The sequence below is a fragment of the Amblyomma maculatum genome, chromosome 1 (assembly GCF_055883805.1).
Source record: "Amblyomma maculatum isolate TAMU_Amacu chromosome 1, ASM5588380v1, whole genome shotgun sequence".
NCBI classification, from domain to species: Eukaryota; Metazoa; Arthropoda; class Arachnida; order Ixodida; family Ixodidae; genus Amblyomma; species Amblyomma maculatum.
In genome coordinates, this window is record NC_139344.1 from 106,230,349 (window position 1) to 106,302,437 (window position 72,089).

General features: G+C 46.8%; 1 protein-coding gene across 1 annotated transcript; it reads right to left on the reverse strand.

Moving 5' to 3' along the window:
• Positions 1-953: 953 nt before the first annotated feature.
• LOC146203441 (uncharacterized) lies at positions 954-24,110 on the reverse strand. The gene is made up of 7 exons (XM_084603013.1): positions 23,846-24,110; positions 21,313-23,033; positions 17,863-17,924; positions 16,019-16,182; positions 5,631-5,747; positions 2,247-2,432; positions 954-1,075 (listed from the first exon to the last, which is right to left on the reverse strand). Exons 1-7 carry the CDS (start codon positions 23,870-23,872, stop codon positions 998-1,000), a joined length of 2,355 nt encoding a protein of 784 aa, XP_084459139.1. The 5' UTR covers positions 23,873-24,110; the 3' UTR covers positions 954-997.
• Between the last annotated feature and the right edge of the window lie 47,979 nt (positions 24,111-72,089).

Sequence of the window (72,089 nt, forward strand, 5' to 3'; positions counted from 1 at the left end):
GGTATCAGGTGGATACACCTGGCACATGACTGAGTTAATTGGAGGGATATGGCAGAGGTTCTTGCCCTGCAGACGGTGTATTTAGGCAGATCATGATGGTACTCAAGGTGCTATCATACCAAAATCACCAGACAGGTCTGAGCGGACGTCACTGTACCTTTGGCACTCCGCCCCCTCTTACCCCGCCCCTCGCCTCCTCGAGTTCTCTCGTTCCTAAAAATAAAAAAATACAAGCTAGATACTATGATTTTGGTCCAGGCGAGTTGCTCTTGCACAACGGGGAGACGTACCTCGAATAGACGAACGTCATCGTCTTCAGAAAAATATCTACTCCAGTTTTAAACGTTTTGAAAGGTGTCAACTTTGGAACGAATATTAGGTTGAAATAATCTGAATAGCCTAGACACTACACCGTGGCCTAAAATAGCCCGTTATTAAAGCTTTCCTGGTAGGCCAAACTATAAACTCAGAAATTTTGATGCCCCTGACTTGTTTGAAATAGCAAAATTTCAGAAACGTATTTCGTTCATCTTACACAGAAATAATACGTCGCGTACCATGGTCCGTAGCAACTGCCGTTTTTTAGGTTGTAACCTACTATAGTATGGTTAACATGTTTTCTTTATCCCGCTCTGGATTATTTCCGCCATAAACAGCGGAATGTCTTCTAGAGGTTAGATGCGTTTTCGCGCGTGAGAACCATTGCTGATGGTAAGCATCCCTTCGCAACAGTCGTTTACGTTTACAATTTTACATCGCAGCCAAGATGCTGCTGCCTAGGTGCCCATTTTCCTAACAGGACTGTGCAGGAAAGCTTGTGAGTAAACATCAGGCTGATCTGTTGACAATTGACCATCAGGGCGCGAATATTGAACAAGCAAGTATTTTTTTTTCAGTGAAAAAAAAAAAATTAAAAACAGCGGACACCAGAGCAGACACCACACTCAGTAATCGTGGACATGTGTGTTGTAATTCGTTTGTTTGTTTAATTCGTTGACTATTTTGGCTTCGTTATTTCGTCAAAGAACGTAGTGACCGCCTCGAACACCTTGTCCGGCTCCTCCTCAGCTGACACCTGCAAAAAAAAAAAAAAAAAAAAAAAAACCGGCAGTATTTAGAATTTCTGCTCTACGAACATCTCGGAAGTCACCAAAGAAACGAGGTAGCCCTTCGAGACATCAGAATAGCTTTGTTCTAAAGCTCTTAGTTGATTTTGTTGTTGGCTGAGCTCAACGTGCATATTAAGCGTGACCTGCAGAGAGCTCTTTTTTTTTTTTCTTTTTTTTTTTTTCGCCAGTTTCGCTCCGCGCGTGAAACAAACGAGGTTGTGGCGTCAGACTGGTAGCGTCGTCGATTAGGGGGATAGGGGAACAGCCGTGAGGCAATACGCGTGCGCGGAATGTTGCGCTGAAAGGGCCAGGGATGCGGCTTCTATTCCGCACGTACGCATTGTAGCCCCGATTTTCTCCTATACCCCTAACCGACCGGATTCCCTTATTCTAAAATTTGCTAATCATCCGTCCGAAGGCTCGGCCACGTTAAGAGTGCAGCGCGGTCGGACACGAGGTCCATCGCATGATCGAGCTACTGGGGAATAACCGCATGCGAAAAACTATTGCCAGCGACATCAACGAAAGCGTGCGCTCGAAAAGACTCCGATATTAGGCACTATGCCCATATGAGGGCCTATAACATTGCAACTACTTTTACAGCATTAAAAAACGAAAGCAAATGAACTAGCATGGGCATGAGCCTAAGTTTTTCTTTATTAAAATTGACCCGTTAGTAATTGTATTGTAAATTGTTTTTAGCCTCCATTCTAGTAAACTAAGTGGGCTAGCTGAAATCTTTTTGGGTGCTGGAAAGGAACGGCAATGGCGCCGCGGTTCGGCGTTGTCTTGGTGTTGCCTTTTGCAAGCTTGGTTGCTTTGGCTGGTTGGTTTTTTTATAACATCCCGATTCAATTACAAAAATATATAATGATCCCACGCGGTGATCTGTGTCATTTGAAAGAAAACAAAACACAAACTAATATTATTAGGCTATATTCTTTTAATATGGTAGTCGAAACTCCTGCCCAGGCAATTTACTGAATTTATACACCGTCAGTATTTCTTGACAAGTTGACCCGGCTCACTTTGCTTCCCGTTTTCTCCTAGCACGACGCGTATTTTCAGAATTTTTTACTATGAGATAAGCAAACGAATGTAAACAGAAATCAGGAAAAAAAGAAAACGGCTAAATACCTTGTGCACCTTTTCCTTGTACTTTTCAAGGACCGGCTCGGACTCATCGTGGAACGTCTTGATACGTTTGGTGATGGTCTCCTCGTTGTCATCCACGCGGCCGCTTGTCTGGCCGCGCTTCAAGAGGCGTTCCTTCATGGTCTCGTCCTTCACCTCGAAGTAGAGCAGGTTCGTGCACTTGCAAACCTGCGTGCGTGGAAGGTGACAGGAACGCTCGCACTTTCGTTTCACGCTCCGCTTTTGCAGCTGCATGGGAGACGTCGGCAGAATGCGACGAAAACTAGCCGGGGTTTTACTCCACCTAAACCGATCAACGCGTGCAAAAGCAGTGCTTGACATGGTTTTTACATTGCGGTTCAGTGTTGAGAAACTGGCACATCGATGTCAGTGCACGTAAAGGTCCCTACATGGCGAACATTGCTCTGTAGCCCTCCTCTACGTTCACTGTCTCTTTCACTCATACCTTCTTCCCTTTCCATACGGTGCGGCCCGGGTGTCCAACGAGAAGTGTGAGAAGTACTGAGCATTTCCTTTCCTATACACCAATTTGCAACTTACGTAGAGTTTGCAATGTCAGTGCGTGTTAAAGAACCCCAGGTGGTCAAAATTTCCGGAGCCCTTCACCGTTGTTTCTCTCAGAGTCGCTTTAGAAAAGCACAGTATCTGTCTCACTCATTGGTGGACACCTACACGAAGCTGACATACACGAACGTTAGACGATTTTGATAGGCTCTGAACCTCCGGATTAGTGCTTTTGCACTAAAAGGAAACTGATGCGGTTGAACCTGGTGCCTGTATAGGCCTCAGAAGAGATATCAGATTCTTTTAACACGTTAAAGGTCCCGTTCACCGAGCGTCAGGCGTGGGCGGCCATCCACTGGCGTCGGGAGCCGTTCGCCGGCGTCGGCGTTGTGAGCGAAATACCATTGCGCTGGCAGATTATAGCTGGAAGCTGCGCAATGACTGGCTGTAGGGCTGCCTGACGTTACGTTTGGCAGGAGCTGCCAACTCGGGTCTCTCCTTTCATACGGGAGGATGGTATTAGAATCAGCCTGCCAGGACCATTGCATTCAGGTTACCGCTATAGGCCACGCAGGCACGTTCATACGGCTTGACCAAAGCAGGGCTTTACGTATGGGCTGGTAGCCTAAGCTGTCGCGTCACATTCTTAAAGGAGGAGCTTAAGCGTCCCTCATATTTTTTTTACTTGTTTCTTTTTTTTTAATGAAGCGTGAGACATGGATCCCCGCCCAAGCCTGGAAAATAATTTATGACTAATATTTTTCTATTATGTAGTTATGGCCTTGATTTCAGCAATCGAACGCTGGGCTTCAAACGTTGGACTTGAAGTGACGTGAGGCGCGCAAAAACTGCGTATGTATGAAATAATTGCTTGATAGTTATCAAACAGTTCGGCTTTTGGTGCAGGCTGGCGCAAGAGCAGCGAATCAATAAACAAATATTGTTAGTAAAGTGTCGCTATAAGCTTCACATGTCCTCTGACTAACTTGGGACATCATAGCCACAGTTACGTTGCTGAACGGAACTTTGTGGCAGACGAAATTCTATTAGAAATTATTGGTGAGGCTTTTGGGAGTTATTTCTGATGATTAATGTTTACTATAATGTCTTGCGCATCGTTTCAAATAACACTCAGCAAAACTTTGGCATCTCAGCCTACTTTTTCAAGTTAGTGAGGTGAGCAGGGGGTGTGGTAAGACCATCGCTGTTCCAATTAATGCAGAAGTAAGGTGGACATTTTGATACGTTTCTGCTTTTTCTGACCATTCAAGAAGTGAGAAGCGGAACTGACCCCAGGCAAACGCCGCACGGCGATTTGCCAACAGCGGCACATACGTTGACTTGACTGATGTGGGAGGGAAGTTGGTATATGTGTGTAGTGCTGGCTAAGTTGAGGCCTAGTGACGTGCATTGTAATGTGAACAAAAACAATGACAGTGTGTGAAGAGGAACCGCTGAAGGGGAATCGTTACCGTTATCGCGTCATACCCTTTAGGCGGAGCTTAAGTGTCCCACCAAGTTTTTTCTAATTGAGGAAAAGGTAGAATTGCCAAAACTAAATCAACATTGTCTAAGCATAAAAAAAAAATTCTCTTTCGCCTGAACTTGGCTACAAATGAACGAAGCATAGCAGAAGCACGAAATACTTCCAAACAAAATTGCGACGCGCAGGCGCATAGCGCCACTGCAAAGCGTTAAGTGCCATATAGAAACGCGGACTTGTATTTAAATCAACTCTACAGATTACTTAACAGCACTGATATCGTATATTGCAACATTGCGCTTTCAGCTTCGAAACCGCTCTCGTCTAAAATGGGCAATGTGCAACAGGGCGGAAACGTGACACGGTAAGGGGACGCGTGGAATACCGTCGCGTTCAGTTCCCGAGTACAAAGACGCGGTGTGAAATCCTATCCACGATGGTCGCGCTTCTATGGAAGGAAAATCAGAAGGTGCTATGCGATATCAGTGAACTTTGAAGAATTCCAGGTGGTCGGAATGAGTCAGGAACCCTTTTGTTCGTCCTTCTTTCACTCTCTTCATCCCTTTCCTCCCGTCGCGATTCAGGCGTTGTCGGAAAGTGAGAACCACAGAGCCTTTTCTTTTCTTATGAGCAATGTCCATATGTCACGAATTCTGCGCCTCCTGTCTCCCATGGTCATTGCTGCGTTTGATGCGAAAGATGCTCCATCTCGACAAAGCACCGTGCTCTTATAAACGGAAAAGCCCTTCTATTTTCATTCCGTGGTATGAGCAAGCAACTACCCGTTTTAATTTATGCACACCTGATTAGCCAGTCAGTTTACTGTAACTTACTGTAACTGTGACCAGAGGCGAAACGGGCCGACACTTCAACTCCACTTTAAAAGTACGAGGTGATAGCGTTACTAGATCCCTTCAGCGGTTTCCTTTCCCACATGCTCACAGTTCTTTGTCGATTACCTCAACGCTGAGCTTCAACTGAGCCCCCCCCGCACACACACACACACACACACACACACACACACACACACACACACACACACACACACACACACACACACACACACACACACACACACACACACACGCACACGCACACGCACACGCACACGCACACGCACACACACACACACACACACACACACACACACACACACACACACACACACACACACACACACACACACCTGGCTGGCAACCCGAAGTTCTGGAATTCGAATTGCAAATAACGCGCAGAAATGCACGTAGTGAATTGCGTCCACAACCCTTTAGTCAGAGTGGTGCTTCTGGAGGATGGCGGCGTTACCTTCACGAAGACAATGCCTGAATTTTCGCATTGTGACACTAAAGAGCGCCGCATAAACCATAAACGAGAGTTACCTCAGCCTCGAAGCGCTCGCCCTGCTCAACGTTCCTCGGGTAGCCGTCGATCAGGAACCCCTTGGCTGTCGCTAGGGCTTTCCTGATTGCTTCTTTCAGTAGCTGCAGGACCATGACCTGCGGAATGTAGATATAGAATGAGCTATAAGCGTGTGACTGCCAACTGGCATACTGCTGGTTAGTAGTGATTACGGCGTCACCGGCAGACACGTAGCAAGGGGGGGGGGGGGGGGGGGGGGGGGGGGGGGGGGAGTGGGCGGCGGGCCCGGACCACCATGGAAATTTACATACGAAAACTCACGAGGGTGCTGTTGCGGGCTAGTTTGTTTAACATTGCTAAAAGGGGGAAGAACGCAAAATCAGGACGAAGAGAGCGCCTGTGTTGTTCGTTCCTCTCTTCCTCCTGCTTTTGCGCTGTTCCCCCTTTTTAGATACACTTTTGCGCTGTTCCCCCTTTTAGTCTCCATATGAAGGGGCTACAAGGAGTGCGTGACGCAATTAATTCCTTAGGAATCCTGAAGCCTTCCTATGAAGTTTCTGTAGAATGAGTTCAGATAGCTGCAGTGTTAGTTTAATTTATTCCACGGTTGTTGACAATTGACATCACTCCCGGCTGCTGCATCATTTTCGTGAGTTTATTTCTCTTTGTTTTGTTTTCTACTGCCTCAGTTTTGTTCCTCCATCCGGTCCGCCGGAACTCCTCAAAAGGAAAAGTTGAGACACCTCTCCCCTCCGCTTAGTCATCATCATCAGCCTGACTATACCCACTGCAGGGCGAAGGCCTCTCCCATGTTTCTCCACTTAACCCGGTTCTGTGCTAGCTGCATCCACTTGACCCCTGCGAACTTCTTAACCTCATCCGCCCACCTAACTCTCTGCCGCCCCCTGCTACGCTTTCCTTCCCTTGGAATCTAGTTTGTTACTCTAAGCGACCATCGGTCATCCTCTCTTCGCACTACATGTCCTGCCCATGCCCATTTCTTCTTCTTAATTTCCACTAGAATGTCGGTAACCTGAGTTATTTCTCTGACCCACTCTGCACGCTTCCTATCTCTTAATGTTACCCCTACCACTTTTCGTTCCATAGCCCTCTGAGTTGTGCTCAGCTTAAGTAGAACTCTCTTGGTTAGCCTCCACGTTTCAGCCCCATAGGTGAGAACAGGTAAGATGCAACTGTTATATACTTTCCTCTTTAGCGATACCGGTAAGCTGCTAGTCATAATCTGAGTGTTTGCCAAATGCGCTCCATCCCAATCTTATTCTTCTTGTTATTTCCTTTTCATGGTCCTGATCTGCGGTTACTACCTGTCCTAAGTAGATATATTCGCTTACTACTTCCAGTACTTCGCTACCTAATGTAAACTGCTGTTCCTTCCCGAGGCTGTTGAACATTACCTTAGTCTTCTGCATATTGATTTTCAAGCCTACCTTTCTACTTTTCCTGTCTAGGTCACCAATCATTTTTTGCAATTCATCCCCCGAGTTGCTTAGCAAGGCAATGTCATCAGCAAATCGCAGATTACTGAGATATTCTCCATCTACCCTTATCCCTAACTGCTCCCATTCCAAGTCTCTGAATACTTCCTCTAAGCAAGCTGTGAATAGTACTGGGGAGATTGTGTCTCCTTGCCTAACACCTTTCTTTATGGGAATTTTGTTACTTTCTTTATGCAGAACTATGGTTGCTGTGCAGTCACTATATATATCTTCCAGTACTTACACGTACGGCTCGTCTACCCCCTGACTTCGCAGTGCCTGCATCACCGCCGAGGTTTCAACTGAGTCAAATGCTTTTTCGTAATCAATGAATGCTATGTATAAAGGCTGATTATATTCCGAACATTTTTCTATCACCTGATTGATGGTATGGATATGATCGATAGTAGAGTACCGTTTCCGAAAACCTGCTTGATCCTTTGATTGATTGCAGTCTAAGGTTGTCCTGAATCTATAAGCGATTACCTTAGTAAATACCTTATACGTAACAGACAGTAAGCCGATTGGTCTGTAATTTTTAAGGTCCTTAGAGTCCCCCTTCTTATGAATGAGGATAATGTTTGCATTCTTCCATGGTTCCGGTACCGTCGATGACACCAGGCCCTGCGTATACAAGGTGGCCAGCTTTTCTAACACGATATCCCCCCCCCCCCCCCCCCCCCCCCCCCCCCCCCCCCCCCCCCCCCCCCCCCCCCCCCCCCCCCCCGTCCTTCAGCAAATCTGTAGTTATCTGATCCTCTCCAGCTGATTTCCCCCTTTTCATAGTTTCTAATGCTTTCTTGACCTCGTCCTTCGTAACTGGTGGAACGTCTGACTGTCTGGGGCTGGGGCTGGCCACCTCACCCGCTGGAGCTAGTCGTGCTGCAGGGCTCTGTCCTGTCACCTTTTTTGTTCCTTGAGGCGATGTCGGTGGTGCCGGGCTGCCTGCCCTCAGGTACCCGCGTACATATCTATACACGCAGATGACATTGCTCTGTGGTGCCTGGGACCACCGGGCGAGACCGCACGCGTGCGCGAGTGCTTGCAGGGAGCTCTGACGGCTGTGAGCGACTGCGCGGCCTAGGTCTTTCGTTCAGCGCGGACAAGTCCATCGCAATAGCCTGTGTTCCGAGCTCGTGCAAGCGACCACCGCTGCTCACACTGGACGGGACCCTCCTGTCGTGGCGACGTTTGGTGCGGTACTTAGGTATGGCATAGACCAGTGCCTTTCCTTCTGACTCGCGGCGACCAAAGCCTGTCCGCAGATGAAGGGAACCACAGCCGCCGTACGCAGGCTCATTGCTCGAGGCCAGGGCATCTCCCAGCAAGCTGCATTGCGGCTGTACAACTCCGCGGCTGTGGGGGAAATTCTTTATGGTACCGCTCGTGACGCTGCGCAAACCATGCTGGAGGAAGCTGGAGGTAGAGCATCGCAAGGCGCTCCGCATTTGCCTCAGCATTCTTCAGAACTCTCAAGCGCAGCTACTTTGGCCGAGGCAGGCGAGTGGTAATTACAACCCCAGGCCACACGGCGGTTGTTCGGACAGATCGACCGCCTCCAGAGAGCAGCGGACGGCGGCCCGCTGTTGCGGAGGACGCGACAACATCGCCACTCGCGCATGGGAGCTGCGTTGTGTACGAACAGCTCACCAGTGCAACGCCCCTTATGGCCTCTGCTCGCCCTGGCCCGCTGCTACGGAGGTTCAGCGAGAAATCGTCGGAATCGCGGGAAAACGCACCACATCGCTCTGTGCAGTGCAGTGCAGTAACTGATCGAAGCCGTCATCCACGAGAAACTCCAATGCCACCACCTGGTTTACACCGACGCCTCCGTGGCAGAGATAGTGGTTCGCTAGCATCCCTACCCTGCAACTGCACAGACAGCTGCGCGTGCCATTCCTGGGCGTGCTATGCGACTCCCACCCCGCACTCAGCCTCCTTCGAACCACCGGCCGGGAAACTCCGCTGCTGTGTCAGATTCGCGCGCGCCTCAAGCGCTTGGCGGAGAGCAGCTGCGCTATACGGGCACAGTGGATCCCCGGTCACTGCGGCATCGAGGGCAACTAACGCGCCGGCGAGCTCGCGACCGCAGCACATGAACTCCTTTGTAGTGACGAGCCCCTCCTTTGGAGGACACTTGCGTGCGGTAATCGACGACCACCTCCGGACGCAGAAACTCGACCCACGTCATCGCAAGAGGTGAACGCATTCACAGTGTCAGTGGCCGCTCGCTAACTTGGCTAGAGCTCGCAATGATCCTCCGTGCGCCAATTGGATGTGCGTGACCTGAGGAACAACGGATACACCACGGACTCGCCACCTGTGATGTGTGTGACGTCTGCGGCGCGGTAGAGACCCTCGAACATTTACTGCACTGCGCCGCGCTAGCCGAATCACGCCGCGATTGCTGGCGGCAGCGCAAGGGGTAATCCCGGATAGCGTAGCTGTGCTCCTGTGGCCGCCGAGCAGTCCGCGCGTCCGCGAGCGAACACATGTGAGCCTGTGTGACCGAACGCTCTACGTTTGCTATTTGGGTGATAACCGCCGATCACCCTACGTTGGCTGTCAGTGTTTTGTACAATGTGCCGCGTGCATGCGTTGTAAACAGCGACATGGACACAGCACGTGCGCAGATTGTGCCTCTGTGCTTGGACATTTGTGCCTCTGCACTTGGAGCTATTGCGGAGGCCCGCCCGTTGTGCCGAGCGCTCAGTGACCCAAGAAATTTGCGGGCGGGACTCAAGCAAACTACTGTACATTATGCCACATATATTTCTCTTTGTTTTTATTTTTACCTTCCCTGTCGATCACCTCTTACTTCTTCTACCGCTTCCTCACTATCCCTTTATTTTCGCCGCCCTAGTTCAGACGCTCCAGATATCAGATAGCAGATACCGGAGCTGGAAAACATATTTTCCTTCCTTTTGGATATATAATAAAATAACCACATACTACTACTACTACTCAACAATGATGTGCCACGAACGCGAGGCCATCGCGGCGAAGGTGGTGCTTTTTTGCCTCTGTTCATGGCATTCATTTTAACAGAAGGGTGGGAGCAGAGATCGGCTGGCGCCTGGCAGGCAGGGCTGTAGCTTTTTTACAGGGGTAGTTTGAAGTGAAGCAGAAGAAAGCGTAATAACGGAGGCTGAGCCCCAAAAATGGCAAGGAGGAGGACGAGAATGAAAAGTACAAAAAAAGAAATTTACCACTAGGATCAGCTACATAAACATGCAAGGAGGTAGAAAAAGAGTGAAACGGCTAGAGATAGAACAGCAGTTGAAGGATGACAAAATAGGTGTGCATACGCTTTATGCGAGACTCATCTCAGAGATCTAGAAGATCCTCCGTTTATAGAAGGCTATACGTCTGGGAAGGGTGCAACAGAACGAGAACGAAAAAAAAAAAAAGGATGGAAGGGTAGGTATGTTAATACACCAGGGAACAAATTGGCAAAGAATAAAATCCTCTTGTAAAGAACATATCTGGATATCAGGAACAATTGCCGGCATAAGGACATGGCTAGGGGTAGTTTATTTAGGAACAGGACACCAATGCAGGCACGAAAACAAGGATCTTGTTGAATGTCTCAGTGACGATATAAGCCAGTTTGGAGACGGGGCCAATATTATTCTACTGGGGGACATGAACGGCCACATCGACGATCTGGATGGATACACGGATTGTAACGGCAAGCTAATGCTAGATTTTTGTGAGCGACACGATCTAGTTATAGTAAATAGAGAAACAAAATGTGAAGGCCAAATCACGTGGGAATTCCGCAACAGGCAGACGACCATTGACTACTGTCTAATGTCGCAGGGAATTTATAGCAAGGTCACAAAAATGGAAATAGACGAAGAAGGGGAGCGTAGTCTGGGAAGTGATCATAAAAGTATTAATCTGCAGATGGGGCCCTTGATGAAAAGAGAAATGGAACTTAGACAAAAAGTAAGCGCAAAATTAAACGACGATCAAATAGCGCAGATAGCAGCAGACATTGAGGAAGAAACAGAGAAAAGCCCCATGGAAGACTGGAATTATGAACAGGTAGAACTACTCATAAGGAGGAAAATTCAGGTGGTTAAAGTAGCAAACCGCTGGAATGGAAAGAGGAAGCCACGGAGCTGGTGGAATAAGAAAATCAGGGAAGACATTGAAGAACGACGGGCTGCTTCAAGGAAACACAGAGAGGCAAAGAAAGCACAGGTATCTCAGGAGGAAATCGACCAAATATGGGAATCGTATCGACAAAAGAAACTTGATGTACAGGCCCTCGTCCAAAGTAAAATAAAGCAGTTCACCGATCGCTGGATGGCTGACATACACGATGCCTCTAGAGGCGGACCAAGAAAATTCTGGAACCATATAAGCTGGCTAGGTAAAAAGAGTCAAAGAAAGCAGGACCAGATTCAAGGTAACGAGGGAAATTGTTTAAAGGGAGACAACGCAGTGAACTACAATACATCAATTATAGCCGAGTCATTTAAGAGCGCGGACAGGGTAATCTCCGCAAATCAGAAAGCAACACAAGGTAGCAGAATACAAAGTAGCAGAATACAAACTGACCAATATAAACTGGAAAAAGGCAGAAAAAATATTTCTAAAAACACATCTACTGAAATAGATGGAATTCTGATCAAGCTGATTAATGAACTTGGTCCAAAAAGTAAGGAAACGTTGTTAAAAGCTCTGGAAACAGTCACAACGAATAATCAAATTCCGGACAGCTGGCGGCAGAGTAAAATGAATTTGATTTATAAAGGGAAAGAAGAAAGGACGCACATAAAATCCTACAGGCCGATTACCATAACATCTGTAATGTACAGGTTGGCCATGCAGGCGGTGAAATTAAAGGTGCAAGCATGGGTAGAAAGTAACAAGATACTCGGAGAACTTCAGAACGGCTTTAGAAATGGTAGGTGCTTAGATGATAGCCTGTTCGTGCTTACTTAATGCATAGAAATATCTAGAGTGAAAAATAGACCTTTGTATTTGGCCTTCCTGGACATAAACGGGGCGTACGACAACGTAAGCAGGGAACTCCTGTGGAACATATTAAAAGAAGAAGGTAGCGGTTATGAGATAATTGAGTTCCTACAGGAAATATACCGGGATAAAAAAGTAGAAATTACATGGGAAGGGATAAGATGTACGGAAGCTGTCAATATATGCAAAGGATTAAGACAAGGTTGACCTCTATCACCGCTGCTGTTCATGCTCTATATGATAAACCTGGAACGGAGGATACAAGAAAGTAACCTAGGTTTTAACCTGTCATGTAGATTAAATGGAAAGGAGGTACAGCAGCGCCTCCCCTGTTTGATGTATGCAGACGATATTGTGCTGCTAGCTGAGAGTCTGGAAGAATTGCAAACTCTAGTTAAGTATTGCGGAGACGAAGGGGACGCTCTAGGCTTCAGTTTTAACGCAGTTAAATCGGGTCTGATGATTTTCAACGGCTCAACTGATCAGGGTCTTAAAATACCCAGGGTAGCACAATATAAATATTTTGGGGTATATGGGTAAACGAATGATTGGTATACACTGAAAAGCATAAGCAATCACTTCAGGCAAAAGGGCGAAGAAGTGCCGGGATAATGAAGCATAGGGCATTGTGGGGATACAACAGGTATGAGGTTTTAAGGGTATTTGGAAAGGAATTATGGTTCCCGGGCTTACTTTCCGAAATGCGGTTTTGTGCCTAAAATCAGAGGTACAGTCGACATTAGAAATAAATCAGAGAGCCGTCGGACGATTAGTGCCCACGGCAAAACCACAAATGAGGCGGTACAGGGAGATATGGGCTGGGCATCTTTCGAAGTACGGGAAGCTCAGAGTAAAATATTATATGAGGAACGCCTGAGGAAATTGAACAGTAACAGATGGGCAGCTAAAGTATTTAAATACCTATACCTAAATAGCGTTGACTCACAATGGAGGAAAAGGGCTAGGAAACTAACCGGTAACACGAGGACGAAGAAATAAAGAGCGTTAAGCAACAGGTAAAACACACAGAAGGTAAAAATTGGATAAAGTCGATGGATAAGAAACAGAGTGTAGAATTATACCAAAAGTGGAAGAGACAGATCAGGAAGGAAGCTTTCTTTGATAACTCAAGAGGCAGTGCCCTACTTTTTGAAGATAGACCAGGGAGCCTTAGAACACGAAGCTACAAAAAGAAATTTAACAATGAAGAGGACCCATGTGCTGTATGTGGTAACTCCAGTGAATCATTGACCATATTGTACTCGAATGTAATGGTATCCATCCGAAAGTCGATACGGGCGTATTCACTTTTCCTGAAGCTCTGGGGTTTGGAGATACCAGTGGCCGGGTGAATAAACCGGCGGTGGAAGCTAGCAAAAAACGACTGGAAGATTGGTGGCTTAAAAGCAGAAAATTGACAATGTTAGTAATGTAGAAACAAAAATTCAATAAATAGAATGATGGTATAGTTAACCAATGTAAAACAATGATTAATATATAGGGAGAAAAGTGAGCATGTTAGTATACTGCTACCACCCTGTTTCAAAGGGGACGCTCCTATATTCCATCCATCCATTCCATCCTTTCATCCCCATGGATAGAGCCGTGCATTCTCCTCTTCGAAGGCTAAATGTTCCGAAATCCTGTCTTATTGGGTTTGGTAATGACCCCGAACAATGCCATCCGCACAAGAGATAACCTTTATGCCGACCAACTTACATAGAAAAAAAAAAAAAGAGACTCCAGCGACTAAAGCACCGCACGTGCCGACACCGCGGCTCAACATAGGCTTTAACATAGGCCTCTTTGTCGCCACAGAGGCTGCCTGCCGCTGGCCCACCATTTAGGAGTAGAAAAGCTCTTCACCCATTCATTCGACACCATTAAGCACTTTGTGCCGGAAAAAAAATTTCGTGTCCTGCTAGCAAGAAGCCAGGATTTTCTTCAACCAGCTTCGCGTTCCTGCGAGGACTGAGCGCCGACGTCACAGCTACCACTTACTGTGACCTCATGGGAGGCTGCAGTACAACTATAGAGCTATTCAGTGTAAAGCTGACCAATCAGCGCCATTAAAAGGCCTGACGGCAGGCCCAAGAAAAACTTGTCCTGATACGCGAAAGAATGCACGAAGGTACTAAGAGGGGGTATTTAACTCCGTGTGAGCATTTGTTTTGTCCTCCTTGCCGAACTGTCGATTTCTGAATATTGCGTCTGTCTCTCAGTCGACTGCCGTTCATTCGTGCGGAGAAACTCGCCCTCCACCTCAAGTCGCGACTATGGGTAAAAACAAGGCCAGCCACGGTTCCATGGCTGGGAAGCGACAAGATGCACCCCTGGAAATAACACGCTTCTTTCCGAGAGTCAGCAGTGCTAAAGTGCCAAAGGTAAGCGCTGATGCTTGACATTTTCGATTTTAAAAGTATACTGCTATTGGCCTCAATGCGAAGTCTTGAATCGTGGGTAGTTAAACGCGGAATTCTGAGGGCAAATAATATGCAAATTGAGGGCGGTAGACATTACCCGATTGGCCTTACATACTTGTATCATTACGCCGTAACAAGGAATCACATAGCACATTGCGAAAAAGAGGCTGAACATGTGCAGCGGCAATGTAGAATTACCTTACAGTACGTGCAGTATGTTGTATTAAACGGTTGCCCAGTATCAAAATCGACGAGAGCCGTCCCACCATCCCACACGAACGCGCCTATCAAAGACGCGAGATGGCCAGCCATGCGGCGCGGCAGTATGGCCACTCGCGCCACATAAAATGTGAATGCGCACGCTATGAGTCGTTATAAGGAGTGGCATACCTCCCATGTATCTAAAATCACCCCCTCCCTCAGCAATAAAAAAGAAAATTGTCTTCGGTTCCCCCCCCTCCTTCCCCGGAAAAATGAAAAAATCCTTGGCTACGTGCCTGGTCGCAGGTGCTCGTACTACTCTAAATGAAACACTGTAAAAGAGGAGGGAAACTACTTGCCCGCCGTAGCGATGACATTCGTCTGCCTCGTATCCCCGTAGAACGAGAAAACGAAGTTGGATAAAAAGTATGAAAGAGCACTGAACAAAGGTTGAGGGGGAGCTTCAGTTCGCAAGCCGAGCCAACATTTCGACAAGTGGACTTGTCTTCGTCTGGGCAGAGCGATCATCACTGGCTTTTCTACCCTCCCTGGCTTTTCTTCTTCTGAAACAAGAGCACATTTAAACCCCGCCAGTGATGATTGCGCTGCCCAGACGAAGAGAAGTCCCATTGTCAAAACGTTGGCTCGGCTAACTGAGGTTTCCCCTCAACCCTCGCAATTCTCCGTGAAAAACGTGTACAATGATTCGAGCACATATATACACAGCGTCCTTACGATGTGATATAACACGGTCACAATATTTCTACCCATAAATGTCGATTATAAATATTTCCATAATTCAATAATTTTCGACGAACACGTCGGCATTAAAGTATTTCCTGAAAAAAAAAAAAAAGAGATGCAACAGTGAAACTAACCACATTGGGGCCTTAAAGCCCCAATGAATGAAATCAGGCGCATACCGACTGATTCCCTTCCTGCTAAGTTTTGCTTTTGATGATAATTTCTAAATTGCCAGCGTTCAGTGTGATGCCTATATCATCAATAGTAAGTAGCAACCTATTACAATTCAATTATCATTACACTTGTCCTACTTTGTACAGCTTCTAGCGTGCTGCAGACCTGCTGCCTGTGAATTTCACCAGATAACCCGCTTAAATTAAAAACAAGTTCAATTACTGGGGAAACCTTTCAAACGAAGGTTCGAATGTGATGCTTCAAAGCACACGCCGTGCCATGCAACGCAGTCCGTTTGACTGCCTTTTGTTTTGTTTTTTCACTTAAGTCAACTCGTAGACGGGTTTGATCGACAGGCAGTGGGACACCGGTGATACCCACCATTGGGACGAGCTCTCCCTTCTTCATGATCTCGTTCATCTCCTTTCCCAGGTCGCTGCCAGACTGCACCTCAGCCCTCAGCAGGTCACCTGACGAGATGTGCGTGAAGCCATACTTGGCCACTATCTTCTCGCACTGTGTACCCTTGCCGGATCCGGGACCGCCTGCACGAGCAGCAGTGAGTGAGCGACGACGACGCATGCCGTTTACATGCACGATTAACCATCGTTAGCAAAGGACACCCACAGTCGACCCCCCTGATCTTTGTGGTGGACGGAAGGCAGCGATCAAAGAACAGACTTCGATCAAGTTGCTTCCTCTCTTTTGTGGAAAGCATATTTGCGAATCACTCCGCGGGTACCTCAAGCCCCGGCCGCTTGTGAAGCTGAAGTGACTAAGAGCTTGAGAAGGCGCCTGTACAACCGCCAGCAAAACGGGGTCTCCGATAAAGTTGTTGCTGCCGTAAATAATTTGTAGTATCTTCCTCAGCCGTAAATTACACTGTTCGAAAAATTAAACATATCAAAAGGTTACTTTGTTGCCAGCGTTTGATAATCATGCAAAAAAAAAAAAAAAAAAAACGCCTGCCAATCTTAAAAAATAATAGCTTGTTGCTCCCACGAGTGCTACTGAAAACTTTTGGATTTGAGCATATCCATCTATATCCATGAGAGGAGATAGCGAAGCTAGCTGGCCTCGATTAGTTTTATAGCGTCCAACGTCTTTCGCTAGTGTGACAGTATAAATGATAAATGCCAAGAAAACGAACCAAGCAAATTCAGATCTTGGCGGCCAGAAAGCATCCTGTGCAACGCAACGGTGAATATTATGTGACGCATATTTGCAGACGCCTCCATCAGTCTAGCAATTTTGGACGCTTTGAAGAAAAGAGATTTTAAACACAATTTTTCCCACATTATTATCACGTTAACTATACGCATACCCGCATGTCTTGTCTCGCTAAACTTCTGGGTTTTTGCTATTAATTTTCAGAACGCGTCCTATTGTTCTTTTATGGCGGTAGGACTTGTGGGCGCAGGACACTTCAGAAGCAAACCCCTCGGAAGCTTAAACGATTTGTATAATTAAGTTGACAAAAAGCATCTTACAATATTCCACAGTTGCCTCACAACAAATTTCCGAAACTTAATGCATTGGTTTTCCAAGGCAACTTTAGCTACTCGCTGCGCACTGGAAGCCTAGGCCACTGCAATCAACATGTGCATAACAGTACCTTGCAATATCCCAAAGCAGCCTCACAATTAAAATGCGTCTCAGAATCCTGGACTTGAAGAGTGCTTCTGAAGTTGTACCTTCTTATTTCTATACAAACACACGCCCACAGGCATGAAATGGGTGCTACGAAGAGTTCTAATGCCAGAAAATAATTTTTAAAGAAAAAACGTGGAGTCGTTCCGCGAAAAGCTTAAAAATCAAAGGATTTTATCTTAAGTGATCGTCATCACCTATCAATGATATTGTTCTAACTTAAGGTATGCGCAATCGCCATATCAGAACGTCCATCTTAAGCCACCCTTTCTATGTGAGCGTTTATTTCTAAGGGCGTGAGCAGAGATGCTTTGTACTGCATGCGTTTTCCTTGAAGCCGCAGCTTATTAACTGTTCTTAGTCCCCATTTACGGTGTCGGGGTCCTTTCCTAGCCTCTGTCCGTCGCACTCCAAGAAATTGGATGGAAATCTCAAGAGGCGAAAATAAACGATTCCTGGACGGACTAGACTATACTCACTGGCAGGGTATTAAATTTTCTGGTTTGAGAAATTAAACTAGATGGCTTTCTTCAGCACGAAGTGCGCCCACTGAACCAAGCACCATGGAGACTCACCGAAGACAAACACGACGGGAACGTTGAGTTCTAGCGGTACATCCATTGGCGTTGAAGTAGGTGGTGGAGCAGGCTGCGGACGCAAAACAGACAGACATCAGGAAGTGCACGGACGAGACTCCGACGCGATATCTTATCCAGTCGGCGATGAACACACGAGATCTCGGTACGTGCTCAATCGAACTACTCCATGCTTAAGCTAGGCGTAAAGAAGCTGTACTAAGTAAAACTGCTTATTTGGCGCAAGTACTAGGAGCCGTGCGGATTTTATGTTATTCTTTTTTAGCCAACGTATCCGCGCCGTCCCTAGAAAGGGCATGAGAGAAGAGGAATCGCCAAGAAAAAATAAAAATAAAAAGGATTTCTAGGTAGAATTGGTGTGACGTTAGATCAGCGACTGTAGGGCTAGTTGATACATTATATGGAGGTTTCGAAAGAGCTGCCTTGCAACAAAGAAAGGACAAACAGGCGCGACGAGGCGCTAATAACAACTGTTTGTTTATGATCATGCAGATGTGGACCAGGTCTGCTGCGCTCCTTGTTGCGCATGATAAGACGTTGCGGTGCTCTTTTATCTCCATGCCTCTTCGGAGAAATAAACAGTTAGTGGCGCTTCGTCGTGTGCCCTTTCTTTGCTGCAAGCTAGCACTTTCTGAACCTCAAGTGGGACCAATTCAGGATGCCTTTCAGAAGTTATAGAAGCCGCGCACTTGATCACGCGCACGCTGGTTCACACCGTTGAATGTACCAACGGTGTAAGGGTGAATGAATGCCTGCCAGGTAAGTTAGGAAAACTGAAGTGAGGAAAGCAGTCGTTCTCGTTGGCTTCCCTTTTCTTTCGCTTCGCTTAGCTGATCGCTTGTTTGGGCAGAGCATCCCATATGAGGCAAGGAGCCTCAAACTCCCGTCGCTTGTGCGGTCCGCACTGTTATCTCTCGCGTGCCAAGAGCTAGAAAATATAAACACAACAACATAACCAGTAGTGAATGTAAATAATACAAAAATAAAAATAAAATAAAGAACAAAATAATAATTACTTATTGCCCCCCCCCCCCCTCCCCCTTCCAGCTCGTTCCCTGTCTACACTCCCCCTTTCTTCGTGGAAAAAAAAAACAAAAAAAAACAGCCCATGTTGCCGCCTACTTAAAATATGGAGGGTAGGCCCTTCAGGGTGACTTGGAGAAAGCTACTGAAAGCGTGCAACAGATTATACGGCAATTACTTAGGAGGAGTGGGGACGAGGTGTTTATTTAATTACAGTCGGAAAACGTGCCTGGTGGTAAGCTGACTCGTGAAGCTGGCACGTGCTTTCGGAATAACGGCTGGAATTTTTGTAGCTCGCGGACTGCATCACGCCGCTCCGCGGGCCGTGTGTTTGAGACCCCTGTCCTAAGTCATTTTTCGCAGTTCAGCACTCGAGGAGCGGCACTAAATGAAGGAAATGCGCAGATTGCGATAAATCGAAATGAGAACTTGCAATCTCGCTGACTCTTGGCGCCAAGCGCAAACCTGCAGGTTAGAAAGCTTCTATTAGGCTGAAATAGAGTGAAAAAACAAACCAAGAATCAAAAAGAAACCACACAAGGCAAACGATGACCTCCCCTAAAAAGTGGAAGCGGGCGGCACTGATCAGCACGCTGAATTACAAATAGGGTTGTGAGCAAGAAATATCACCGCTAGAGGCCAAAAACGAGCGCTTAAAAACCGCTGATTTCATAACACGTACATGGCTTTGAGACGCGTTCAAATTACATTAGACTTCCCGTTGTAAATCGCTACATTCTGCTTACTGCGGATGCACTCTACCTCACGAAGACCACTCCTGCATGCCCCCCCCCCCCCCCCCCCCCTAAATTCTAGAATAGATTCCCCATCCTAAGATGAGCGTTCTACAGCCGTAGTTCCACATTTACTGTCTTCTACCTCATGCGCAAATTGCAGCCTCTTCAAAACAGAAAAAAAAAAGGCATAATTGAAAATCTACCCTTATTCGGTAAGGATCACTCACAATCTGAGATACAAATAGATATTTCAGACAATAAAAACGGCCTCTTCTGCTCGTTGTCCCCACACGTTTCTTCTGTAGTACCCTGTTAAGAGGTCAGCATAACTAATAAAACTTTGTCATTCGAAAAAGGTGATCCCTGCTCCTCTTTAGGAGCCCTGGCTAATCGCGCTTGGCTTTTAATGTAATGAAAACACGTATATGGATTTCTCGATTCCTTGCTGACCGTGTATACGCCCTTTGGTTGAAACATCGAATCGTGTAGGGTTCGCCGAACTCCACCCGACACAATACAAATCATCCATGGCTGTGTCTATGAGTTCTCAACAAAACTGGGCGCGTATACGTGATGCAAAGACCGATGAGGAAATGGCGTTTCTGATGCCACGTAACCAGAAAATGTAGGCATGTAATGTGAATGACGTCCATAGCCTCGAGTCTAAATACGCCGCGACCCAGCGCCTGTAACCATATACGGCACACACGCGCTCCGCTTATTGTTTGCCGCATTCAGCCCAATTTCGAAAGAAATGGGCCGAAATGCATGAGCAACGTGCGCGCAAGAATGCGTAGCCAGTTTCGGAGGTTCAATTATGAAGGCCCGTCTCCAAATTATGCAGTCTATGGCCTTTTCTTCTGACCCGCGTAGTGGGGCTCTTAATTGTAACATCGGTGGAAAGACCTAATTTCCGCGGGGAAGGAGCACAGGCTGTTGAGTCCGGGAGAACTGAAACGCTCGCAACGCTTATCGAGCCCCAGTGAGTGGTCTGGGAGCAGACTCGGCGAGCTGTATGTTTTTGACCAAGGCCGAACATCGCTAATACGGTTGTGAGCTTTAGCTGCATTCAGAGGTGCCGATTTCTCAAGACCCGCACTGTGATGTGATACTTGAAAAGCTCTTCGAGCGAAACTGCGCGCACAAGAAACATGCCCAGAGGAAGACGCCTCTCTTAGATTCTCGGCTTTCAGGGTTGAGTACGGTTATTAGTTAAGCACAATGGACGTACCGTATATAGTTTTGAAATGTCATAGCTGCAGCTTCTTACATGCAGTCATAGAAGAGCTTTGAAAGGAGTGGGGAACAAAAATGATCACTATAGCTACAACATGCTTTTTCTTTCTTTGCATACAGGATCTGGCGCTCATTCAGAGTCGCGTTTCGTGACATTTCTTAGCTGCTGTAAACTGATAAAAGGTGTACCTACAGGCCCTTTTCAGAGCTACTGCTTCCTACGTCTTCCTAAAGCGGCTAGAATTGCTTTCAAATATCAATTTGCGACAAGATATCCGGGCGCGCTGAAATATCCGAAAATTATTTTTAGCCCTTCCAGAACTCTGCGTCTTATAATCAAGCATGCGCCCAGTTACGGGCTGAAATGAAGTACCAGAGTGAAGTATCTATCCTCAGGCGACCTGTCCCTACCTTGGCTGGAGGCGGATTTTCCTCTGCCTTCTCCTCTGGTTTTTTATCCTCTTTCTTCTCTTCTAATTTCTCTTCTTTTTTCTCTTCCTTCTTCTCCTCTTTCTTCTCCTCCTTTTTTTCCTCCTGCTTTTCCACTTTGGATTTGGCTTTCCTGTCTTCCTTACTTTCCTCGCTTTCCTGCATCAGCTGTTTCAGGTCGATTTTCCGCACGAAGTTCTCCAGCTGCCGGCGGTCAAATCGACGCAGCTCGTACTCGCTTTCATCATCGCTGTCCGAGTCCGACACTGGCGTCGCCGCCTGCTGCTGCGGTGGCGGAGGTGGTGGTTGGTGTCCTCCCACTAAGCCCGACAGGAAACCCATGAAGCCACCAGGAGGGGAGGCGACGAGGGGAGGAGGCGGTGGTGGTGGTTGCTTCTTCTTCTTCTTTTTCTTCTTCGCCTTTTTGATCATGAACAGGTCGTCCATATCTTCGTCGGCATCCCTGACGTAGGCGCCGCGTAGTCGTCCGCTGGTGGATCGGAGTGGAGGGCCGCGGCGGACCATGACGGTGCCAGGACAGTTGCAGACTCTCGGTCGTGGCCCAGCGAGGTCGTCATGCAATGTGGTGTCTTCAAAGCTGCGTCGACGCATCACGGGCGACGCTGGTCGCGGAATATCTTCTCGGTTCTCATTCTCATCAAACTGCATGTCCTGCTGTAACCTCTCACTACCGGCCGGAGAGGTGGGTGCGTTGAATTCACGCTCGATTTGGAACATTCGGAGGCGCATTGCTGATGGTCCGATGCCGGTTCTGGAACCTGGAGGAGGAGGCAGTCGCGAAGGGCTGACCGGCAATCTCCTGCCGGAGCGGGACCCGACAGTAGCTGGTTGCCGAGCAGGAGGCACTGGAGGGCTTCTTTCTCCGCTTTGGGCCTCGTAACCCTCGTCAATGTGGTCCTCTTCGCGCAAGTCCGCGCTGGAAATATATTGGCGCCGAATTTCACTGTCCGGAAAAAATGGCCCATGAAACTGACGCCCCAGTGGCTGGGGACGCGGTTGCCTTTCTAAAGGAGCCATCATCCGTTGAGGTGGGGTCCCCGGTGACCGCAATCCAGGCGACATGCTGGCCAGGCTATTACTTCTAGGACTTGGGCACCCAATGACGCTGTTGATAGCCACCGAGTTCGGTGCTTCGGTCACCGAGCTGGCGAAGTACGGATGCCGTGGCGAAGGTGGCGTCACGGATCCAGCACTTCCTGCTGAAGGTGGCGGTGCCGTGGGTCTCCCGAAGCGGTGCCCGTCATTGGGTGATATCGGTATGTTTGGACGCCTAGTAGGTCCATGAGGTGGTGGCCGAGACATCAACGGGGACGGTTCCACCGCTGAAATGGAGCCTACACTCCCGTTGGAATTGGGAGGAGCACTGGCGCTGACTGCGCTTTGGCCAGGAACTGTCGACACTTCGGTAAGTGAGGTGGTCATCTGAGAGCGCCGAATCACGGGGGACGCATATCCGGGCGTCGGCTGTGGTGGCGGACTGACGACAGTGTTGGGGCCGACCTGCAGGACCTCGGATGCTTCCACCGCGGCAACGGGAGCCTCAGAGCTCAAAATTCGACGCGGCCACGCGCGTCCTCCTCCTGGCGTCGTTGTGATAGCTGTCTGGGAATTTCGCTGCAGTTGCCCGGGCACAGCAGCTCCGCCCAGAGCCGCTGCATTGGGACCGATGAGGAAGGTGGTGTTGCTTTGGTACCGTAGCGTTTGCTGCAGGCGCGCATGAGTTAGGCATAAGACAAGCAACTTACGCCTACAACGTATCCCTAGGAAAGTGAAAATATTTGATTGTTTGATAGGACTTTCCTTTGAATACGCGAGTTGACATCGCGGTGATTGCACTAAAGAAAACGCGATATTTTTTTGCGACCAACTTCAGCGGAGGAACGCTCGTGAGTTCATAACTGCACAATTCTCTAGGAAAGGTTATGGCCCTATATTTCTTCACTGTGTGAAGAAGTTTACTTCCGCTTAAGCTTTCATTTCGCCTCTAGCACTTGTCACCACGTTGGAGGTCACAAACAAGCACTTCAGTGACAAGTAATCAATACCATCTTTAACCCAATTCTCAGTACCCAGAATTTTGATTAGCAAGTATAAGCAGGCTACTGATTAGAAGAAAAACATGTGGCTAAACTAGAATAATATAGCTACCAAGTCACTGCAGGCAGGGAAGCAATTTCTTTGCATGTTATTTCTCAGCTTCGGTTCCTTTAAATAACCTGGCCATGCTTCGTAGCAACATACGTACACGCTAGATACGAAAATTATCAGTAAATGCAGGTTTCTTCGTTACACCTGAAGGCAAACGAGCAGCTAAGTGTGGCAAACACGGGGCCTGCTTCGCTTGTCGTTGCCGTCGCCAAAATTCGGCTACAGCGAAAAACCCTCAATGAGCCGCGGTTTCAAAGCGAAGAAGCGCTTGCGTAAATCTGCGACAAGGCTGCAAACGCAGAGCAGAGTAGACGACGCGTCAGCGCAACTGCCCTGCCAGCTCAGCAAAGAAAGCTGCCGATATTTACCGGTCTCTGGGACTGCTCCGACGCCATTGCTGGCGGCAGCCTCCGCAGATTCGGCGCAGTGGAGACCGGCGTACGAGGGGATGGAGGGCCAAAAATGACCCGCGCTCAGAGCTCAATTTTGCTGCAACCATCCGGACGCCATCGTAGTAACTTGGTCTTCATCTCCTTCCACCGATGGCGCATGACGGTCGAAACGTTATCTTCCTCTTCCCGAGGTATGGTTGGCTTCGAGAGCGAAAACGAAGTGATAATCACGGTCACGACGTGTTCGCCTCCGCCTCTGACATATTGTTTCCATTTCCGGCAAGGAACAGCTGCGTGTCCGCAAAACGCAATGACGTTAATCGCGTCAAAATGAAATTGACGTTATCTTACATGCCGCGCAGCTTAGTCCCGAAAGTCCAGCATTAGCTGCCCGAAAGTGCAAGAGCGGCAGCAGGATCCAACTCCCGAAATAATGGAGTGACGTTCTAAGTCCAATAAAGATTTTTTTGTCATCGTTATCGCACGCCAGAGAGCTGCTACGCAGTCCTTGCACTGTGGTTCCTTCGTTTACTAGAATCTGAAGCTACGTGTCGGAGTAAATGGCTCGACTGAGAACGCTGCATGGAGCAGCGTTAAAAACGTGGCCATGCTGACAAAGCATGACCTTGCGGTCGATTCCAAAGCTGCAAATCTAGTCCGCAGTTGAGGCTCCCAAGAGACGTGTCTTACAACGATAGCTGCGCAGAGCTGTTCCTTATGGGTTGACGGCATCGGTGTCGTTGGACGTCACAAACTGCTCCCCGTTGTTCACGCGGGAGAGCACAGAGTACACTTTCCGTCGCAATTATTCGAGTGTCACAGTGCGACACCAGCCGTTCTTGGCGACGGAAAAGCGTCGACCACTCACTCATCAAGGGACAGAAAATGAAAAAGGGAAGAGGGGGGCGGCAGGTTGACGCTGACATACGCATCCGATGGCCGATTTCCTCTTGTTAGATTGGCTTGAAAGAATGCTCCATGGGAACACAGTGACTCCAGACGCTGTGTCCTCAGATGAACGTTCGCTTGAAACGTGTCTCCTACGCCCGTGGAATTTCTAGAGGTAATTATTTTAGGAAACTCGGCGGAACCTTTTCGCGTTTATTTTGTTTTAGGAAATTGGTGCTTTTTGCTAAGTTGTACGGTGCAAACGCCGAAGGCGGTTATTATAGTTCGCGGAAAAATTATGAAAGTTTACCTGGACGCGAGAGAAGCAAAGCGCTTCAGCGTTTTTTCTTTAGATAACTTGAGACGGCTCATACATATGTCAAAATTACTTTTCAGAAAGAATTAAATTAGATTACAAATTACTTTGCTGAAAATAGCAGAAATGCAATTAAATTATATTTCAAATTACTGCTCCCAAAAAGTAACAAAATCACATCACAATTACTTCTACTGATTAATTCAATTACTTTTAAATTACTTTCTAATGTTATGCAGAAACCAAGTAAAGTTAGTGAATAAAACAGCTTATCTCCAGACGCGACAGACATAATCTTTAGTTGCCCCCCTAAATTTCGTTCCAAACAATTATCCCCCCCCCCCCCCCCCTCTCTTCAACAGCACATGCCTTTACAAAAGTGAGACAAAAAATAAAAAATGTGCATTGCAGAGCGCTCGTCAAATGGTGGCGAACCCAGTGTCGTGCTGGCCCGGAGCTGTCTACGCTGTTTGAAGGGCCCGAAGATGCTAGATTATTTATTGATTCCGCGGTCTCAAGAATCGACCTCGGTTCCTTGCGTTCAGCAATGCTTGGAGCTTGGTGAGAGCGTTTGGCCCCTCTCTCTATCATCGCCAATGAGAAAAGGCAAAACTGCGTGCTGATGCTTCAAAATATCTGCGAGAGCCTATAGGAAACCATAATAATGAAGGGTTCACACTGAAGACACTCATTTTGTTTTTTCTTCAGCCCACAATACATCATACAGAGCATTGAAATAACGCAGCAGTTCCTTGCAGCTCTTAGTGAGAGTCGTGGCCCAGTATTCTACGCCGAGATGAGTCATCCTTTCTCACTCGAGCTCAACTGAATTCGATTTCTTCGCCATGGATAAAAAGGGATTAGTTTCACGCAACGAGCAGTAAATTTTTCTGCTATTGGCGAAAACATTTTTTTTTAGGATCGAGTAGGCTGCTTGAGCTTAAGAGCTGTTCCGTGCTCAGCGGAACTCTTTAAAAAAGGAAACAAAACTTTACCACGATTATTGTCAACGTAGATTACAAATAACCGCCTACAGTCATGAGTGTTATTCAGTATAAGGGATCTTGCATGAAGCAGTGCATGCTGGTAATCATCCATGTTGCCATTAGCCCCAGACGACGCGCAGCGCTGCCAGGCTGAACTGACCGAGCGTCTTGTCGTTTTCGACAGTCCACTGGGCTAACACGCGGCTACTCGTGCGCTGCCCTTACGTGCGTGCAAGATGTCGGCAGATTCCTGAGGAACGTTTGCTTCGACGGTGTGCCCGCAAGATCGGACGCGGTATGGACTGTACCATGGGCTTGGACTTGTGTCCGCGCGTCAACATCGCCGACATTGATGAATTTCCAGCCCCGAGTACTAGTTTGATGCTTACTCGGATCTGGCGTCGATATCGAGTCTGTTGACTCGTGCGAGCCATTTGCGTCGGCGTCGCTTAGAGGGGGCTTTTCCTTCTCGCACTCGTGCAGACGTATTTTTGCAATCGTGAAGAACCCGCAGACAAATTTGTGCTGCATTACGGTTCTGTGTCGTCTGCTGCGCCAACAAAGACAACATGGCAGCTTACCCAGCATGCATCGCTTCATGCAAGCTTTTTGTTTTAATCGATTCTTTATGTATTTTTTTTTTGTTTTTTACCAGATGGTGTTTATAGGTGTTTTTCGGTTACAACGGGAAATTACACGAATACCTATACTATACTGCCCCTCCGCAATATCCCTTGCTTGGGAGCCGTGTGGTCAAGAGCAACAGTCCTCACCATATAGACCTTTTCAAAATTGGCCAAAGGGCTGGGCTGCGGACTCTCCACCCACGCCTGCTTCACAGCCCAGCCAAACCGGTTTCTCCCAGGGTCGTTTTATGACCCTACGAAAGCAGCCCAGTTCCCCAAAATGGCAACACCCTTCACCCCTTTGTAAATTTTTTCTCCGCAGTAGACGGGTCATAGCTCAGCCGCTGTTCGTAGGTTTTTAACGCGGAAGAAAATCCCGTGTCTAAGAATGCAAAGGCTCAGTAAACTCCCCCAACCTTGTTATTTTCAGGAGAGTTGCGATTTTTTTTCTCCCTTTTTCTCGTTGGTAGTCGTCCATCGTATCTTTACTTGAAAAAAAAAAAAAAAAACTTCCAATCGGGCCGGATTAAATTTCAGAGAAGAGCTAACTTATTTGACAAAGTAACACACACACACACACACACACACACACACACACACACACACACACACACACACACACACACACACACACACACACACACACACACACACACACACACACACACACACACACACACACACACACACACACACACACACACACACACACACACACACACACACACACACACACACACACACACACACACACACACACACACACACACACACCCCGCCGGGGTGGCGCAGTGGTTACGACGCTCGACTACTGTTTCCAAGGACGCGGGATCGAATCCCGGCCTCGGCGGCCGCTTTTCGGTGGAGGCGAAAAGCAAGGCGTCCGTGTGCTGTGCGATGTCAGTGCACGTTAAAGAACCCCAGGTGGTCGAAATTTCCGGAGTCCTCCACTACGGCGTCTCTCATAGCCTGAGTTGCTTTGGGACGTTAAACCCCACAAACCAACCAACCAACCAACCAACACACACACACACACACACACACACACACACACACACACACACACACACACACACACACACACACACACACACACACACACACACACACACACACACACACACACACACACACACACACACACACACACACACACACACACACACACACACACACACACACACACACACACACACACACACACACACACACACACACACACACACACACACACACACACACACACACAGGTTCGGCCGCTTCGCCCCTTATACTTCGCTATAGATTCACCAACGACTGCCCAATCAGTAAGCCGAAGACAAGCGATATAGACTGTAACTGCATTTCTGCTTAATAAGCCTACCGGAAATTCGCTCATTTGCTGCCTTCGCAGTGTGGTTGAACGAGGCACCCACGTATAGCCCGCGCGGCTGCAGTTAACGCCCGCGGTTTCCTGGGGCATCGGGGCGAGCCGTAACAGAGCATGCCGCGACTGGGATTCTCGGCCAGGGCGCGTGCGTGAGCTGAAACAAGCGCCCTAATACTCCTCATGTGAAACCCGCGGCTCGCTATAGTTGTAGTGCAAGGACTCCGCTTCGCGCGTCCAAGCTGAAAATAGATGTCCAGGCCAAGCTCCGCGCGCGCCCGCTTGCCGTCTCAGTGCAGTGGCTCAGTTGTGCGAAAAAGAAAGGCGCTGCTCGGCCACGCCCTTATGCACGCGTTCCCGCAGCTGCGCCTTTTGTTTTCGCCCGGCGCTCGACAGCGCCGGTGCGTTTAGCCAACTGCAACCTGAGACTGCGCAGTGCAGATGTTGAGCCAGAAAAATGCTTTTCTTCGGAATGGAGAAGGTGGCTTGAAAAAGGAATAGCATGCGTCCCAACCTTGAGGGAAGATGCGACGCGAGAAGGAAGTGGTGTCTTTAATGTGAATAAATAAATTCTACACTATAGTTGACGATTCCTCGGGCAAAAAAGTTCGGTGCCCTACTGCCTGCATCATCTTGCTCAAGACGATGGTGGCAGTCAGTGCGAGGCGAGCATACGCGCGAGTAATTGAGTTGGGAGATGACATCAAAGACGGTAGACACGCAAGAAAGCGACGGTATTCGTAGTGTAACTTTTCTGAAAGATGATGAACCTTCGACTGTCACTTTCACGAATGAAGAAGAGAGAAAGCAGCTAAGTTGCACACCGAGATCGCTATCGAAGTTCAGCGTTTCCACTCCGTCTTGCAGCGAATCCTGCGCCGTAGTCGTGCCCAATACTTCCCAAAAGTTCACCCAAGTTCGCGCATGGGCATCTTGGATTTGTGTGTGAGAAAGTCCGCATTAGCGACTGTATCATCCCACAAGTTCATGCCGCCTGACATCTCATCTTAAGGCCTCCTTTACCAAAAATAAAAACCTGGAACCAACCAGACAGACATTCTCATGCACTGATATCTTAGTTGCTCCTTCGAAAATTAATTTTGAGAACGAAAACGTTGTAGAGATGTGCAGTACAAAGGCAGTCAAGTAGTGCATGCTTATTTCTAGCACAGTAAACGGCCGAGATACTGTCTCAAAACCTTTCTCTTTCATTGCCCGATCTCGGTGCACTATGAAGAAGAGATTTGAATTCGAGTGGTATTTGAGAGGTGGGTACATGTGCCACCAAAATGACATCGTGGGTTACTTGACGGTGTTAGTGATCGCACTTTGATGAGTTTGAAATTAAAGGGGAAACGAATTGTAGGATATTAATTGCTAGCAAAAGCCCACCTGGGCTGACGCTATCGGCTGTCGGAAATCTTCCCACGAGAAGCTGTACGTTAACACCATCTTTGAATTGGAACACGCGAACAAGAAGTTGCTGCGAAGTGTGTGCAAGGACGCACTAGTCTATTCGCGCGCGGCATTTCATTTCTTTGCGTCCTTAATGTGTGTTCACATGATCTTTGAATTATTCTCGATTACAGAAAAGTGATTAACTGCCTGCTGAAAGCGTCAATGGTTTCAGCCGCTTGCACCGAAAATCAGCTTCTTTATATATTGATTATCCTGCCCCATGCCATGTTTTGCGTGCATGCGCAAATAGTAGATACGCGACGCCACCGAAATGTGCGCTCACAGTGTGACCTGTTGTTATGCGCAGAACACTCACACTTTGAAATCTCATAGATCTGAATCTTCGCACTGTGCAGTGCATAACAGCGAGTTTCTTACAGCGTTCTACACGTGCATAACGATGCGGACACAACTACGGGAACTGTAGTCGGTTTGCGCCAACACCAACGTCCAACAGCTAGCTCGCCCTGTCGTATACGTTAACCGAGAGGACAGGAAGGATGCCGGCAGCGGTCCATTAACGAAATTGACATCCGTGCGCGCCACAAGCCCAGGGACCTTACATGCTCGGGGGAACGCTCAGCGCTTATCAAGCCGCGTTGCATTAGGCGACAAAGCAATGCGCATATATAGTGCACGACTATCGCGGTAAACAAGGTTCGCGAACAACGGAATTCACGGTGCACTGGGTCGTGAAGCATCAGTTCCGCGAATATAGGAAGTAGAATTGTCACCTAATAAGAAAAAAAAAAAAAGAGTCACTCGTTACGCTCTTCTGAAGCAAAAAAAAAAAAAAAATGACATCACAATGATTATCGTTACCTCTCCTTGTCTCCCGTCCGACTACCTCTCTATGTATGGCTGAGTCTTATTATGACCTTTAGGGAAGATAATTTATCATTCTTCAAGAAACTTTAGCAGCCTCCATTCACGCCCTTCTCATGGCGTTCGGTTTGGAGAACAGAGGAACGTGAGAGTTTTTAGCTGCGCCATAGTCCGTCAATACCGACTTCGTTTACTTCCTAGGAGGTTCCACATAAAGGTACCGTTGTAAAGCACCCGAAATAGATCACGTCATGTAGTTTACAGAACTACAAGGAAGTTCGTAAGGAAGCGAGCAAACAGTTGAGCAACAAAGTCAGCAACAGATAACTGATGCCTCTCCATCAGTTCTCTGCTGCTATTGATGACTGTGGTTCGTAATCAAGTAAAAAGCACTAAAATTAAGATGATCTTGGCTAGGAAAAGAACTTAGTGAAAGGAAACGTTGCGTGGTAGGCCTGGACATTGTCGCTTATACACACAAGGAAGACGGGAAAAGAAATAGGCAAAAATACGCTGAACGTAACGACGGTCGGTGATTGTTTCCGAAAAAAAAAAAAAAGATAATAATAAAGGTGCACATCTTTTTTTCCAAGGCACAATATCTACACGTCGGAACACATTCCCCAGGCGTCCAGATCGATTCGGGCATAATAACCGTCGGCCTCAAACTTGCGTATAATTCTGAAGCGACGCATAACAGTTAGTATAGAAAATATGAAACGTAGATAGACGCTGATAGTTTTCAAATAAGATGTTCATGCCTATCTGGTTTGTGGGCATATGTGACTTATAACTTGGCACAAGCTTTGTCTAAGTATAGAACACAGCAGCTACTGTCCGCTGTCGTTTAGTTTGAACGATAGCGTGGTCTTCAAGCACTCTACACCAGTCTGTTGCCGAATGTACGCAAGTACAGTACTCACTCAGACTGATGAACGCTTTAGAAGAAGGAGTTCACGGTTGTGCAGTGCGAAAACTTGAACGCGCTTCGATGGTCGTCTGGCCGCTGCGTGGACGTCTCCCATCGATGCTGCACCGCATATGTGGGCGCTTCTATCGCTATTCCGCTCGTGGCGCCCACTCTTTTCCAAGCGGTTACGCCTGCCACCATCCAGCAACGGCCACAGAAGCAACGGGGGTAAATCTCATCGAGGAAGGAGTAAGAGTTAAGCCTACGAGACACATCGGTGGCACGAGGGCCGACGCAGCGAATTACCGACGTCATATACCCCGACATTCGGCGTATCATTATTTGCCGCTCGTCCGGTGTCACGGAAGGTAGAACCTGTACAACACCCAACTTAGGTGCGCTTCCGAAGAGAGAGAGAGAGAGAGAGAGAGATGGACGCCGCGTAGCTGCGAACTGCAAGCTTGCATCTCATACACGATTTAGGATTTTTGTTTAATGGTGAAGCCTCCGCGTGCCGATCAACTGGTAGTGCATTTACAAATGTAGAAAACTAGCTCAAGAATGGACCACGGCGAAAGAGAGAGCACACACGCGAGCGCTTCTCACAACTGGATTTATTGCGACTGCTATAGAATATCGCGATGGTGTTGTTGCGGGTTAGTTTCTGTAACAGTACTAAGAGAAACAGCGCATATTCAGCGCGAAGACAAGCAGAAAAACACAGGCGAATACACAGAATAACACAGGATATATGTTTTATTCGTCGTCTCATTTCTTTTTTGTTTTAGCTATTTTTGCACCACACAGCTATACTTTAACTCGCCTAGTCTTGCATCCCTACGTAACTATCTACATCGCCATACATTTGCTTTGAATTGTCATTTAGCGGCACCGTCTCGCCCCGCCGCCGTGGTGCCGTGGTAAGACGCCTGACTACTGTGCAGGAGTTCCCGGGTTCGATCCCGACCGCCGGAGGCTGCGTTTCCATGGAGGCGAAACGAAGTGGCGTCCGTGTGCTGTGCAGTGTCACTGCACGTTGAAGATCCCCAGGGGGTCGAAATTACTCCGGAGCCCTCCACTACGGCACCCCTTTCTCTCTTTCCACTTTCACTCCCACATTCCTCCCTCCCCTAACGGCGCGGTCAGGTTTCCCCAGAACAAGTGTGTCAGATTTATTTCAGTACCCTCAGGGCCCGAGGGCATAACAGAGGGGAGTGGTGTACAATAAAAGCAAAATAAAAGAAGAGCCAACAGTATTAATACAGATGTGAACAATAGTATGGCTGGCACAAATAAGCGAGTTGCAACAATATAATAATACAAATTAATAGCTACTGGCACGCACGTATGAGCAAAATATATAAGCACACAAATATATCATGTAAACAAAACATAGAAACAATTTTACGAGCAGGCAGGAAACAAAGTTGCTGAAATATACCATCATACACCTAATCAGCAGCACAATTTGGGGGAGGGGGGGGGAGAAGAAAATGTCTAATAAAAACAGCAGATGAACTGAAAACTACAAACAAATGGCAGTGTGGCAGTTATATCCGGTTAGCTAAAGCAGATTTAAACTGCGCCTTTCCTTTCCTTTCTTCTGAACCAATTATTATTATTATTATTATTATTATTAGCGGGACCGTCTCAGCGAGCTGCCACTCAGAGATAATTAGCCATACCCCCCGAATGAGATCGACGCCCTCGCCACTACAGCCTGCGTAGCATGACGTTTTACTATTGTCACTTCGCCCTATCTTCTCCGTAAGGTCCAACGCGGCGAGAGCCCTTCGTTCAAACAGATATTTGACAAATATTTGTGAGATGCAAATTTGGCGAAAATTCTTTTATCTTGCGTTGCCGTCAAGCGTAATCGATGCAGCGTGTGGTGCACTCATGTCTTCTCCTATATCTATGCATTTCATTGACCTGCTTTGCCTAGTTGCGAAGAACCAAACTTTTACAGAGAGTCCGGATTGTGCAAACTTCTCTCTGTCCATTCTATAGTGTACCCGTCAGAAGAAAGATGGAAGGGTAATCGGCCGCACGACTCCGTTTCCCCAGTCCTTACTTCAGCTGGCAGGAGCCGAACTCATCCCTCTTTTGCTAGTTAAAGCGATACTAAACGGCGAAAGAAACTTATATGGCCTCAAGAGTCTCACCATCGAGCGCGGCTGCATAACAGGGGTCAAACCTTGAACGTGTGCTGTGGTCCTTGCTTCCTTTCCACATTTCCCGTCAATGCGTCGGCTTAGCTGCTCTGGCGGCTTTATGAAGCTAAAGTGTATATGTCCCCTCTCTTGTACAGACATGTAAGTGCTGTGATGAAAAAGAAGTGAAGGCCCCATTTTTGCGGTCCCACATAAGGCGGCAATTTGCGACAAATTGTAGCATCAGGGCATTCAGCGTACGACGTTAACAAAGAAGAAAGAAAAGCTTGCCATTCAACCGCGAAAAATATAAGATGCAGTCGCACGCACGCACGCACACACGCAGGCGACACACACAATTGCACGCACACACACACACACACACACACACACACACACACACACACACACACACACACACACACACACACACACACACACACACACACACACACACACACACACACACACACACACACACACACACACACACACACACACACACACACACACACACACACACATGCGCGCGCACGCACACGCACGCACGCACGCACCAAGAAACATTCCCCCCAAAGAAGTTGGGAATAATCTAAATCTTACTCTAGTCAGCTGCCCGGGGCGCAGCCCATAAATGAAAAGCTATCCGTCTCGCCGTGGGACGCTTAAAGCTACATCGCCCCATGCGAGATCAGAGATCAATACGGCGTAAGTCATGTAGCGCGACAAGTCACTCATCAATAGGGCCTTCGCCGCACAGCCAAGGTCCTATTCGGAACGCGGGATGGGGGCGTGCCCGCGGCTGCTCGATAGAGAGCAGACAAAAAAGGCGCGCAAAGAGGGAATGCGCTGGAGTGATATGCCGCTCAGACTTCGCGTGCAGCTGCTGCCATGTTTCAATACACCTTCACAGCTAAACGGGGATTACCCACCTTCGTGTTGGTAGCGGAGGCCGATGACGTTCGGTTCCCTCAGCGACGGTGTGCCGGACAGTACGTGCGCACGGGAGACGACCCGACCGTCCTATGTCACGAGGAGGAGGCGCAGAAACGGCAGAAAGCGCGATGCTCGCGCCCGCGTAGTGGCGTCTCAGCAGCGGTTGGAAGCGAGCCTGGTTAACGCGCTTCGCAGCGAAATTCGCGCAGCGCTCGCCAGAGGGCAATGGTGAAGCTGCGCGGGAAAGCGCGAGGACCTCGGGCCCTCGGGGACCGCTGGCGACCGTGAAACTGGCAAAATGAGCTAGGTCGGCCGGTCGGTCGATTCGGCTCAAGGTCGGTGCTATGAGGCGCGTTGAGACTAGACGATCAAGTGTTTAGAATCTAAACTCTCGAACGAGAGCTCTGGATCGTCACGGCTGTTGATGGGATTCTTTATATGCGTATGGTGAGCGCACAAGGAAGCTACAACGACAAGATAGTTGGGCCGAAGGCGGGTTTTCTCGCCTCTTGACACCGACACTGTCGAGATGCAAGCTTAAAAGAGGCTGTCAAAGACTAACGCGCACTTCCCTTCATGTGTTGCTGCATTCCGATGCTAAATGACAGCTGGCGCCGCAGGACAGCACAAAATTAGAGAAAGCTAAAAGGCTGACCGCCGAAGAATTGACGCGTTTGAATTGTGGTGCTGGCGAAGACTCTTAAGAGTTCCTTGGACTGCCAGAAGATCAAATCAGTCGATATTGTCGACCATAAACCCTGACTGCTCATTGGAGGGTCAAATTCTAAAGTTAAAGCTCAGCTACTTTGGTCATCTGATGAGAAGAGATGAGTCGCTGGAGAAAGATTTGATGTTGGGAAAGGTTGAGGGTCGCCGGAGAAGGGGTAGGCAGCGAACGCGATGGTTAGATGGCATTCTCGAGGCATTGCAGATGAAGCTATGTGATGTTAAGAAGATAGTGAGAGACCGGAAAGCATGGCGTGACATGGTCCATAGGGTCACGAAGAGTCGGACACGACTGAACGCCTGAACTGAACTTGGCTGCAGGCAACAGAGCGTTGCATCACACCCAACCAGCGTTCTATTGAACGCATAAAAGTTCACCGGCGTTCTAAGCAGAACCCACTTTACTGCCCGGAGCATGCGAGGTTGGCAGACGCTTTCCTGCTCCATTTGGTCAGCATTTCGTGGCGGCGCGCACATATGCAGTACGGAAACTACCCTTCTTTCCGCGCCGGTGCGCACATTTAATGCCGCTATCCTCCTCCTCCTCTCTGTAGCGAGCACCACGTACCTGACGAGTCATTAGAGCCCTTATTGCATGTACCCGATTGCGGGGGTCGAGTTGAGTGGACTCGAGCCTACCAAGTTTACATGACCCGACCTGACGAACAGCGACTGCGGCGGCGTCTCACATCGAGGCGAAGAACTAGCAGGCGGTGCCCGACTGCGGTTTTTCTCCTGCGCATCCCTTGCGTTTCAGGCTTTATAGCCACGTGACAGGACGAAGCTCCACCCCCATGTAATTCCTGCGTGAAGTCAAAGGAATCGGCAGCCGAGCCGCCGGCCACAAAGTACGAACTACAGAAGATTTGCGCGGAGACGAATTTATCTCTCTCTCTTGCCGCCGAATGCCCAAGTGTGAAGAGCCCAAGGAGGATTTAAAAAGTGCTGAGTGGAAGTCAATAGGCTGAGGTGAAGCCTGCGGCGGCCATCTTGGGGCGGGCAAGAAGTGGCATGCTAAGCGCTTGGGAGCTCTGTTCGCCGGCGTTGCCAGTGTGTTTCAAATGCCTAAAGGATTTTTAGGTTCTGACGAAATGCTTTGGGCTATCAGGTGAGCCATATTGGACGTCTCCGAATCGATTTGAACCACCTGGATTTTTAAACATATCGATGATATCCGAGTACTGGACTCTTTGTCGCTCGACTGAAAGAAAATGTCGCAGCTCAGCATTAGTGTCAAACCTTTGAATGAAGCCGTAGCAACGCTAGTATGGCATAGTCGCGTAGCTTATGTGGAGTAAAATGATACACTGCTTTAATTGCAAGGCTTAATTAAACATGGTGAATTATCAACTGCTAATGAACTTTGAATTTTGTGCGACATCATCGAGTCATAATTCGTTAAATAGCATATGTCGAGTATAATTGCACTGGGATAATTTTAGATCCTAATTAATACTGCTATTTAGATAATTGTGAATAAATATTAAAATTCATGCTATAGGTACAAGTCGTATATCGTCGGATAGATTATGCCGCGTAGAACAGCACTGGACTAGCTGCACATTTTAAATAATAGCCGTGTTAATTACCCATCAGCAGTTAGTCCCTTAATGTTTTGTAACAATATTAATTTAGTACAACTGCACTTGATATAAGCTACACCACGATATATGACTTGAAAGGATAGCATACATTTCAGGTTTAATCAGAATTGGCTAATTAGCGGTAATTACTTAATGCGTGCAGTTAGTCCAATGCAATTGTACTCGGCATAAGCTATCCAATGATATATTACTTGTAGCCAAAGCATCCATTTTATTATTTATTCCCAATTATCTAATTAGCAGTAATTAATTAGGACCTAAAATTAGCCCAGTGCAATTATACTCGACATATGCTATTTTACGACATATAACCTCATGATGTCGCATAAAATACAAAGTTCATTAGCAGTTAATTAATTCACCATGCTATTTAAGGCTTGAAATTAATGCAGTACTGTTATACTCGACATGAGCTACGCAACTATGTAATACTAACGTTGCTTCGGCTGCACTCAAAGCTTTGAAATTAATGTTGAGCTGCGACTTTTGCACTGAGTAGAGCGAAAAAAAAAAAAAACAGCACTCCGATATCATCGATATCTTTAAAACTCCAGGTGGTTCAAATCGATTCGGAGAGGTTCAGTATGACTCACCTGATAGACCACACAGCATTAAATCAGAACTTAAAAATCCTTTAAGCACTTGAAAATCTCTGGCAACGCCCACTAACAGCGCTCCCAAGCGCTTGACAGGCAACTTCTTGCCTGCCTCAAGATGGACGCCGCAGGCTTCACCCCAGCCAATTGGCCGGTATAGGGCACTTCCACTCCAGCAGCTTTTTAATAACCTCCTTGGGAGAGCCATATTGCAAACAATAACGAAGGGAGATAAAGAAAATGCAAGCAGCAGAAGCTGCCACGAATGCTGCGAGGATGCAAGGCAGAGAGGCCTGGGGATCGCTGCACATTCCCCATCCGTTACCTTGGGACGGGAAATGTGCAGCGATTGCTGACATAATTACTGTCGCCAGAGGTAATTTTACTTTTGTGGCGAAACCATGAGCACATCTTTTTCTGGCGCGTTGCATCGTTCTCCAGCGTTGCACAATGCTGCGCAGTTCATCTGCCCATGTTCATTCGTTAATGACGATCTTCCGCGGCATGACTTGGAAGTTAAGTTTGCTTTTAGTGGAAATCAATTCCATGTGTTCTTTTCCTGATACATTCTATATATAGCGCGAAAAAACGATGACTGGACGAAAACGACAGCGCGAGCGCTGACTTTCATCTGCTGGTTTATTACGCTGGCGTACATACATTATAGCTTTCACTTCTAAAATCAAAACAGCGCAAAATAGAACGAAAATATGAAAAGCGGCACAACCCAATAATGTCTAATGTCTTATAATTCTGGTAACGTGCCCTCCGATAATACTCAAATCAAGGTTTCCTAACGCGTGCTGAAGCATCATTATCGATGTGATATTTTTCGACTACCTCCTTTAGTGTTTGATCCTTATATTTGAAAACGCCAGTCTGATGAAGCCGTAAAACGAAAGCAAGAAATCTATCGAAGCAGGAAGTCGAGAGATGGCTGTGTCATACATAATAGAATGATGTACTGCGTCAAAGGCTTCTTATACTTAATTCTCTTGTCATTCGCTGCGTCAGACAAGTCGGTGTTGGAATGACCACCTGAAAAAGTATCAAGTTTCTTGGACAGGGTAATGGGCTAGAACATATAGTTCTGCATTGCAGGTAGCCCAGACACAACTGCGCCTCATTCTTCATCCGGCGTCTGCCATTTTCAAGCAGAAGGAGTTAGTCCGAGCATGGCACATTGATAAGTGTTGTTCCGCATTCGTGAGCAAACGTAAACCTTCGTTATCACTGGGTTGATGCGAAATTGGATTAATGCATGGCGCATTTTGGAAATTATGTTACTTTCCGTGGTTTTTTTTTTTGTTTTTATTGTTGTTGTCTTTCATTTTCGGCGGCAAGAGACGTAATATGTCAGCGCTTATGTTGTCGTTTTCGTTCAATCCTACTTTTTTCGAGCAGTGTTCACAACGTATTGCAAGAGCCGATTCCCCATCTTTCTACCCTTCTATGCGCTATCTACGTACGGCCAATGTTTTCTGGGCGGACTTTATTTCTGTTTTTGCTGAGAAATTGACTATTTCATAACTTTCCCCGCTATTCGATTTAAACTCTTCCCATAAGCACCAATATTGGGGCTCTGCTCAACGATTTGAAGTGAGCAGAAATTTACCCCGCCCTTTTAGATGCGCTTGAAGAGAAAGTTATGCCGAACCACCTCAGCTGACCCGCGGAATCGGCCGGTGATGGCAACACCTGCCTTCCATTTTAATGTCTTTTCTATAGTCTATAAAAGATTAAGTCTAGGCTAGAGTGGTCCAGTGGAATATCAATGTAGTAATCCATCGATAGGCACAAACTTTAATTTACTCTCAGTGCCCCACTATGCAAAACTATCAAGACCACAGTGCTTCATGATGCAATGTGTGTAAACCTAATGTTTGCGCGTTATAAATCTGATGTGAGAGCAGATTTTATTTTTAAGTGCGAACGCGATAGGGTTGAAAACCCTGTTCTTCAGAAATTCTGGCATCGTCGGCGTTATCGGCTTAGCGAGTGAAAAATAGCAGGCGTATACCTCCGCCAGGCGGCAGGTGCTACGCGACATGACCGGGCACTGATTGGTTGTCGAGCTGTGTGATGTCATTAGACCCCATGACATTGTCAGTGCTGCCAACTAGAGCCTCTCCTTCGAGATGGGAAGGTTAGGTGGGAATCGAACCCTGTGGGACTCTTGGGTCAACTTGAATCTGACACGCTACACCTAGGCCAAGCGGGAACGTTCATAAGTATTGTAGAGCGGTCCGGCTTTATGTCTATGCCGGGCGGTCTTTGACATAGTGAGGTAGCTTAAAACTTGTATGCTAATGAGTGCGTGTGGAATATTAGGTGTTCAAATTAAGGGATCGTTAATTTTATAGGGATTTATTCGAAATACCCTAAATGCCCAGATGGAAATTACTTTGGGGAAGGGGGCAGGGTTGGGGTGGGATATGAAAGGTTTGGTTTGGTTTATGAGGTTTAACGCTCCAAAGCGACTCAGGCTATGAGAGACGCCGTGGCGGAGGGCTCCTTAAATTTCGACCACATATGGTTCTTCAACGTGCACTGACATCGCTCAGCACACGGGCGCCTTCGCATCCATCGAAAAGCGGCTGCCGCGGCTGGGATTCAATCCCGCGTCCTGGATATGAAAGGAAAATAGGGGAGCGATACCATGAACAGGGTGAGAGGTGGTGTTATCAGGATAAACCTGGTTAATAAGTAGTTGAAAAATGAGCTCACTTAAAACTATGAAAAGCAGGTAAACAAACAATGCTCCAAAAGAATAACAGAACTTTGGTAAGAACTACGCGCCATAAAGCCCGAACTTGTCTACTAAACTCGTTCAGAAAGAGTCAGTTAATCGGAAATATCAAAGAGAGAGCCTATACACCGTCAGCACTCGGCGAAAGTTCAATTGCGACTGCAAACAATCTCACGTTATGATCGGGCATTATCACAACAGCACAGTACAATCCAACGTTTGGAAATGGAACTGGCGCGGCTTTAGAAGCAAACGAAATAACCTACAACAATACGCAACCGGACAGCTCCACCCAATGAATGTTTTGCTCTTCACGCAACCTGCGGTTCTTTAAAGGGTCAGATGCTGTAAATCGGTCAGATTGACGTCAGAGTGGCGTTTATTGTATTTTTTGTTTCTCGCAAAGTCAGACAGCCGGAAATCCGGACTTGCCCAGGACTGCAGGGATCTCTGAGAAGTGAACTTCATCACTGACAGTGAACCTTTACGTCCTTCGACACGCTGATTTAGAGCGTTTCGCATTTGAAACTTCAAGGCCTTTGTGAGTTTTCGCGCGTGCAGGACCCGACTCGTTTTCAGTTTTGAACCCCGGGAAACACGGTAACTCGAACCGCCTTTGCAGGCTAAAGAGCTGACGACAGTACAGCATCCCGTATCCGACTCGGAAGGAGAACATGCATGGCTCGAAATCCTCTCACTAAATCGAAGACACAGGAGCATGTTCATATTCAACACCTATAGCCCGCTGAGATGACGTAATGGAAACTGCTCCAACCTTCTCCGTGAAATAAGCCTAAAGACGGAATAGAAATTTAATTATCTGATTATTGAAGACTGTATCGACGAAAGCATTGATACGGGACTGTAATTTAAATTTTTACTTCCCGCATCTGCTCTGGGGAATGAAATAGCTAAATTCATTGACACCTGTCAGAGCAATACCAGTAGCAATTATGACGTTTAATGCTGACAATAGCAAGTTTTCTTTTAGATGCAAAATTTTGATTTTTATTGTAGACGAAGGTCTTGTCAACATAAGGCGATTTGCTCGACTTGAGATGGAGTACAAAGAATAGATTTAGGCTCATTCTCAGTGTCACAAACTCTCGCCTTTACAGTCAACAGAGGCGCGGGATCCCCTTTACGGTTGCCCGTCGTCCCTCTATGAGAACACAGTTGAAAGTTAGGCCGGTAAACCCGGGAAGTACGTGTGTCGGTGAGTGATTGAGGGATAAGTTCAGTAGATCATTTTTTTTTCTCTTTCAAACAAGTGAATATTTATAGCTAGTAGTCCAAATTACACTGCATAATAATCGAACGAACACACACACACACACACACACACACACACACACACACACACACACACACACACACACACACACACACACACACACACACACACACACACACACACACACACACACACACACACACACACACACACACACACACACACACACACACACACACACACACACACACACACACACACACACACACACACACACACACACACACACACACACACACACACACACACACACACACACACACACACACACACACACACACACACACACACACACACACACACACACACACACACACACACACACACACACACACACACACACACACACACACACACACACACACACACACACACACACACACACACACACACACACACACACACACACACACACACACACACACACACACACACACACACACACACACACACACACACACACACACACACACACACACACACACACACACACACACACACACACACACACACACACACACACACACACACACACACACACACACACACACACGCACACACACACGCACACACGCACACACACACACACACACACACACGCACACACACACACACACACACACGCACACACACACACGCACACACGCACACACACGATAGTGATAAAAACTATAAAGGCTATACGGTAACTTACAAGAGGGAAAGCCGATAATGAACAAGCACTGCGATAAAATCATACTATAAAGATAACAAAGCAAGTATTTCAGATACAGTGAGTAAAGGCAAGAGTTACATATAGAAACACAGAGTAAAATACTAAACCAGATCAAAGGTTTAAACAAAGGCGAAAACAATATTCAATTAACCGACAGTTTGTGGCAAAAAGGAATTCTCACGAGCTTTCTTGTACGATGAGGCGTCGTAGTCGCAGAGTTGATCGTTAGCGGCGGACGTACAAAATGAGGAAGAAACGATGAGTTGATCGCGGGCTCGGCGAGAAAAAAAAATACTTCCCAGTGCGAGCGGCCGCGAGAGTTGCTTGAAATACTGCATCTCCCCAGAGCGCACTGCCGCGGGCGTGCTGCGGTCTGGGGCTGCGGCCCATCGTCAAGGAAGCGCGCTGGCCGGTCGCTGCCCCGGAGAATCATGTCGAAGAATGCACGGAGGAGCAGGGAGACCCCATAACTTCCGCTCTATATATGAGGCAGCTTGTGAAACTAAGAAATAAAAGAAATATGAGCTTATTCTGGGACACTGTGTTGCGTACTACAAATTTCAGCATGTGCATTAGAATTACCGATAGCTTAAGAGAAAAATATGTCAAACTCCATAGCAGTATAGTGGACATGCTAAGAAAATAAGATAGAATGAAGGCAGCCGTATTCTACATGTCGCTTCTTATCAATGACAAAGTTTAATGACAATATCCATGAGCTCCGCCGAAAGAATTAAGCAAATAACCCAGCTTCACATGGCGAAAAACATAGCGCTTGTTTTGTTCTTTAGCTTCTTGAACTTCCGTAAGGCAATGAATTTAGGTTATCGGTATACTCAAGCTCATTACCAGATTTTTTTTATTGCACTTTGTATTTTGCTACACAATAATTTGTGAATTAAATTAGATTACAGGGCCAACCTAATTCAATCGCACAGATAATTACCGTGATAATAATACATGCTATTTCTGGTGCGTGCGTGCGTGTGCGTGTGTGTGCGTGCGTGCGTGCGTGTGAAGTCCCTGAGCTCCACGCTATTTTAGGTCCCCTGCTCTTTTTGGGTTCATACAAAGTTGTTGCTTTCCTTCGCAACCGTGGCCGGCTGTACTGGCTGTTGTTGACCAAAGCACTACCCGGAAACCTTGTTTAGTGCAGTATAACACGGAACTAACAACACGTAACGGCAGTCTCTCGCGTACCAAGAGCCACAACGGAGCAGTGGGAGGCTGAGCTCTCGATAGCGAGCACCTTCAGATCAACGTAGGCTGGTCGATCGGGCCTTCATCCCCGCGTCAGCTGCAGGGGACCTAGACTGAAAGCTACACTCATCCAGCTCGCAATTAAACAATTCAAGTTCTTTGTTCGTTCATTCATTCACGCGTCGGTTCGAAGACGCGGAGTGCGCGTGAACAATGTAACTTGCACGAGCGATGCGAAGGAAGAAGAAACGTAACGTATTTGAAGAGAGAAGGAGTTTAAATAAATGTGCTCTAAGGGTTCGTGGTAATCTCTTTTAGGCATTGACGATGTTCTAAAAGTTTGAAGAAAACGTTTGTTTTTGTTTTGCTTGGTTTACGGGGTTTAACGTCTCAAAGCGACTCGGGCTATGAGAGACGCCGTATATTGTAGCGTTCCGGAAATTTCGACCGCCTGGGGTTCATTACCCTGCAACTGACATCGCGCGGCACACGGGCGGCTGGCTTCTCGCCTCCATCGAAGAGCAGCCGCCACTGCCGGGATTCGATCCCGCATCCTTGAGAACAGAAGTCGAGCGCCCTAAACATTGCACCACCGCGTCGGAGCAAGAATAAGAAGAAATATTCGCGCCACGAGTCGCGCACTGAGAACCGCTTTCATTTTCACTACCGTGCTTTATCCGTTTTGGGCAGCACTCTTGCGAAACATTTATTTGCGCGCAATTTGTTCTTCTTTCTCATCGCTCGTGTCATCGTTCACGCGCTGCACCGCGCGGTTGAAACGACGCGAGCCAGCCTAGCTGACCGTTGGGACTTGGCGGTCGCACCTCCGTCTCTGCTGCTCCTGTTTGGCGTCGGGCGCCGCTCAGGAAGACCAACGCCATGGACCGCCAGACCATCGCGTCGCTGCTCACCATCAGGTTTCCTTCCCTGGCCGAGATGGAAGCCAAGCGCAAGGCCACGGAGGAAAGTTACGATTCCGACCTTTCGCCCGAAGAGGTAAGCTCTCATCGGACAGTCACCGGCCACGAACGCTTTGGCCCTATTGGCCGGACTCCTCGCGTTCCGTTTCTGGCATCGAAGTTGCGAGGCGCATAAGTTCTCCAGTAGACGCTGACCTCGCTAGCCGTGCATAAAAGAAGGCCGCTCACAAATCCGCGCTTCTATTCAATTGAGCTTAAAGACGCACAAAAGTCAGTAGTGCGCAGCAGCGAAAGAAACTAAGGTACCATTGCAGAACCTGGTCAACTCCAATCTATGCCTCCGCCAATGGCGCACAATCTGCATTGTTCTATGGACAACGCGCAGGCGGTCTGTCAGGTTGCAGCCATAGCCTAGAGTGGAAAGCTAAGAGAACGGGCTTTCAGTACGTAAAATATTACTTGGCATTTATTTTCCTGAGATGAAGGATTGCGATAACGATGGACTTTCAGCGCAGCAGCCTTTAAGGCACTGCAGCGCGTGCACTGCTAGGATCACTGTGGTTCTGACTATCGCTCGACTCGTGCAGTGCACGGCCGCAACGCAATTTGAGCTCAGCTAGCATGCAGCGCTTCCTTCACGATTCGGCTATGTAGTTCACACGACCGGCCGCTATAGAACGCAGTTCTGAAGTGGGCGCTGAACTGCTCTCTTCTCCCTGCAGCAACGCCACATAACGGACCAGAGGCGGCGGATGCGGAACATACGACCGGCTGGAGAAGACACCATACACTGGTGCTGGCCGTGTGAGGTCGGTTTCCAACCTCCGAGCCGGCTCATAGCCCACCAGGTCTACAAGCATGACTTTAACGGCAACCCCGAACACATCAAAGTGCCATGCCCCATGTGCTATCGGAAGTGCAAGAGCCAAAAAACCATGGCCCTCCATCTAGGCACACATTTGGGTGAGCGACTGTGCTTCAAGTGTGGCGCCGAGTTCGCCAGTGCCGACTCTGCCAGGGCCCACAAGCGCCTCCACCGCAGTGGAGGCCGCTTAGAGTGCGGATTCTGCAAGGAGCTGTTTGCCCTCAGGAGCGATCGGGATGATCACCTCCGACAGGAGCATATGCGGCTGCGTCATTTCAGGCGCCCACGCAACATGAACGTCGAGGCGATAGGGCGTCAGAGCTCACCCTATAGAAGCTTTCGCAGTTCGCACTCGTGTATGGGAGCTCAAATAAACAAGCTCAGCTGCTAAAAATCCATGTTTCCGTTTATAGCATAATGTATTTTTCAGAAACCCATGTCTAGCCTGAAGCCCCGTGAAGACTGAAAACTCCTGTGCTTAATGACCTTTCATTTATCACGCTTCGTAAAAAAAAAAAAAGAAAAAAAAAACCTGAATGCCCTAAAGTAAAAAAAAAATGTTGAAATTTTCTTGGTTCTTTGAACCCGAACTTCTTCATCTGAGCGCAACATTGCTTCAGTCAAGTGAATTGACTTCCAATGTGATTTTAAAAAAGTTTGTTCCAGCCATTTCGTTTATTGGGAAGACTCTGTGATTCGCAATTGAAAAACGAATGACACTGTAGTCTATACCTTAGGTATCCGATATTTAAAATGCCTTCGTGATGCCAGAGTTAACTGATGAAAACATTTGGGCATATGATCTGAGTCGTAAGAAAGATGCAGCGGCGTTACTTTTGGTGGCGGACCGAGTTGGTGTAAAACACGTAGTAAAAATGTCACAGAAATGCATGCGATCAAAAGATCTCAGTGATCATTTTATTTTACTGCCAACCCTGCAGAGCTGGGAGGCCGCTTTATTCTTTCCGGTCTCCATCTATCAGCAGTCCGAAAACCTACGGAATCGTTCCTTCTCAAGTTTTCCATTCCACAAGATATATGCACAGGGTGTGATTCCACTCAAGGTTTTAAAGAAGGCGTTGGGTCCTGGTTCGCAGTAAAATCCACCGATGACTTTCAAGAGATGCTTGGACCAGTCCGCAGTATTTTTTATTCTCCGAACATTATTGATTCGCAAAAACTAATGAGCCATATTACTTAAATATTGGTTTCAGAAACAGATTGTTGTCAATAGAGAACTTGTAGATCATCTTAAAAAAAAACAGCTGGCTGGAATGTTTGCATTAGGGTATACCGTTTACGTATAATCTTTTAAACAGTCTTAAACGATGACTCCCGAAGTAAAAAAAAAAAAAAAAAAAAAAAAAAAAAAAAAAAAGCTTTCACATGACAGAGGTGACATTTCCGCGTCCCGAGATGCGTCTAATAGAACAATATTCGCTTTGTGTTCTGGCGCGCTATTCCCGATGGGGCTTGATTAGCATTTGTTCTGGACAGAGGAAGTGAACCACATGACCGTGACGAAAAAAACGGCAACGTACACAATTAACGACAGCCCGTGGACAGGACAACACTAATTAGACCACGAACGTCATTGTGGAAGCCAATTTTGCGGGCACTTGCATGAACAACGGCAAATCCGACGACATTGTCATGGCGGTGCTGCCGTAACTGTCCTCTAAAGCTGGTAGGTTTTGCAAAGTCAATTGATATGGTTCGCGAAGGCGAGTCTCTATTGCTATCCATAACCAAGTGCTAGCGTTATCAACTGCGGAGGGGGCAAGGAGTAAAGTGGAAATTTGGACGAGCTAGTACGGAATCAGTTTTTTCTCAGCGCACAAAAACGGGACAAAAGACGAAGGCTGCATACGGACAAGAGCTTGGTTGTGTGCAACCTTCGTCTTTCGTCCCGTCTTTGTACGCTGTGAACAAAATGAACAAAATGAGAAGGGACAAGGAGGTGCTGCTCTTGGGGATAGGTATAGGAAGTTCCTGAGTCGCGGTTATAGCCGGCAAGTGTATGACAATTGTGCAAGTCCGCTTTTGATTTCTGAGCTGTTACGGGTTTATTTCAGTCTGGCTCACAAACGGTTACATGCGTCAGTGGCTACCATTGTTGTTAATGATGTATCAAGCAAGATGTCTTTTAGGAGGCATACTTCGTCTACCGCAAATATTGAAGACAAACGGCGGCTGCGGATCTATTGAATATGGAAGCGACTTCATGAATTTCTTCACGAGAAGTATTCGCATTCTGCGCTTGTCAACATGAACACGACCGTCACTTGCTTCTTACGTATTTTATATATATATATTTTATGATTTCATGATTTTTTTTGGAAAGTCCGCACGCGCAGCAGCGTCAGAGCATGGCACTTACGTGCGCAGATGACTTTCTCGAGGCACGAACCTTCGGTAGTGAAAGCGCGAAAGCGGACAACACTAATGGAATGTTTCTATTTTTTGAAATGACAAAAAAAAAACGTCTGACATTGTTTAAACGATGCCATTATGAGTAAAAATACCTGCTCTAGAAAGACGGCAATAAAAACCTAGCGACACAATGGGCGCGAGATAAAGGGCAAAGCCGCCAGGCTCAGGTTTTCTGTTTTCTTATGTCTACTTTCTACCATCCTATTTCTTCTCTTCTTTCTCCTATAGCCACAATTTCTGTTCTTTTATATTTATTGCCTGGCTGCCTTGATCGCTGAGGTCGTGCTTCTTAGAAAGGCTTTGAAAAATCACGCAGAAACTACCCAATATCCTCTCCGCCCTCCGTGTCCTATTATACAACTTGGGAACCGTTCTCTTCGAACGGAATTCACACGGGTGGCTTTGAAGTGAGTTGATGACATCGCTGGCCGATGTCACGAGTTCATTTTGGTCCCATTCGGACGTTGTTGTCAATTTTTACGAAAACATTGCGTATTTCTCCGCCATCGACGCACACTGCGGCCATGTCGCGATCAGACCGACGCGGTAGCGAAGTAGACTCGCTGTGAGGGCAGTTGGTGGTGCGTACCATGAACATTCGTGTGTGCTCCCGGGAACTTCGTGGCAAGAAGAAAGCTCGGCAGCGACTCCACGTGCCATTGTCTACGTAAACTAAAAGGAAAAGCCGAGCGATATCACAGCATTACTTTAGCGCTGCTCACAGCACAAAGAAAATGCAGCTGTGTATATAGAAACTGCGGATTGGGAAGCCAGGCGCCACGTGGATGGCCGTCAACGTGTACGTTCATGCGTACGTAGCATTTTTTACAAGGACGACTCCTTTCATCCAGATGAGTATTCGGTGCCTTTATCGCTTTATCTTCTTTTCCTTAATTGTGTTTGGTCTATTTAACTGCGGCTACAAAGGAACCGTAACGCTCGCTAACTTGTGCCTCTTCGAAACTCAAGCTGCCGTTAAAGTGTCGCCCATTAAGCTTATTGTGTTTTATACTTCCGCACTCCTGCTAGTGATGTAGTGTTGTTGAATTGCGTTTAACAACATAAAGCGACGAGGCAAGTCGCGTTAACTTTCCAGTGAAAAGTAATTTTGTACACTAGACGCCGTCGGTAAATTTCATTTCGTCACTTTCGCTCCCAGAACTCGGATTTCCGGCAGGCACAAAGCAGGAACCGCGTCTTCTTCAAGCGTCGTCGCGCCTGCGAGGACGCAAACAAACGTCGCGCACTACAAACGGAAGATGACAACTGTGTGTAAAGCTTAACATCAGAAGGCTGGTAGCATTGACTCAATACTGCATTCCACGGCACTAGCATGCATTCGGTAGAATTAACATATCACAATTTAAAAAAAAAAATGAAATGTTGAATATAATGTCCCAACAAATGGCCTCTATATTTTCTAGATTTCTACTAAATTAATTCCTGCTAATTTCTAAATTTTCTACTTATTGATCTGTTCGTCTAGATACAAAATGTGAAGGCAAAAGGTTTCTCCTAAGTATTTTGAAGCCCGTGAAAATATGTACGACAAAGCATATCTAATATCAACTTTTCGCCTAAATAAGAGGAATGGCCAAAAAAAACCGGAGATATGGCGAATGCTGACGGCAGGGGTTGTCAGGTTTGGCGTTTTCTCGCCCAATCTTAAATTTGGTTTCACATAAATGCCGCCGGTTTCTTCCTAAGTTCAAGTGAAATCTCTTCGAATTATTTTATATGAAACCCGATGCTTTCAAGTTGTTTTATATGAAACGGTATACTTTAGTCGCGTCCTCGTTCCTCTTTTTAACTCTAACGAGATCGATTTAACTGGAACGAGTTCTATTTAGATGCAGCAGCCGTTTTCCCACCTTAATTCCGTTCCATTTAACCACAACATGTTTAAGAGAAATTTTGTGCTATTTAAGATAAAACTCTGCCCAGTAGAAAAGAGCATTTGATTCCATTAGAAAATTTCCGATTGTATTTTGCCTTCAGTTGGACCAGTTTTCCCCACCTTAAATTTGCCCCAAATGCCAGTTGATGCCCACTGACCCAACTTGGGCTAAACCACGATTGGAAATGTTACAAATGGAATGAACTGTTCTTGTTTTTCGACTGAGCGTTTACCGCAGAGCGCAAAAAATTGGCTTCCATCAAAGAACGCACTGCATTCATTTCATTCCCAGTTGGGAAATTTTTCTTATTGGCGTGACGTTTATAGGAAAGACTACTGCTTTATTTCGTTAATTGGCGCCATATTGTATGAGGATCAGCGCTATAACAAAAGCAATGGAAGAAGTAAACGAGCTTTCTTATTGTTTCTTTCTTTTTCTTGATTGTTGACGCAAATTTCTAGTCGCGTGCACTGATGTCGCTCTTGTCTCGTAGTCAAGTGATGAGGCTGCAAACTTTTATTGCATAAACTTTGGTTTCACTTGCCCTGGCTATGCGTCACCGAACAAGGAACTTGGCTTGGAAGAAGTCGCTCCCACAGCTGAATTCAAGTACTTAATTGTCATCTCCCGGTCTGGCTGCCTGACGATCCGAAAGGCAGTGATTACTAGGCGTGCAAGGAGGGAAACATAAATGACCTTGAAGAGAATTTAGGTAGAAAGGTGCATATAGGCAGTCATACGCAATATACAAAGGTCGGGTTACTGAGTGCGGAGTTCAGATGGCTTGCTGGAAAAAAAAACCCGTAGCTTTTATCGCGTCTGCGATTTTTCTTGCCGCAGAACATTAAATTATTGCTTCATATCCTTATTTTCCCCCACTAAGCCATTTTTACGGACTCCGCTTCAAGCAATGAATGGGATTGAGAAGAACGAAGAGAGGGACGAAGTGTTTTTTTGGTGGCGTAGGGGCGTAACCAGAAATTTTTTCGATGGGTGCTGGTGTTTCTGCGCGGTCTTGGCAGATAATTCGTGGAGGTATAAAATTCACAAATAGTATCTGCATTGCCATTGCCATTGCCATTGCGCATTAGACGTTGCAAACGAATTTTTGAACGCTGCGCACTGTTAATACAAGTAAAACACCAGATGTTTGGCTTGGGCTAGTTGGTAGCAGTTTCTTGAAGACATAGCGCAAAAAAGACGGGGACAGCGCCTGTCCTGTCTACATCTGTGTTAGCTGCCCCCGTCTTTTTTGCGCTATGTCTTCAACAAGTAAAACACGCTTTTTTTTTTAGCGAATATATTCGTACGTCTCAAGCATTGTGATCACTCATGTCAGTGATGCCAAGTTTTTAATATTCAATAAATAAAGAATCTATCACGCGAACTTTCGCACGATCTCATTTATAAACCAGCAAGTCAGTGCATGCCATGAATAAAGAAGTTCAGGATAAATATTTTAATGTATCTTTGTCATTCAATAACCTTGCTTATATTCTTGTACATATGTAACGGCCAGCGAATATCTAAATTACTCTGTGCTTCGCCGAAGTGCGTTACGAAAGGGCAGCTGCCACCGATCGTGCTAAGTATTTGCACCGAAATTATGGACCCAACGGAGAGCACATGTAGAAAGCAGTTCTGCAAAATATACATCACATATGCGAAGATACGGCTTGATAAAGAGCAAGCACATGCCACTGGAAACAAAGTTCACTGTATGTATGCAAAAAGCCTCATTACGTCCCCAATAAATCCACGTATCTAGGCATAAGTCCCACTACATAATGCGTCAAACAAGACAATTGACACGTTGTGCAATTGCGGTAAACTTTATGCATAGATGGACAGAGGATCCAGGCAAGAACAAACTACGATATGTATTTCGACCATGCTGCGGTCGCGACAGCACGACATCGGCAGAATAATGGAAGAATAATGCAGATATCGAAGCCAAAATGTGTATTTTAACTGCCTGCACTGCGACAGCAATTATTCTTCACCCACTGTCAAATAACGCTATTGATTTGGTTAAAAAAGTAAAATCAGGTAGCTAAAAGGTAAATCTTTCGTAGTATAAACGCAGTACAGGAGCTTAGTACGAATTTTACAAAATATGTATGCAGCCTATCACAACCATCGTGCCCCTGGTTGTTTTCTTAAACACCGGTTATTCGAACGTCAAGATACAGGAAATTGTCAGTTAGTACTCGGAAGTGACAATACGAGTTGTGAAGCTGTCCGTATTTTTAATGGCAAAAAAACTGGCTATATTAAATTAGTTGCCTATTTTATAAATAAATGACTTAATTCATTGGCCATGGCGTGGTTTAATGCGTTGTGGGACATGTTCAGAAGAAAAATCGAAGTTTCGCTTGATGGGCGAAGCAATCTATTAAGCCTGCGCTGGTGACCATCTGCTTCTCAGGTAATCGTGAAGCAGGAAACCATGTCAATCACGGAAGATCGAGGTCTCTATAACAAGGCTGCGCTACGGTATCCCGTCCCTAAATTTCTACATGCACAGGTCTGCTTTGGCGCTTATACTCCCGTCTGCGCATTCTTCGGTGAACGGGAATCAATAGATCATTTCTTGCTATTTTGCCGCCGTTTCACCATGATGAGAATACGGTGTTTGTTTATAGAAGCCGATGCAACAGCTTGGACTTAATTTGAGTAGCCAGATTTTATTGTCGTTCGGTGCCACCATGACTGGCTACAGGATCAGGTTTGTTTTTAACGCAATTCAAAACTTTTCAATAGAATGTAAACGTCTTAATATGCTTTCAATTTTTTTAATCAGTAGCTGGAAATCTCAGTGCTCACCTCCTGCATGCATTATGATTTCTTCTTTTTATTTCGGTGTTTTACCTTTTACTTTCCTTCTCTCTGGCCTCGCAATCATTTTATTTTTCGCGTCCTAATTATACATCTCAAAAGCAAATATATCTGCACCCCAATTCTTGGCCGATTTACCCCGTGTGGGTAAGTGGGCGAAAACGCTGCAGCCACCTTCCTTCTGGCACTCCCTTCAAAGCGATCTAAGCGAAATGCAAAGCGAGCAGCGCAAGAGCCACTGCGTCCCCGTCCAATGGGGCCCATCGCGTAGGGCCCGCGCAGCCGCCGCTTTCAAAGTCGTTTTAAAGATAACTGCCACCGGTGCCATAAGCACACTGTTCGCCATACTACCCGGAGAGACAAAAAGACTTTCCTGAAAGGTTGAGACCACATCGAAGTCGAGGCCGAACGCGTTGCAATCCGTCGAGTCTGCACAGCGATGACGACGGGCTACCAATGTCTCTCTTTCTCGTCTGCTAGCCAGAAAGCATCCGAAACGCTGCCAGACCACAATTCGCTAGACCTGCGAAAACGAACGCACACCCAAGTGCGCCGCGCGGTGCTCGAGGCAACACTAGAAAAACGCGTGCGGTCTGGCACACGGTCTCGAAGACCGCGGGTATCGAGAACCACGAGATCGTTGTTAAGAACATTAAGTAAGAACGTTGTTACCTTTGTTACCTTTGCTAGTGTCATTATGGAGATGCTCTGGCGCAGGTGAAAAAAATGCTGATATTCTTTTCTGTGACATTAATCGTCACAACGCTCCGTCTCATCGGACCGAAGAAAAGTATAGGAGGAAGCGTCACGGAAAATGTTCTTTCCTCTGTAACGACACATACCCACAAAGGGTCCAAGGCAAAGTGCCGAGGCAAGATGTGAATGCATGATATCGACTTAGACTGTTCAATATATAATTGATTAATTATGAATTATTACTGTTGGTAAAAACGTTTGAGGTGGTAGCGCGGCGAGGCAGTTGTGCGCTACACTCGCGTAGCGCCATCTTGGTACTCCCATGTTTACCTGAACTCATCATTGAGTTTTTCTGATAAAATTACCTCATGTTAATAAAATTAGCTCATTGTTTTCACTGTACTCATTAAAGATACATTAAAAAGTGAACCTACACTGCATTAAAGCTTAGAAAAAAAAATGTTCTAGCATTGCATTTTTTACAATCGTAAAATTTCAATAATATGAAGGTTGATAAAGGTGTGCTTACGTTAGTTTCGTATCATTTCGTCTGCTGTACATTACCATGTTTTACTGCACGGCGCAAATACTGAGCGAGTCGTTTCCTGTTTGCACTATGGTTGATAATAATTCTTGTGCTCTCGTCGATCGATCGCGCGCGTGAAACTTGATTCGCGCAGCCGTCGGCAATTTAGCGACCCGTTCCCGGCGTCCATGTGAACACCCAACACTGCCCGAGAAGCCAACGCTCGCGCTAAATAGAGTCAGTGGGCCTTGCAAGAGCAGGCTTATATTCGCTCGAAAGCTGAAGAACTCAACCGTCCACTTTCACATGACCTCCCATAAAGTATTTCTCCCAGTAAGCGCGCTGCAGCTCGACGCGCGCCTTGATCTTCCTCTGCCTCAGGCATAGAGTTTCAGCACAGTGCCACCATCGAGTGCAAAATGCCGAAAGGGATCAGATATTTCGTTTAATGTGTGAGTAATGTTTTTTTTTTTATTTATTTATTTTTATTTTTTTTTTTTTTCATTTCAAATGGGAATACCTCCTCATTTGCGTTCATTTTCCTGCTGTGTTTCTATAAATATTTCCACGAAACGCTCGTCAGGACTCGCCACCACCTTGAACAACCTTCTAACTCACACAATCACCTAACCTTATCAAACGAACTAGGAAATATTCAAGTAGCCCTATTCAATTGCGCCTAGCACCATTCCGCGGATCCACGCACTACACTGCACGTACTGCGTTCTGCGACGCACGCGGCCATCATGGGTGCCGTTTTGCCAACGTTGTCAGGTTAGTACGCCGTAATTTGCGCTAAATTTCGTCCAAAAGAAATGTATTACCGTAATATTTTAATCTCTCTGCATAAATGATGAAAGATTAGCTCTAGACCGCTGGCGAAACGTCAATAATAAATACAGAGAAGAGAGGTGGGTCTTACATAAACCTTGAGGAACGCCGCTATAGTTGCAGGGTAAATGAAGGAGGATCTGTTCATTGATACTGACGAAGCAGGAGCAATCAAGGAGATAGCCGCGCAGGAGTTTTACGAATGAGACTTCAATTCCAGAAAGCAGAAGCTTTTCGAGAAGTACTGAGTAAGTGACAACGTCGAAAGCTTTGCTCAAATCACAGTACACAGCGTCAACCTATCCTCTCTGAACGACTGCAGCAGAGGTAGACGTCATAAACGTGACTATAGTTAGCTGTATTAGAACGACCCGATATGAAGCCATGCTGATTGGGTATGATGGCAGGTTTGAAACGAAAGAAAAGTACTTTGGGGGGGGGGGGGGGGGGGGGGGTGCAAGGCTAATTAAGAAAGCTTTTCCGGCCTGTTTCGTTGTCTTGGGTAAATGCTCCAGGCAACTTATTCTAGGGATTGACTTTCTTCGCGTATGAAGCAGTTATGAACCTCCGCGAGCTTCTAGTTTTCTACTGCTCGAGCGCAGCCGAACACGATGACGATGCATAGTGCCTGGTATGGCACTATGCATCTACGATGACGATGTTCGCCTACCCCCTCGAGCCAGCAAGTTAGTTACAGTTGGCTGTAACGACAAACATGCCACTCAGGGAATCGCGGAAGGAAACGTGTTCTTGCTCCAGTGAAGACAAATCTGTGTAGCTCGAGATATGTTTTGTGCTGGAACTACTCACCTCCTTGTAATAAATTTCGGTTCGGAGCACCATATACAGCCTAGGCACAGTACAATTGCTTATTTCGAAGACATCCCCACTCTCAACGCCGCTGACGTTCAACATCAGCCGTCTCCTCTCACTACCAAGCTCAACATTAACGCCAGGTTGTCGCCATCTGAGAAGTCTAGCCTTCTGGCCCTTCTGCATTCGTTTGCGGACTGTTTTGCTCATGCGTCCAAAATCGGTCATACGGCAGTTATCAAGCATCAAATTTCTACCTGGCACCGAAAAGCGAGTGAGGGGTAGATGATTGAGGTAGTTGGGGTATGACCTAGTCTGCGAAAATCATGGCGCCCGTGTGCTGTGTGATGTCAGTGTGCGTTAAAGAATGCATGGAGTTACACTATGCGGAGCCCTCCACTACGGCATCTCTCATTGTCTAAGTCGCTATGGGACTTTAAACCACATAAAGCAAGCCAAACGTGGAATGAAGCAAAGACCAGCGACAACCTGAGCCTACAATCCCAAGCAGTGGCTTTCTGGATGTGTCGCCCGGAACTCCATAGTCTCGGACGCACCCACTGACCGCCTTCACTACGTACCCCACCTTTTTCTTCTCCAGTAAAGTTGTACTTGATTTGATCGTGTATGTGAAGCCTTTTCCGATCACTTGTACTGGCTCGTGGTATAAAAATTCCTGGCAGTTCATGCCTTTCTCCTGGTGTTAACGAGTACGTGACAATATTAATCCGACGCCGTCCACTACAACGTCCGCCATGGCCCATACGCTGAAATCCTTAATTTAGATCTTACAATCTGAAACGAAAAGCGTTCACGGTGATCAGCGGTAGCACCATCGCACGATTCATTTGGTATACAAAGCGCCTTTTGGATATGAGGCCTGCTGCCTGCGTACAGACTTCTTGGAGGCTTAGTATGACCTCCAAACAGGGCGCGAACAAGACAGCGGCGCGGGAAAATGGGAAATGAAATCAGCGCTGCAGCAACTTGGTACGTAAAAAAAAAAAAAAAAAAAAAAAAGCAATGTTACCGCAATGAAAAGGTCACAAACTTTTAAATTCTAACTAAGCGCGCAGCCACTAGTGTAAGCAAGCTTCCAATACGGTTGCGTTGCGGCAGAAGCAACAGTGTCCTTCGGAGGAATAGCGAGATCCCGACCCCCGTACATGCCTTTTATCAGAGATTGGTGTTTCAAGCGGTTGATTCACCACCTCTGCCAGAACTGCGAACGAGTGCCGGCAAGCGCCTCGTTCTGCGATCCTTTTTTTGCGACTGCTGGCCGACCACCTCACTGGACCCCATGGTGAAAATTTGAATCCGTAGGAAAGAGTCGTAACTGTGGACCCCTTAAATAGTGCCGGCTATGTATCACCATGTTTTTTTTTTCTTTTGAGCATGCGAAATAAAATCTCCACGTATTTATCTCTTCCAAGCACTTTTCTGCATTTTTCTGGTCGACGGAACCACTCTGATATGATGACTTCAAACCTCCACCTAGCGGAGAGGCGATCCAAACGACTTAAGGACCGCAATTTTAACAACGCACACAACCTGATACAGTACTTGCGCTGTCGATAATACCGGCTTATGCAGGAGGCAAAAATATTCAAGATGGTCTTAATTACCCTTATATTTCCGAAAAAAATTGATTTCATCTCTTACCTGGACGCAGTAAGGTAAGAAATGCTGTAGAATTTTCCGGACTTGTGTGGGGAATTAAGAACCATCTAAAAATATATATGAAGCCGGATTGTGCCGCTAGCCTTCAAGATTGTGAAACAATCTGGGGTATGCGCTTCAGGCAGACATCTTACTTTGGTATCCGATTATCAGAGTGTGGAGGGAAATGAGCTGCACACACCGCCGCCCGAGATTTTCTCCTCCGGAGTCTCCACTCCTCCCTCCCTGAATACTCAGGCTCCTCACAGCCATTATTAAGCTAAGCGTACGTATTTCAGCGCTTATCATGACAAAGCTTACCGGGTCCAGCCAAGAGATCAGACAAAACAGAACTAGGTCATTCACGCCAGTTGCAAAGCATGTCATTTAATAATTCAGGAACTTCACGCTATCGTGCCAGTATACTTTTCAGTCGAATGCAAAGTTCACGGAGAGGAAGCAGATTTGCACATTATGGTATTGGCCTGCCAGGGTAATAGTGCCTTAGGCACTATAGAAGTTAACAGCCAATATGGGAAGGATGGGAGGCAACATTGACCCGCTCTGACCTCGAGGATCAGCGAGCCCTCGTGGAAAAAGCAGAGTTATTGGAAAAATTAAAATCGTGTGGTATTGCTAATGCCTCTCTCCAGTTTTTTGATAGCTACCTTTCCGCTAGAAAACAAAAAGTAGTGCTTAATGACAGACACTCCGCACTACTACCCGTGACTTGCGGGGTCCCGCAAGGATCTGTATTGGGTCCTGTTTTGTTTTCCATTTTCGTGAACGACCTACCGCAGGCCGTTCAATTTTCAAAAGTCTTTATGTATGCAGATGACACTGCTCTTTTGTTCACATCTAAGTCACTCTTGGGCCTAGAAAATACGATAACGTCCGAACTGTTTAATGTTTCAGAATGGTTTCGTGCTAATAAACTAACAATAAATGTAGATAAAACTAAATATGTAGTATTCCACTCCAAGAGAAGAAACATTGACCCTAGTACGATTCACATATCTCTAAACAACGATTGTGTTCAGCAAGTTTGTTCTTTCAAATACCTTGGTATCATCTTTGACCAACACTTGCACTGGCAAGAGCAGATAGATAAGCTATCTAAAAAGCTAGCTTTCAGTTGCTACGCGCTTACCAAGGCGAAAAGGTTTTTCCCGTACACCATACTACGTTCCCTGTATTTTTCGTTATTTCACTGCCACATCAGCTACTGCTGTGAATCTTGGGGACAAACGTACAAAACTTATCTACTTCCCTTACAGAGACTGCAGAAGAGAGCATTGCGTATAATATACCGCGTATCTTTCAACTGCAGCAACAATAATTTATTTCTAGAAAATCGAGTACTTTCATTAGAATCAATGCTTAAATACAAAATCTGTGTATTGGTAAATAACATCATTAATACTAGTATTCCTCTGCCACTTGATATTTTCTTGTGGCCATCTCGCAATACAAGACACGCATTAAATGGCAATTTCAACCTCCCTGCCTGTCACAATGTGTACGGAGAACGTTTAGTACAATTTTCTGGAGCAAAACATTGGAACACGTTGCCTATTAATGTGAAACTTGCAGGTAACTTTAAAATGAGTTGTAAAATGTTCTTTATTAACAGCCAAGAAGAGTTATGATCCCCTCCCCGCCCCCCCCCCATTTTTTTTTTTGTGTGCGCTTGCGTTTTGTATTAATTGCCTATGAATTGCTTGCTGAAAAGTATTTTTCTCCGTGCCTGTTGATTCTTTTTGCTTGTCTGTTTTAGTCGTTTTTTTTTGTATGTGTGTGTGTGTGTGTGTGTGTGTGTGTGTGTGTGTGTGTGTGTGTGTTTGTATGCGCTCATTACGGCTGCCTGACCAAGTTTATTCTGTACTGGACCGTCTACTAGCCCCGCGGCTATCGGTCCAAATATTCTTTATGTATTTCGTTTCCTACAAATAAAGATCACTTTGATTGATTGATTGATTGAGAGGCAGTGGCCTTAGACAATTGAATCCCGGACTATAGGGATCAGACGAACCTTCCCACAATTCCCCTTCCCTTAAAAATACAACGTTTTCATCATCATCTCTTACCTGAATCCATTAAATGCCCATCTTGCGACTGAACGCTCGTCACAGGTGGTGACAAGAATCACGTGACAGAGACTTTGAACTCCAAACAGCAGTCGTTTAATACAGCACCGAGTAAAAATGGGTGCGTCTGAGACGTTGTTTCGCGTGCGCCACAGCGCGGTGCTTAGAGCTCTCTGCTTGACAATAGTTATAGTCCTTTCACTGAAACAATGAATGGAGGCCGTGCTTCAGAAATCTGTGCTCGTAACGACGATACTTTCGAGCAAACAGCTTCCCGCATTAGATGCACGTCAAGTCACCAGTGAGATGGAGCCGCCGCGCGGAGCCAGAGCTGGAACTGTCAAATTCTACGTCGCACTTCCTGCAATGCTGCAGTTCATAGTGTGTGCCTAGGTGCAAGGCCATGGTATTCTTGCTTTTGCACTCCTTCTTGCAGATGGGGCGCGCCAGCTGCTTGCCCGTGGCGGCGTTGTTGCGCTTGGAGCCAGCATGAGCGAGCTTGTTCCGCCGTGGGAATGCGAGCTTCTTCTTGCGACACGTGCGAAGGATGTCGTCTACGATCGGCCAGATCTCCTGCAGTTGCATTGACTGCACAGAGAAAAAAACAAGGCCAGTCATTCAAAAAAAAAAAAAAAAAAAAAGCTATAAGAGAAGCGTTCTGGCTCCCACGTTAAGCTATACCACTCCGCAAAAAGTGTAGTTCCTACGTCTTCCCATGCTTGACGCTAATATGACCGCATGTTTCCGCGGGGATGGGTATCGAACACTTGGTTATGTTTAGTATACTATCTGCTCGTCATCCTTGTGTCACAGCTTTTCTGCTCGTCGACAGAGTTTTATTGTGTTTCCCCATACACGCAGGAGACAAACAAACGCTGACAACGCTTCGGGGACCTCGTCAACCTCGCATTTCGCGAGCGTAAAAAGCCACCTTTTTTCCAAATATCGCCTACAAATGCTGCTGGGATCAACACCAAAATGCGCGACCCGTTTTCCGGCATTGCCGTGCAGCTAGCGCTCATTAAAACAGCCACCACAGCGTCTCAACAGCTTCAGCTCTGGCTAATGACCCCAAGGTTTGGTCCTGTCCGGGGCGACCGCATTTCGATGGAGGCGAAACGCGTAAGGGCTACACTATGTCAGGGCAGCTTAGTGAACCTGTAGTGGTCGATATTAACCTCAGTACGACGTCCCCCATAACCAATCTGTCGCTACAGAGCGTTGAACCCCACCTTTCTACAACACGCTTTAAAACAAGGTTGGCGCAAGCAATTGCAGGAAGGAAATCGCGCGGGTTAATCAGGTATTATTTACTTTTGGAAGCCTGCCAACCATCTGGAAATCATTTGGAAATATCAGATTTCATGTCTTGAATCCCTATCTCTCTATTTTAACCAAAGGTTAGTGGCGCAGCATTCTAGCCGTCCCGGACCAGAGAGGCGAAAAGGCGTTGCCGTTGCCAAGAGAGGCATGGGAAGGAACCGGCAACGATCCTACCGTAGTGGACTACGTTTCGAGATTGCTTGACAGGCTGCACTCGTGCCAGGAGTAAGTGACAAAAAACTTAAGTCCAGCGCAGGAAAAAGCAAAGCAGTACTATATATGACCGAAATGCGCGCCGATGCACGTTCACTGTCGGTGACAAAGTTGCTTCTGACCACCTCGAGGGCAAACAAGCTCGCCGTACTGTGGGAAGGGCCTGCCAAGGTAACTGGGAAAATTTCTGACATTAACTACGTGGTAAGGCAGAAGAAAAGAAACGAGATTTTATCACTCTAATATCATGAAACCATACAGAGAACGCGACGCTATTGTCCACCTTGCCCTAAATGTTTCAGAGGAAGTGGAGACAGAATTTGTGTTTCCAGGGGGCGATGCAGAATTGCACCTCCTTCCAACCGTGCTCGAAAAGGTTCGTGCAGAAGAAAGCTTGAGCGCAGAAAAATGAAGGTATCTTGAGCGCCTACTATATAAGTTCCAGGCTGCGTTCTCAGACCACCGGCGAGGATTAATTTAATAGAGTACAGTATTGAAATCCGCTATCGAAAGGGGTCCGTGTGCTGTGCGATGTCAGCGCACGTTAAAGATCCGAAGGTGGTCGAAATTACTCCGTAGCCTTCCACTACGGCTCCTCTTTCTCTCTTTCCACTTTAACTCCCACCTTCCTCCCTTCCCTTACGGCGCGGTTCAGGTGTCCACAGACACAACTGTATTATTATTATTATTATTATTATTATTATTATTATTATTATTATTATTATTATTATTATTATTATTATTATTATTATTATTATTATTATTATTATTATTATTATTATTATTATTATTATTATTATTATCGAAAGGGGCGGGAGAACGGGAACGCGGATGGCCTCAGTCGCAGCTTCCCTTTATAACCTTGCGAGAAATGATCACGGTGCTTGAAAAAAAAAAATTTCTTTGTGTCTGTGCATGTATGTGCCTCATTGCTTTAGTGAGAAGCGGTTCTCTATCGAAATTCAGAATAGCATATTTTGCCGAAAAAAAAATATATATATCTGCCAGTTCCGGTTGAGTTGAGCAGATTTCAGACTTGTGCTATGAGCAAGGGGTTAGTCACACCCAAAACTGTGCTCGTGTTGCTCAACACAAAATCCTGGCGGTGTTCTCTGATTGGCCGTGTACTGCCTTTCCGGAGGTGGGGGCTGTGCAGGTCGTCGGTGTTTGACTACGAGCCAGAATGCAACTCTGACGTCCATTCCTGGGGCAACGATCAGCTGCGACCTCTTCGTGGCGTCTTCTTGGCGGCGGACAAGCTGTTACGAGGATTTCAGCCGAAATTCACGCGCCCCCAGCACACTAAGGCAGAAGCGAAGCGGTTGCTGGCGAGAGGCGGCCATAGAGGAAGGCGACGACGACGGGCGTTCCATTTACGCGTGCTGCGGTAGTCCGTTACCCAGCCGGGCCGGAACGGGTGATGCGACCCTGGTGGTGGTAGTGGTTGATTTATTTTTTTTTTTATAAATAATCAAAAAGAAGGAAAAGAGTATTGCCGTCCGCGGCAACTGCTATCTAAAAACACTGAAGCACTTGAGCTGCGGCCGGCGGGGAGGAAAAGGGGATAGGGAGAGGATAGCGAGGGGAAGTAGAGAGGGGAGCGATAGGAAGGAAGGACAGGGGGAGCTTTGTACATAGTTTACAAGGTACAGACGGTAAGCGACCCTCGGCATGCCTTTATTCTGCCATGGGAAAACGTCAACAGGGAGGGGCTCATCGATGCTTGATAAAGAGCGTCAAGCAACCTTCTTGACGGAGGGAGTAAAGAACGGAACCAAGCCCCAGCCGCGGATTGCTTGGTCAAGAGTTCCGACCTTCCTGAGTGCACGTGGCGTGGCACCTCAGCCGACTGCTGTTTTCTGCGGGTACCGAACAACATCGGCATCGTCACCAGCGGTGCTGACCCTCGCAACTCATCGGAAGAGCTGCGAGGAGGTTCCAGTGACGCCTCTTGGCAGTGGGCGGGGCCTCTGTTGACTGCGAGTGCTTGCTAATTGGACTGGGCCAGTTTAAACTTCATTTTTCCAACTAGGGAAGTTGGGGATTGCGGACGCTATGTTAATGCATGGAACTGTATCCACAGGCAGCTCAGCTATTCTCGTCCGAGTTCCTCTTCCTGTCTCGACACGTAAAAAGTGTATATAAAACTTATTCTTTGCCAAGTTTCCCTGTTGCTTGCAGTCCGATGTCTTGTCCGCCTGATCACGATACCCAGAAGTATTGGCCCCCGAACCCGATCTTATCACCCTGTAAAATGACCATCCGCGACTGCCGTGCCGCCGTCGCTGGGCAGTGAAAGGCGTTGTTAAGGAGCCGGGCGCTGTTGCGAACGAGAAGGAAGCCCTTCAGCTGTTCAGCTTAGTCCAAAGTTCGACCTTCGTTGCACTTCTGTGCGCACGGGAAGGTAATTCGTGTGCGTAGGACATATGTCGAGCACATTTTACGCGTCGGCATGCCATTCTTGCTAGAGGCGCGACCGAGTAAAATCTTGCTGGTTCCCGGCCCCCAATGAAACAGAGCTGGCGAGGAAAATCGAGCAGCCGTTGGTGGCGCAAGAAACAGGTGGCTTCATATGGGCGTGTTTGCGAACATTTGATTATTTTCATGCCCAAATAGCCGACGCCAAGCCCCTTTCATGACGAGAAGAAAATTGAATCCGTTGGATTCGCTATCGATTTTGGTAATTGCGGGGAGCGAATTAAGAATGTCAAGTGAATGAAAATATCGGCACTCTGCAGTCCCAGCCATAGTGATACGAAGTCGACAAGTAGCAGGACGTGCGTGCAACTAGTGAAAACGCCGGTGTGACCCGATCTTTGGACCATTGCTGCAAGCAACTGGCAGCTGTACCTTGAGTCTATTGCGGAGCTTATTTTAGGAAGTTTGAATTACTGCATTTGCAAGCCGAACAACCTACTGAATAAAACGATTTTTTTATTAAGTGTTGGTTCCACATTGGTCAAAGTATAGATACATTCAGCCGGAAGCTTCAGTCCCGACGCTTCATTAGTCCCGACGCATGGCAGCTCGGGCCCCACCGTGCTGGCGTAGTGGTGCAGTGCTTGACTACTGTACCCAAGGATGCGGGATCGAATACCGACCGCGACGGTCGCTTTACGATGGAGGCGAAAAACCAGGCGCCCTTCTTCTATGCGATCTCAGTGCAGGTTAAGGAACCTCAGGGGGTTGAAATTTCAGAAGCCCTCCCCTACGACGTCTCCCATAACCTGGGTCGCTTTGGGATGTTAAACACCACAAACAAAACCAAAGCATTGCAGCTCACTATGCGCCAGATGGCGCTAGTTTCCCGTCACCTTTAAAGAAGATAGAGGTGCTTTAGTCAGCTTAGCGCATGCCCACCTTGAGCCGGATTAGCACTTATGAGGGCCCGGTTCAAAAAAATTAAAAGGGCCCCTATAACTGCCCACCACCACATCCCGCCTCTCTGTTGCTATGGCAGAGCCAGAAATATTTTTTGAGGGCGTTATGCGTCGCCGGTAGAAAAAATAATGGGCACAATAGGTCGTAAGGAACGGTGGAAAGGGAGAGGCATGCAGAACTCAGAAAGTTTAGAGGGGTGTTCTGACACCGGAACACACCCCCTAATTACACTTGTTGTTATGCTTGAAACTTGAGGCGTTTTAGAATTTCCTACAGAGGAAATAATAATTACTTGCAGAATGTGCGGACTGTTTATGAACATTATCGAGCTTATACGTACGTTCCCACAGAGCACAAGGACAGGCTGGCATTCAGACTGAGATATTCTAGGAGATGACAGGACACACAACATAATCCCTCAAAATCAGACCGGCCATTCGTGAAAAATAAACTTTCCAGGGTTTATTCTGTTGCTAATTCGATAGTGCAGGGCAATATGCTGCGAGTGAGAACAGAAGATGTAGAGATAGGTCTTGTTCAAAGCTCTTCGCAAATTCTTGCTGTAAATACCCCACCAATAATTCAATAGTGTTATGAATTCACCCAGCAAGACGAATTGGAGCTCGACTAAGCAATCATTCCATAAAAACTGCTATATTACGTTCCATATGCTGACTTAAAGTACAGCACATATTAATTACTCCAAACGCTGCCTTAATGCTAAACCTTCTTGAAATGATGGCGTCTGCAGGAAACAACACCGTTAGTCAACTGGCACATAATTGAAGTTTTAACACGCCCAATAAACAGTAGCATATATTAACATTTTACAGATACCCACATTTACAAAGGCAGTATATTTACATTCTGTAGATAATTTCCACTTTAAAAACAGAAGGACGTGCTTTTTCATCTATCAAACACCTCTTCTGCTTTCCATTTACAGAATAAATTTACATTTTACAAGATATATGCAGCTCATTCATTGAAAAGCCACCGGCCCCGCAGACGGCGAGCAGAAAAAATAGGGTGGGCAATGAAAATAGGGTGGAAAGCACCGGCTTTAAGTGCATGATGGGACAGCGTTAACGGCTCCTGTTTGCAGGCTTCCCATGCAGATTCTCGTTCGAGTACTTGCACTTTCCTTTAAAAGGAGCGAACACTTAAGGTTTCTTCGATTTGGCTGCACCAGCTGCACTAGTTCAAGTTGTGCAGCACCGCCGTCCTCATTTTGCCGGTGCCGCGCGCGCCGTCAGCACTTCTCGCCTCATTTTGTCGAGGTGCAGAGTTCTGCCCGAGTTCTCGCCCATCGTGCACTCCCTCCAGAGGAGGTGCAGAAAAAAGTGCAGCATGGCGTACGCGCCGCCGCTCGGCCAAGACCAGACGACGCTGCGCATCGTTCTGCAGAGCTTGTAAAGTCCGTCTCCTTCAGAACCCGGACGGTTCACTTCTAACGGGATCCGCGAATGGTTGCGTATAGACCAACACCGTGTTTACAAACAAAGGGGGTGCTCGCGGCTCCGCAGCCGACAGGGGGTGAAAAGTAAACACCCACAGGAATACATGCAACTGAAAGATTCCAAAGCAGTTTTCTCATTTCACGGGGCATCTATTATGTCGTTATTCGGTGCAGGGTAACCATGAACATCCTAAAATAGATAGTGAAAGTATGAAATCTCATTATTGAGGTGAAGTATGTTTAGAATACCGCGAAGCGTATGGGGGTGCAAGTTCGGAGGGCGACCCATAGAAACACATGTAAACAGAACTTACCGCAACATGTTTCTCGTTTCGCAGAGCACCAGAAGTGGTGGCCGGTCTAACGTTAGCCAGTGCTTTGACGAAGTATGTGACAAAGTGTTCTGCGTCATTGCGGAGGCAATCTACTTTTAAAACTTCCAGAATAATATGTGTTGTGAATCCAGACACCCCCAAAAGGCTCACTGCAAGCTGGGTGTAGCGAATCGCACAGGCTTGTTTACAGTCTGATATGCTGCCGCATATGGTAAATTAGCTTAGAATACTGTCGCTCAAGTGATGCATTCTGGATAGAATTACATTTAGCGAGTAGTTGTCAAACGCCATACGACATTATGGACCGAAAGACAATCACGCATTGCAGCAGACGACGGCGTAGCTGGCGATGTACCCACCGTGGCCGCCTCCAGCTCTGGAGCGTCTGCTAACGACGGCGCCGGTGGTGCTTGGTCGTCTGCAACCATAGAGTTCCTTACACTAACTAGAGGGAAAGCTGAGGGCGCTGCACTTCAGCCACCATGGGCGCGCTAAGAATCATGGGCCGGTGTGCTACTTGTTGCGGGACAGTCTGTTTTTCTCGGGTACGTGGAGTAGCGGTACTGCGATGTTTCTTTTTCGTCGTCTTCATCATCTGAAGGCGCGTACATAGACCGCGAAAGCCATAGTAGCGAAGGCGCAGAAGCAGACGTCGCCAATAAATGGTTTTTGTTTCCCGAAATGCCACTAAAAACTTCCTTAAGTGATTGCACAACCATAAATATTTTTATAGCGTTTTTCTGTTTCAAATTTTGCCTATTAAGTGCAAAATATTGGTATTTGTGCTGCTCAAAACTAATTCAATAGGAGAAAGAGCCATCGCTTATATTGGATAAATCTCACACTGACATGCTGCTTCTCTCTCTTTTTGCAATTTATAGTTACAATATTCAATCTTAGGACATTATTTACGTAGAACAATGTTCATCTTTGCATTAGATTTGGCCAAAAGTTGTAGTTCTGCACTCGGTAGCTCTCCGGCCCATGATGCTTTGAGCGCCCATGGTGGCTGAACTGGCCGCCTGGAAACTCCATGTAAACTCCCATAGACGGCAGCACAGCTTTCCCTTCTAGGTAAGAGTAAGAAACTCTATGTCTGCAACTGTGCGCGGTCAGTTTATCGTGCTGTGAACCAACGTTACTTGCTGTGAATAGTCCCTTAAATCGTCAGACTTGCAGTACTTGCAAGGGAATGTAGTGTGCGCTGTAGCAACGTCGGACTACGTGAAAAGCTTGTCAGAATTGGATAAACAGCGCTACAATGAAAAGCTGTACGTTGACGGCGTTGTTCACCTGGACCCATTCGCTGTGCCTAAAACAAATTGGGAAGTCCTCTGGGGCCGAATTACGGTTCTCGCTCTAAAGTTATAGAGCGTGACGTCAAAATGACGACGCCGTGACGTCTCGGCGAGACGTCAACGCGGGACGAAAATTGGAATCAACCAATGATCGCCAGGGTGCCGCCCCGGGCCGCTTATTTTCACGGCAACAGGTTTATTCACACGTTAAGGAGCCATTTGTTAACTTTTTTATAGATATAGCGTGTGAATAAATTAACTAAAGTTTTCTATTTTCAAGAAGCCGCATTTAAAGTTCAATGTCATCTAAAAAATCAAGAAGCAGCTACAGTTTTGCAATTAAACGCTCTCGTGGGTAGCTTCTTTTGCCGCAATGGCGCGCTGGCAGAGGTAAACAAACCGTAAAAATGGCGATTTTCAGTAAAACAGCTGATTCCACGGCTAGTGCCGGCTTTTGCGCATCGTCTGATGTCAAGGTACTGTGTGATGGTCCTAAATGCGCGGAGAAATTATATCGAAAGCAGTGTAATCGGGGCTTTGTTTATTTTTCTTTAGGAAACAGAAACAAAAGAAAGATCGATCGCGGAGCACAGGCAAAATAAACTTTTATGTCCACACGAACGTCTCACACACAAATGCTTCAGTTAGAACGAGTACAGGGAAAAGCAACGCGGTTGAGCGTACACTACCAACCTCGCTCGTTTTCATTCGTTTTGCACTGTATGTCGCCTTCGCCTTTTGCTTTGGGCGCACTGCGGAGCCTAACCACCCTGCAGCGCCAACTTTGCAGTAGTTGAGTTCAGCCATTTGACGCACGCACTTGCTCACCATCAGTTATGAGAGGCCGACTACCTGTGGAGACGAAATCCTCCGGAGGCAAAAAAAAAAAAAAAAAAAAAAAAAGATCGAAGCACGCAGACAGTCGCACCGTCAAGAGCGGTCGACTGCGAGCTTCATCATAGTTCATCGGCGCATTCATCGCACCACCATTCCGCTTTCGCATTTTCAAGTCGAAATAGGCGTCGGAACAACTCGCCGAACAAGTAGAACGCATTCTCACACACCGCCCTTCGTCGTTGCTCGCGCCGGCGTTGCCGCTTCAGCGCCGCAGCCACCACTCACACCGCTCCACCGCGGACGCCGCCGCCATTTTCGCTCTATAACTCGCTCTAAAACGTTTTAGACCGTCTCATCGCGCTCTACAAAAATAGTCTAAAACCACGGGCATAATTAGGTGCGCGACGTCATCTGTTTTTTCGCCTCCGCGACGCAATCGCAGCATCCCGTGACGCAACTTTTCAAGATGGCGACGGCGACCAATACGAGCGGGCGTTTTAGAGCGCTCTCAATTATAGAGCGGTCCGTAATACGGCCCCTGGAGTGAGGCGGGAGCTCTGCCACCATTGGGCATAGTTTCCGTTCATGCCTGCAAGTCCCTGGATGCATAAAATTATTTTGAATCAGGTGGGTGCGCGCAAGGTCATCAACGGGCATGTATGCTACTTCACTATTTTTTTGTTTATTATTTTCCCCCGTGGTATCGCTATGGTTCTCATATATCGTTCTGCGCTATCTGTGCGGTTTCCTCGTCTTCCTTTTTTTCCCGTCCGGTGCAGACCATGCAGCGCGTGTATGGACGTCGGAATATAAAGGCTATCAAAATGTTTGTTTACGACTTGCTCATCACATGCATGTATCGTGACGCAACTACATGCTTGTGACGCGTGCATTTTTATACTTACCGCATCTACACAGCCACGATAGATGTTTTCAGAACTTGATTGACGTCGTGCCCGTTGTTTTGCGTTTGATTCCTTTCCATTTACAAAATGAATCGCGTGTCTTGACTGCCTTACGCGGCTCATGCGCGTCGCCAGCACTTGGAATGTTTTTATTTTACTTCCGCCATGCAACATGATGTCAGGGCATAGTACAAGACGTTCACAAAAGAAAAAACAACAACAAAAAAAGGCCGCTTGGGCCTTCTAGACGTGGGGTTCATCTGTAAACGCGCCGCACATATGTATAGATAAATATGCTTTACAGAGATGTCAGACGTGAAATGTTGTTGCATACGTATATTCATGGTCGTAAAATTATGCACCACCTCTTAACAAACGACTGGCTTCGTAGGCGTAAGGTAAGTTTCTTTGCGAACCATTCTTTACGTATATTTTGCATGGGCCGCGCTATCGCAGCGCATTTCTAACTGAGATTCTTGACAAAAAGGGGGTTTAAAAGTATATTGCTTCCACAATGACGCAGCATACTTTGTCACACACTTCTTCAAAACACTGGCCAACGTTTGACCACTGGCCACAACTTCTGGTGCTTGGCGAAACAAGTAAAATGTTGCGGTAAATTGTGTTTACGTGCATTTCTATGGGTCACCCTTCCAACTCGCACCCGCATACGTTTCTCGGTGTTTTAAATACACTTCGCCTCAATAATGAGATTTCATACTTTCACAATCTGTTCAGGATGTTCATGGTTGCTCTGCACCGAATAACGAGATCCTAGATGCGCTGTGAAATTAGAAAATTGCTTTGAAATTGTTCTTGTCTATGTCTTCCTATGGGCGCTAAGCCTAGTTTTCACCCCCAACCGGTCCAGCCTGGCGACAGAAGCGCCATCGCATCGCGCTTACGTCACAGATCGGTGTTGGTCTATGTAAGCGCGATGCGGTGGCGCTTCTGTCGCCAGGCTGGACCAGTTGGGGGTGAAAACTAGACTTAGCGCTCATTGGAATACATGGATAAGAACAATTTCAAAGCAATTTTCTCATTTCACGGCACACCTATGATTTCGTTATTCGGTACAGAGTAACCATGAACATCCTAGAACAGATCACGAAAGTATGAAATCTCATTAACGAGGTGAAGTATTTTCAAAATACCGCGAAACGTATGCGGGTACGAGTTGGGAGGGCGACCCATAGAAACACATGTAAACACAACTAACCGCAACATTTTACTCGGTTCAGCAGCGTTGAACCCTTTTTATTTTTTGGTGAACGTCTTGTATCAAGCCCCAACATCACGTTGCATGGCACAGTCCCTTGCAAGTACTGCAAGTCTGACGACTTGCAGGACCGTTCACAGCTCGATAAACTGACCGCGCACAGTTGCAGACGGCAATGTACCACCGGTGCTGTCGCTAGCAGACGCTCCGGAGCTGCAGGCGGCCGCGGTGGGTATCGACAGCTGCACTGTCGTCTGCTGCAATGCGCGACTTTCGTTCGGCCCGTATTGTCGTATGGCGTTTGACAACTGCCTTTTAAATGTAATTCTGTCTAGGATGTATTATTTGAGGGACCGTATTATCAAGCTAATTTACTCCATGCGGCAGCATATCAGACTGTAAACAAAACTGCGTGATTCGCTACATGAGCATTTTAGGGCTGCTTGGACTCACAACATAGATTATTCGGGGAGTTTTAAAAGTAGACCGCCTCCGCAATGACGCAGCATACTTCTTCAAAGCGCTGGGCAATGTATAACGACCGGCCACCACTTCTGGTGCTCTGTGAAACGAGAAAAATTTTGCGGTAAGTTGTGTTTACTTGTGCTTTTATGGGCCGCCCTCCCAACTCGCACCCGCATTCGTTTCGCGGTATTTTAAAAATACTTCGCCTCGTTAATGAGATTTTATACTTTCGTGATCTGTTCTAGGATGTTAACGGTTACTCCGCACCGAATAAGGACATCATAGGTGTCTCGTGAAATTGAAAAACTGCTTAGAAATATTTCGGTTCCATGTATTCCTATGGACGCTAACCCTATTTTTCACCTCCAGTCGGCTGCGACGCCGCGGGCGCCCCTTTGTTTGTAAACACGGTGTTGGTCTCATAGGTTGCACCGACGTCACTTCCGATGAGTGCGGAACGCGCGTCGACCACGCTGGAGAACCACTGCCGGACCGAACGCTTGTGGAACGTAGGTTGAATTGCTCCGTGTTTGTTTGCGTCTTTCAGCAGCTACGAAATGTTTTTTTTTTTCTTTTTTTTTTGCGCTATATTTGGCTGCTTCAACCGAAGCGACTGTTCGAGGCGAAAGAACAAGCCGACAAACACTTTCCCTGCCGATAATCATCGCAGGCATGTTCGAACGGACCAAGGCGCCGAGCACAGATCGGCGCACGGTGTGGCTGGTCTGGACCCCAACAAGCCGAATTTATGAGTGTGCGGAGCGCACTTCATTACAGGTATGTGGCTTGCATGTATCATGAACATGTTTTGCAAAGAAGTGGAAAGCGGAAGCTGAAAGAAGTGAATGCTTTCAAACATTGCTCTACTAGACTCTCATAAATTTTGCTATGCTTGGACGCTGTCTGATGCCGTGTTGCTTCTTTACGTGAAGCAGAGCTAGCGTACCTTTTTCATATTTGATCCCATTTGAACGCGGCTACTTTAACAACCGAAGCATTTAGTTAACTGCGCAAATCAATTTTCTTTTTTTTTTTTTTTTCAGGGACGCCGTCAGGGCTGTCGCTGAGCCTTTGAGAGTGGTCGACCTGCAAATAAAATTATTGGGCTTACACAAAGGAGCACTTTTCTTTTTGAGCAAAATTGGTACATGCAAAGCAGATAAACTGGTCGTAGATAAAGGAAGTATTCACTGTTGAGTGAAAACTATCTTAATGAGTTTTCCATTCAACATTGCATTAAACCTCAGTACGTTTTCACAAAATATGTTTTGTCAAGAGTAACCCCAAGCAGTGACTGTTTTTACTCCTTTCCTCTCTCCAAAAATCATCCCTGCTTCTTTTATGCTCAAAACTACGCCGAACTGGAACAACCCGTCCTCCGTCGTCTCCATCGAGGCTCCTCGCACATCCAAGGATGCTTGTCTTCATGTGCTGTAACTACATGCTTTTTCTTATTATTAATTTTTGTCCTTCCACTGAGTGTAACGCCTGAGCAGCCTTGAAAGTAATAAAATCAAACGACTATGTAGGTGGACATGCGGGGCTTATCTTTGTTAACTGCACGTTTTCGCAGCCGCTTTCTCATAACAGTAAGCGCTGCCGTCACAGCGACAACTTTTTTTTTTCTTCAAGTCGTGGAGATTGATTCGCGTAAACCATTTCGTGTAACTTAATTTGAAAGCATACATCTCCGAGCGGAAGCACTTTTTCATCTTGTAGGCGCATCGCAGTCAAGCTTTTCATCCACCCGCTGGTGAAATATAGTTGTGCGCCTCTAATGATTTGAATGTCATTTCTTCCAAAGTCGCTAAGCTGGAGGAATAAACTAAATAGCTGACGGTATCACCGTGGGCCACTTCATGGAACACATC

What these genes read in the sequence shown, in the direction of transcription:
- LOC146203441 (XM_084603013.1), bottom strand. Translation starts at nt 23,872, where the DNA reads ATGGCGTCGGAGCAGTCCCAGAGACCG. An exon ending in AGGGAGAGCTCGTCCCAATG is followed by an intron (nt 5,748 to 16,018) that starts GTGGGTATCACC and finishes TACATTCCGCAG; the next exon opens with GTCATGGTCCTGCAGCTACT. An exon ending in GCGAGCGCTTCGAGGCTGAG is followed by an intron (nt 2,433 to 5,630) that starts GTAACTCTCGTT and finishes CCACGCACGCAG; the next exon opens with GTTTGCAAGTGCACGAACCT.